Source organism: Onthophagus taurus, chromosome 6 (assembly GCF_036711975.1).
Source record: "Onthophagus taurus isolate NC chromosome 6, IU_Otau_3.0, whole genome shotgun sequence".
NCBI lineage: Eukaryota > Metazoa > Arthropoda > Insecta > Coleoptera > Scarabaeidae > Onthophagus > Onthophagus taurus.
The window spans coordinates 1,001,442-1,072,279 of NC_091971.1; the positions used below are offsets into that span (position 1 = coordinate 1,001,442).

At 32.2% G+C, this 70,838-nt stretch overlaps 2 protein-coding genes and 2 long non-coding RNA genes across 4 annotated transcripts; 2 read left to right on the top strand and 2 right to left on the bottom strand.

Annotated features, from left to right (window-relative positions):
• Positions 1 to 7,683: 7,683 nt before the first annotated feature.
• LOC111419189 (Trissin receptor) lies at positions 7,684 to 45,622 on the bottom strand. The gene is made up of 7 exons (XM_023051965.2): positions 45,395 to 45,622; positions 39,597 to 39,741; positions 39,095 to 39,254; positions 38,241 to 38,435; positions 33,448 to 33,588; positions 8,293 to 8,606; positions 7,684 to 8,208 (listed from the first exon to the last, which is right to left on the bottom strand). The coding sequence occupies exons 1-7, from the start codon at positions 45,552 to 45,554 to the stop codon at positions 8,025 to 8,027; spliced, it is 1,299 nt and encodes a 432-aa protein (XP_022907733.1). The 5' UTR covers positions 45,555 to 45,622; the 3' UTR covers positions 7,684 to 8,024.
• LOC111419191 (rhodanese domain-containing protein CG4456-like) lies at positions 12,593 to 17,973 on the bottom strand. Its single transcript, XM_023051967.2, has 3 exons — positions 17,726 to 17,973; positions 12,889 to 13,051; positions 12,593 to 12,833 (listed from the first exon to the last, which is right to left on the bottom strand). The coding sequence occupies exons 1-3, from the start codon at positions 17,919 to 17,921 to the stop codon at positions 12,779 to 12,781; spliced, it is 414 nt and encodes a 137-aa protein (XP_022907735.2). The 5' UTR covers positions 17,922 to 17,973; the 3' UTR covers positions 12,593 to 12,778.
• LOC111419193 (uncharacterized) lies at positions 13,834 to 14,109 on the top strand. The gene is made up of 2 exons (XR_002706917.2): positions 13,834 to 13,923; positions 14,010 to 14,109. It is a non-coding gene; the product is annotated as an uncharacterized lncRNA (long non-coding RNA).
• Positions 22,966 to 23,243, top strand: LOC111419192 (uncharacterized). Its single transcript, XR_011640712.1, has 2 exons — positions 22,966 to 23,057; positions 23,144 to 23,243. It is a non-coding gene; the product is annotated as an uncharacterized lncRNA (long non-coding RNA).
• Positions 45,623 to 70,838: the final 25,216 nt, after the last annotated feature.

Genomic DNA, 70,838 nt, shown 5'->3' on the forward strand with positions numbered 1-70,838 from the left:
CGCATTAAAATACATCAAGGTTAAAATGAAATAAGTAATTTTTTTACCCTGTAGAAACCAGGAATTTAGTACATATTTAAAAACATTCAAAAAGTTGGTTAACATTGAGGAGTAAATCTGTCAAAAAAAAATCTAAAATTTCTTATTTATTTTAATTTTTGTTATTTATTAGGCCCTCACCAATCAAACAAGAAAAACATTGATGTAGATGGATTTGATCAATCTGTTTTCCAGAAGAAGAAAGAAAATGTTCAAATACAGGATATAAATATATAGATATTTGACGAAATAGACCAAATTAAGAGACTGGAAGACGGAATTACATGAAATTGATTTAATATGTCTTCGGATTTGTAAGTATTACATCTGATCAAATTCTTTTTTTGTAGAATTTAGTGGAGTCTTTCTTTCTAGTCGTTCTCTCATTACTATACTCTGTTTTTAAACCAGGAGAAGTATTTTAAATTTGTCACCAGATTGACCTTGCACGTGACAAATTTAACCCCATATACTAGAGTGAAAATGATGACGATTCATGTAAAAAAAATTAGTAAAAGTCCTCAAATTTCGAAGATACAGGCCATCAAAGTTATGAAATTTTAACACATTTTTCTAAATATCTTAAACACTATTTATGGTAATGTGCTGAAATTTGGTACAGTATAAACTAATATCACGTAAAGCCATTGGGCAATTTATAAGTTGGATCGGGCGGCGGCAACCATGCTATACAGGAGTCCCTAAAATTTGTTTGCTCAGAACTTTTTTGTTCGATCGTAACCCTACATTTATTTTTGCAGTTTCTAATAGAAAATTTATTTTAGAAGCTTTTATCACTCTTAGATAATATTGATAAAAATCACCGTTTTCGTGTTAAATGCAAAAATGTTAGGTTCCGATTTCAATAACACTAAAAAAAAAAAAATCTAAGTCGGCCATGACAAGTGAAAATCGAACTGAGCCGTCATAAATATTATGTATGTAACATTTCCAAGTGTAGATTAGGTAAATCCCTTTTTAATTTGTTTTAGTTGATTTAATAAAAGATAATACAAAATAATAAATTTAATTTTAACGACAACGCTAACAGGAAAAATAAAACAAATACATAAAATAACAAGACAAGTAATAAAAAATACTATAGGAAATGTTCAAAAAGACCTCCGTTAGCATCAATACATGCCTGATATCGTCGCCTGAGCTGATCGACTGATCTAATTTCAACGCTGAAAAAGTCCATAGGTGTAAGGTCTGGTGACCGGGCCGGCCAAGTTATCGATGCTTCCGCTCCTCGTCCGATCCACCGTCCCGGGAAACAGTTCCCTAGAAATTCCTTCACTGCATTTGTGCTGTGCGCAGGGGCACCATCATGTAAATACCACATGTCCCTTCTGCTATTTAACGGAACGTCACCTAAGAACTCGTCCAATCGTTCCAAATGTTGATGGTATGTAGGGCCATCAAGTCTTGACGGCAAGAAAACGGGACCAACAATGACATCCCACACAATCCCAGCCCAAACATTGAGAGAAAATCTCCATTGAGATTTCCAAGTTTTGAAAAATTTTGGAATTTCTTCAGCCCAACTATGTAAATTCCTTAAATTAATTATTCCATCTTTGGAAAAAGTAGATTCATCGGTGAAAAGTATTTTTTCTAAAAACTGATTATCAATTTGTATTTTCTGTTGCATTTTCTGGCAATATTCCAATCTAATTGGATAATCGTAAACTGTACTTCCTGAACCTTCCAGCAGTGAAATGGGTAAAGCTGCTGCTCTCGAAGAATACGCCACAAAGTCGTTTTTGACGTTCCAAATCGCCTAGCCATGTCCGAAGTACTAGTGGTACTATTTTCTTCTGCATGTTCTAAAATTAACTCTTCCAATTGAGGAGTTCGAACAGATCTAGGGTTGCCGTTGTTCAGAAAGATATGTTTTAGTGATCCATTTTCTCTTAATCGGGCTTCAATTCGAGAAAACATTTTTCTCTCTACAAGGTTTTTAGTATTTGTTTAAACGACTAAGCGTGTTTACAACTGTCAATGAATTCGTCATAATTGTCATGGCAGACTTAGACTTTTTTTTTAGTATTATTGAAATGGGAACCTACCATTTTTGCATTTAACACGAAAACGGCGATTTTTATCAATATTATCTAAGAGTGATAAAAGCTTCTAAAATAAATTTTCTATTAGAAACTGCAAAAATAAATGTAGGGTTACAATCGAACAAAAAAGTTCTGAACAAACAAATTTTAGGGACTCCTTGTATAGCATGGTTGCCGTCAAAATTGGTTCAATGATTTTGCTTGAAATTTGGTACAGGGTAACCAAATTTCAACGCTCTACCATAAACGGTATTGAAAATATTTAGAAAAATGTGTTAAAATTTTTGAACTTTGATGGCCCATATCTTGGCCATTTGAAGACTTTTATAATAAATTTTTTTCACCAATCGTCATCATTTTTGCTCTAGTATATGAGGTTAATTTTATTCCCCGAGTCATCGGAACACCCTGTATTTTGAAATAAATACACTCATAACTTCAATGTTAATTTGTATGTATAGTGTTGACGATAACAAACGAAAATAAATACAATAATAAGTAAATAAATAAATAATAATTATTAATTTAAATTTACCGCCAAAATATCTAGTGATATTTTCTGGTGATTTTTCCCAGTGTAAATCTGACTTTCGCGTTTACTCCTCCTGGTTTAAAAACAGAGTATAGTTCTAGTGCAAGTGTTAGTTCTAGTTTTAATTGTTATTCAGCGCTAAGTTGTATATTTTTAAGTTTCGGGTTTAGCCCTGTGTCTTCAGACGCCGAATGTTAGGTAAGGTTAGTTTTGTTTACAAACATTAATTATACCATGAAGTATTCTTTGGCAATTAGTAATGGCAATTATAGCGTGAAGTTTTCTTTTGTAATGTCAATTATAGCGTGAAGGAATGTGAGGTAAGGTTAGTTTTGTTTACAAACATTAATTATACCATGAAGTTTTCTTTGGCAATTAGTAATGGCAATTATAGCGTGAAGTTTTCTTTTGTAATGTCAATTATAGCGTGAAGGAATGTTCGGTAAGGTTAGTTTTGTTTACAAACATTAATTATACCATGAAGTATTCTTTGGCAATTTGTAATGGCAATTATAGCGTGAAGTTTTCTTTTGTAATGTCAATTATAGCGTGAAGGAATGTTAGGTAAGGTTAGTTTTGTTTACAAACATTAATTATACCATGAAGTTTTCTTTGGCAATTAGTAATGGCAATTATAGCGTGAAGTTTTCTTTTGTAATGTCAATTATAGCGTGAAGGAATGTTAGGTAAGGTTAGTTTTGTTTACAAACATTAATTATACCTTGAAGTTTTCTTTGGCAATTATACTCTGTTTTTAAACCAGGAGGAGTATTTTAAATTTGTCACCAGATTGACCTTGCACGTGATTGGTTGAATGCGAGGAAGGTTCACACACAGGCAATTTTGAATTTAAAAAAAAATAAAAAAATTGTGAACGACTGGTGCTGTGCCATTGATGCTTCAAGAGTTACCTTCGTTGTATTCCTGGACTTTAGTAAGGCTTTTGATATCATCAATCATCAGCTTCTAATAGCAAAGCTAGCCCGTTATGGATGTAAAGAAGACGTTGTACATTGGTTCCAGTCATATCTTGTGAACAGATCTCAACATACAAAGATTAATGGTAATATATCTAGCGGTATCCTAGTCAAGCAAGGTGTTCCACAGAGAAGTGTTTTGGGTCCTATATTATTCAACTTGTTGTCACCACAATTGAAATGGAGACTTGTTAACTCCTTAATTCTAAGTCAACTTGATTACTGTAGTAACGTTTACTACAATTTTCTATTAGCTACTTTAAAAAATCGTATTCAAATACTTCAGAACAGCGGACTTAGGTTTTCATACTCGATTGATCGTAGAGAACATGTTACCCCCTATTACATAAGATATTCTATCTTAAAAATGGAACCTAGATGTACACTCTTGCTAGCTGTTATGTTATACAATGTAATATTTTACAAATTGCCTTATTATTTATATTGTATCTTAGTACCAAGTTCGCAAATACATAATGTTAATCTAAGACAAACGAAGTTGTTGACGATTCCTAAACATAAATCTGCTATATTTTGTGGTAGCTTTGCGTACAGAGCACCTACAATTTATAATTGCTTTTCAGATGTTTTTCAGTTGAAATCTAATAGATCTTTTAAATGCACCTTGAAGCGCAGGCTTCTTGAGGAACAAGAATCAAAATGTTAAGTTTAATTATTTTTATTTTTATTTATAATTATTTTTATTTTGTTGGTTATTACTTTGATATATATGTATTTATTTTTGGTTTTCTAGTTTTCTAGTAATCAGCTATGCTGTACCCTATATATATATATATATATATGATATGTATATACTTTATATGTATATTTCTTTTTGGGCAAATTAAATAAATAAATAAATAAATATGTAAATAAAATTTGAAGGTTAGGTTATTGACAATTCGACAGTTTCGTGTCATTATTGTAAATTTTGTGTTCTTAAACCCTTCTTTATTATATTTTGAAATAAATACACTCATAACTTCAATGTTAATTTGTATGTTTAGTGTTGACGATAACAAATAAAATAAATACAATAATAAGTAAATAAATAAATAATAATAATTATTAATTTAAATTTACCGCCAAAATATCTAGTGATATTTTCTGGTGATTTTTCCTAGTGTAAATCTGACTTTCGCGTTTACTCCTCCTGGTTTAAAAACAGAGTATAGTGATGAAATATGGATATCCGGTTATCCGGCTATTATGGTTATAATTTCTGGTCTTTGATTATATATAATATGGATTGAGCTAACTGAATATATCTACTAACAAAAATGTGGCTCAAGGTGAATAGACGCAGATGGAAAGCGATAATGTGAAAGTGTAACAAAGATAGACATAAAACGGTACTAAACAGACGGGGGCATGCGCACAAAAGTGTCAAACCTCTTCCATTTGACGTTTATCGTTTTGTTGTGTCACAGCCAGTGATGGGCGTTGGGTAAATACCCGGCGGGTAGGTATTTATAAAATGGGTATTTTTCCGGGTATTTACCCCAGCCCAGGATAAATACCCAAACAGTACCTATGTATAAAAATGATACAAGTAAAAATATAACAGATTCGGAAAAAAACGAGAGCAAGATGACGAAATAGACATTGAAGACGAGGAATTACTTAGGTATTTGCCATCAATGTTTATGCTTTTCGGGTCCAATTCAGTTGTTTAAATGTTCTCTCCAGGATTGTGATGAACAATTTGGGTTCAACATTGTATCACCTTATCTTACCCCACGACCAATGGTACTTTTATGCAATTTTACCGTCATTGTAGCATTCTTGTAAATGCTATAAATATGTTTGGTGTATCAATAATCGACTCTGCATTCTTGAAGTGGTTGCAAAACTGCCATCAACTCTATCCTCTAAATACCCATCTTGGGTAAATACCCCCGGGTATATATCCAGGGAATTTTCCCTTGAAAATAAATACCCGGGTATTTAACAACACTGGTCACAGCCAGTCACACCGTTATGTTTAAAAATGTATTGTTTCGTGTGCAAAGTTCGCGATAATACAGTTTCACATCACCTGTAAGCATTATAAATGTTACTTCTAATTGATAGTTTTTTATCTTATAAATTAACGCACGCCCATTATATGTCAGTACGCTTCTATGTCTATCTCGGTTCGATCACCTTGCGCAAGCTATCTCTCTCGTTGGCTCAATCCATATTATATATAATCAAAGTTTCTGGTGTATTTCTAAAGTGATACCCTACATTGCCACATTATTGCGATATTTGAATAAAAATGAAATTAATATTCAGAAAGCTTATAAGATATGTCAACTTATTTGGATCCAAGATACAAAATGAACTTTTTTGATGCTGATTTAACTAACGAAGCAACTCTAAAAAGAGGATACTTTAATTAATAATTATCGTTGAAAATTGCAACATCGAAAATTTTATCAAAACTTCAAATATTGTTTTCTCAAAAACTAAAAGTTATTTTTCAAAACGAGTTGGTTCATTGGAAAGAGGACACTTTTATTGACACTTTGGCAAATTTTTATACTCATATTCCAAGAACTGGATTTTATACGAATTTTTAAAACTTAATCGGCGAAAATTGCAAAATTTGAAAAAATTGTCGATCTTTTCAAAAATTTATTTCTCAAGAACTGAAAGTGATTTGTTAAAACGGCTTGTTGCATTAAAAAGAGGATACTTTAATTAATAATTGGTAATACTTCCACGAGGATCCTTCAAGAAATTAATGTTATAGCGAATTTTGCAAGTTATCGTTGAAAATTGCAACATCGAAAATTTTATCAAAACTTCAAATATTGTTTTCTCAAAAACTAAAAGTTATTTTTCAAAACGAGTTGGTTCATTGGAAAGAGGACACTTTTATTAACACTTTGGCAAATTTTCATACTTATATTCCAAAAACTGGATTTTATACGAATTTTTAAAACTTAATCGGCGAAAAGTGCAAAATTCGAAAAAATGTTTGATTATTTCAAAAATTTATTTCTCAAAATCTAAAAGCGATTTTTCAAAACGGCTTGTTGCATTAAAAAGAGGATACTTTAATTAATAATTGGTAATACTTCCACGAGGATCCTTCAAGAAATTAATGTTATAGCGAATTTTGCAAGTTATCGATGAAAATTGCAACATCGAAAATTTTATCAAAACTTCAAATATTGTTTTCTCAAAAACTAAAAGTTATTTTTCAAAACGAGTTGGTTCATTGGAAAGAGGCCACTTTTATTAACACTTTGGCAAATTTTCATACTTATATTCCAAAAACTGGATTTTATACGAATTTTTAAAACTTAATCGCCGAAAATTGCAAAATTCGAAAAAATTGTCGTTCATTTCAAAAATTTATTTCTCAAGAACTGAAAGTGATTTTTCAAAACGGCTTTTTACATTAAAAAGAGGATACTTTAATTAATAATCGAAAGTGACAGCAGCGACAGTTCTGTTAGTAATAAATGTGATGTTGTAATTCATCACAAGCGAAGAGAAGAAAACTAGACGAAACACTTGGGTTTGTTACAATGAGGTTGTTAATGACAAACCTGATATAAATAAAGTTGTATTCAATGAAAAAAGTCCTAATGGGGTTGAACTTGATTATTATCTGCAGTGTCCAACACTTAAAAGAGATACTAATTCCTGTGATTGGTGGAGTACTAAGTAATAGGTTTTTAATATCCGGTATCCGGCCGGATTTTAAAAAATGGCCGGATAGACCACATATATCCGTTCCACCACTACTCATTACTAAGAATCGTGATCACATGTTGGTGCCCAATGTTACTAAATTTGTTAATATTGACTTAATTTTTCTAATTTTCGCATCTTGTTTTTTATTGATCTTTGTACATATCCACTTCATATTAGGCTAAATTACTATAATTAGCAAAAAAATTGTAAATACTAGATCTTTATGTCTGAGTTATCTTGTAATCACTAGAATCGCAAAAGAAGTGAAGATAAATTTTATAATTTTTATCAAGGATTTACTCCTCATGTTAAAAAAAACCAACTAAAACAAAAATGACAGATCACAATCTCACTTTAATCTTATAATACTTTATAGTGAACTTTAATAATTTTATTTCCTTTTTCTCAAAATTCATTCTTTCTAATCAACATCAATACAAAAAAAGTTTTTCAAATCGACACAAAAGCACCATTTTCGCGTTATATTATAAAATAGTACAAGAATTAAGAAAATGGGATGAGCTAACATTGCTAATTTGCTAGGAAAAAAATATTTTGGCAGATTTTATCAACGTGATTGAAAAATTTAAAATACATTAAATAAAAAAGATTTTTGTTGATTATTTTGATAGCTCTTTATCTCTCCTAAAGATTGTATCTCTTACATCCCTCGTTCGTTTAATTGTAACGCGAGCAATAGAGACAGTACGCGCACCCTCATACTTCATGACTACACTCCGAGCTCGGGTCATTATTCAACATCGTGACTGTTGTGGCGTTCTTCATCGTCGAACGTGTCGAAGCCTGTCTATGCATTCCTTTTAAACCCATCGTAAACTGATTCCGCATACTCGGACGACGTCTATTTAAGCCAGTACACAATAAAATTTCTCGCATACCCCTATAATAATATAAAAAGATTAATTTTTATCAAATTGATTAAGAAATCTTGAAAATTGGTTCAGAAAATTAAACAGTAACTCACCTACGAAAGTTCCTAGATAGAAAAGCATAAAGTAGAGGGTTGATGCCCGAATTGAAGTAGGTTACGAGAAAGGTAAGCGGGGTGAAAAGGGCGCTGAAAGTGGTATAACCTCGATACTGCGTCGACCAGTACTGCCACATCTTTCTAGCGTGCAATGGTAAATTGCACAGGGCAAATGCTAATACCACGATAATTAGCATCCTAATTACACCCCGTCGTGCTCGTAATACATTCTGACTGGAATTAGGATTTGGTAGGAAGCTTTGTTGAGCTGCGGCTTGAATTGATTGTTGTTTCGAATCACCATTACTCATCTAAAAAAAAAGAAAAATAAAAAACATTTAAATATCTAATAAAATTAATCCTATTTAAATCGTTTATTTGCATTTACGATGACAAGGCTTTTATTAACAATTTGCATGCGATTCCGGTTGGCTGATTTACTGGAGATGGCACAAATTTTACAGGGACAAAGATAAATTGTATTCAAGTGGCCTTTCGTGCTGCAAAGATAATTAAAGTCTGCCGGTTTCTGGCGAATGGGAAATTATTCGGAAATCAACCTCATCGCGGCCTCTAGGGATGTCAAGAAACGAGTTTGTTCAGAATGCAATAAATGCACGCTCGTTTTAGGGCACTACTTTAAAAAAATAACTTTATACATCAATTTTTACAAAGTTTAGAAAATCTTATAAAATAAAACACTTATATTTGTGGAACACAGAGATACTGTTTGCTTCAATCCTTCATGCCAGTCGCCGTCGGTTAGTGTTGGGTGGTGTTATTCTGTTCTTCCTTTCGTGGGGTTTCCATTATGGTTCGTGGAAATCTTCCCTTGTGTATTCTTCTAACGTACTCGTACCAGATAATTTATTTTGTGTTGGAAATCCGGAATACGGTCTTACCTGCTTTAATAAGTGATGAGCTCCATAAATATTAATGACTGAATATGTTTCAGTTTAGTACAAAAGAAAAGCAGTCTTTTTTAATATAAACTGATCGGCAAAAAAAAACGGCCAGTATAAATTAGCCACAACTTCAAAGCTGGCTTTCTCGCGAACCACGCATTCGATTTTGACGATTCTTTTTTTAATGGAAAGGTTGATTCTTTTGTAATAATCCTGCGATAGAATTTTCATTCAGATTTTAATTTGAACATATACGGGGTGAGAAAAACTTTTTTTCTCGAATTTTGTAACACCCTGTGGGGTGCAGCTGCTACAGTAGAGGGTATTACCTGGAATCAAACAGTAGCCCAATCTTTTCTGAGCATTTTCTTTTTTTATTCACTCTATTATCTCTGTTACTAACGAAAATGCAGTATTTTAAAGCGATCGCCTGTGTAAACAAGATGAGTGACAATAGCAGCTGATGACCGTTTTATTGTTCTAAGCAATCGTAGAACGACAGCTATAGAAGCTCGGCGTCGTCTTCAAATGGTGCATGTTGTTGATGTCAGTGAGAGGAACCATTTGCTGAAAACTTGCTAGAAGTAGTCTGGCTGCAAGAAGGCTGCCAAAGGACCGAGGCTGCTTCCAAGATATCGACGAACCCGTCTTCAATCTGCGCGCTTACACGTCAATTGGGAAACCGAGCAATGGAGGAAAGCCCTTTTTACGGATGAGTAGTGGTTTTGTCTACTATTAACAATAAAATGGGAGTAGGACACGACAGCTTCTTGCAGAATATCTTGGATATAACGGTGGGCATTTAGCGTGCCATTTTCAACAAAGATGAGCGCTGTATGCGCTTCCGTCGAAATACGCGCCTATACCATGACCGAACCTCCATGGAAAGGTACTCTTTCCGAAATTGTGCAGGTCGCAAAGCTTTCATTACGCCATCTCCACACTCATTCTCGACCATCAGGTGAACGTCATCAGTGAAGAGCACCTTACCCCATTGTTCCATTCCCCAATTCGTATGTACGCACCCAAATTGAAGACGTGCTCGCCGATGTCTCTGTAGTAGCGCTGTGTTTTGGTAGGTCTTCTTACACCTCACAGGGTATTACAAATTTCGAGAAAAAAAGTTATTCTTATTCTTGCACCTCGTATATGCTCAAATTAATGTCCGAATAAAAATTTCTATTGCAGGATTGTTACAGAAGAAGCAACCTTTCGATCAAAAAAAGAATCATCAAAATCGAATGAGTGGTTCGCGAGTAACCCAGCTTTGAAATTGTGGCTAAATTTTAGTGGCCGGTTTTTTTCGCCGGTCAGTATATTATCAATACCAAGATAAAGTTATGAATGATAATAATTATAAATTTATTTTTATACTATAAAATACTATTTACTGATTAATTCAGTTATGTATTTTTGGCCGTTCATGTTTTCTATTGTATATAATCCATGTAAAGTCGATATGAAGTAATTTTAAAGACTCCTTGACAGATACATAACCTCAATTTAATTTTTTTCTCAATTTCTTATTCAAATTCTTATTTATCCGGTTAAGGCTATTGAAAATCATAATCTTAGCATAGTAAGAATAGAAAATAGCCGTTTTTTGTGTGAATTAATCAAATTTTAGATGAAAATTCATAATATCATGATTTAGGCATTTTGGGAATGCTCAAAATTTGCCGTTGAATAAAGAAGAAAATGATCAGATATCTGAAAATTAATTTAAAGGAGCATTAAAACTACAAGATTTCATAAATAAATATAGTTATTAAAAAAAATTAAATAATATTTAATCAAATTAAATTAGTGACATTTCAAATGTTAAAGTTGGTAATGTCAGAAAATTTTAAAAGCGAATTTCAAGTTAATGGAATTGACCAATCAGGAAACAGTATCTTTCAATTTCAACATTAAACAAAGGAAACTTAAAAATTTTAGTGTGGTTTTGAATTTGAGGGAGAGCACACGCAAATTTTGTCTCCTCGAATATTTAAGCAACGTTTTAGGTTATGTAAAAAGATAAATGTTGACATAACCTCAAAAAAAATTGGACGAATTTCTCGGATTTAAAGAAAAAAAAGAAAAGAAATAACCCTAATGAAGAAACATCAGTTTAGTTCCCGTTCCTAACAATCTTTGAATCCCGTACAGTAGACTTATTTATCCTATAATCAACAGACTAAGCTAAGTATTGTTATTTTCAATTATAAATTTTCATTTTACATAATTATAAGTTATAATTCAATAACTAAAATTGCAGAAAAATCCGACATATTGCAATAATTCTTGAAAAAGAAAACACCTTTTTTTCAGTACGGTGTACACGGAACACGTATACCCCGTAACACACAACAGAATATTATTGGGACATATATGTCCCGTTCAGTACATGTATCGATTCCCAAAAATATGTTGCCGCAGCAAACGTGTCAAAACAATATTTACCGATTCGTTTCAACCTCCTTCAGAAACAATTTCACAAGTTGAACTATCTCACATAGTTGAAATAGATTAAATTACTAATAAATACATCTTTTCTTATAACAAATATTCCAATAAAGTTATTAAAGTTTCGTGTGGATGAACAAATAATTTAACAACAAATAAACTTACATATTATTCATCGCAGTTTATTATACCTGCGTTTACGATTCATAAATTTCCCCATTTTCATATGAATTATAGCTTTCCGATTCACCGAGTGCAACCGTTCCATATCATTCAATGTCAAAATTAGATAGTTAATTAAGCACAATTCTACCCAATTCGAATGTTCGGAATTCATCCTCAATTAAAATTGAATTTGATATATCAACTTAGTTAGTGTTTACAATAAAGATTAATGCGTTAATTCGTAACGATTTAAATGTGTTTAAAATGATTTACGAACCAATCTTATTTAAAAATACCGAATTACAAGTTGCATGTTTGCAAACTTCGCGGAAAAGGCGAAAAAAGTTTTTTTTAGTCAAATAAGTTTTCACGCGAGCTAACAGAAAGTTTAAATAACACCTAGTTATTTACAATTCCTAATCGAAATATTTTTTTCTTCTTTAAATATGTAAAGTATTAAAATTTAATAATTTAAACGTAATTCGGAAACCTATTCATAACAAAACGTTTTTAATCAAACTCTTTACCAACTTAATATTTCATTCTCACGTTTCCGATTTGAATACGAAAAGAGAAATTTTAAAATCGCGTACCGAGTTTAATAGAATTTCGTGTTGGTCCAAGTAATAGTCTAAAGTGTACTTTCTTCTGAAAGGGGAAACATTTCAACTCACACTTCCTGAATTCTATTCGTACTACTCTAAAAACCCCCTTTTTCGTTGCTTTTTATGTTCTACTCCTTGCATTTTAAAAATGGCGAAAACAAATATTAAAAAAAATTGTTTGAATTGTCAAAGGATTTTATTCTTTTAATGTAAACAATGATTCTCGTTAGGTATTCAGGCTTTGATCATCCGCCGCTTTCATTTTATGACGTGTTTTTATAGAAACCACTTTATTATTTATGCAAATGCAAAAGTAGAATTTAAAAACAAAAAAAATTAAGTGGTAACATTTTTTTTTAATTAGAATTCGTTGCTTTTAACCCATCCGATCCAACCTCCTTCATAATGACGAACACTAAAATTAAATAATTAATTCATTCAACATTTGTTTAATTTAAATTCATCTTTACTTTTTAAATCCCAAATTTTTAGCTAAATCTAAAGCTTGTTTACTTCGGTTTCCTGTTCTACAAGTAAAAACTAATTCTGTTTCAAAATTAGGTCGAGTTTTTCCGTAATTAATATTGAAATCTTCATTTGACATTTCTTCTAAGACATATTTTAAGGTTTTCACTAAAAAAATCAATAATTTAATAATACAGTAAAATCTAGATGCTAATTAACACTAATTATCTAGAACTAGAAATATGCTGGTTTAACCGAACGTCTCTCAAGACGGCTAAACCCGAATGATTCTAATTTTAGGTATAGTGTTAGTTGTAGTAACAGTGCTAGTATAAAACTAGAACTAACATAAGTCTGTAAAGTTAATTGTGGTTAAGTTACATTAGATGCAAAGAGTTAAAATATTAATAAATTTAGAAATTTTAACGCCCGGTACAAATTGTTGGATTGAAATCGCTTTTGTCCTTGAAAAGAACAAAACGTTCAGCGAAATATAACTAATGACTTAAATGTAACCAAACTATTCAAAGACTAGTTTAAATTTATTGTCTAGTTCTATTTATGTTAAGTCTCGAGATTGCACAATTTAATTTTAGTAAATTTAATTTAATTGATTGAATCTCAACATGTGGTCAACTTTGTTAAACTTCTCAATTTACTAGTCACTTCTAAAGTTTCGTCAATTTGATTGCAAATGTGGACAATCTAGCCGATTGGCCCTTCCCGGAAGAAGGGTTTCTGGACTATAAAAGATGCGTATACCTCTTGGCCTACATCACTGTTACATCGACAACCAAACTGTATAGTTACAAAATTCTATATAAAATTTAAAAAGAAAATTTAGTGGCAAGATTTTTCGCGTAGAGAATTTAACGATGCATCGATTCGTTATGATTCTGGTTGTTTTGGTTGCTTTGAAATTGGCCACAGCCCAATTTAATTATTCACCAGATTGGGGTAAAAGAAGCCAGGGTAATTTTCCGGTGAATAATTGTAAACCTTCAATGGACGCTGCTCTCGTTGTTTATAAAATTATTCAGGTAAGAGAGTTTTTTTTAACAAATTCAGTTTCATTAACGCGTTGTTTTACTTCATTTTCCTAAGTTTCATTGTATTTCTGTTTTAGACTGAAGCTCAAAAGTTGATTGAATGCGACAAAGGCGTTAATTAGTTGGTGAATTTCAAATGTTCTCGTACAATTAAATAAAATTGATAAATATGCAAAATTTGTTTTACTTTTTTAAGTTTATAACCTTTTTTTTTGTTAATTAATTTATTAATAAGTCAATATTTTTGATATAAATTATGTAAAAAATTAGACATCTTGATTTAGGTTATGTTTAAGAATTTTTGCCAAAGAATCCTTTTTAAACACTTTGAATTAATTCATCTTTTATTGTTGTTGAAGTGATGTTAAAATTTTGTATTTTGCCTATTTCACAATTTATGGAGTAATTTTTGCTTTGCAGAAAATTTGCAGAGTTTCAAAATCCAGAAATCAGAACAAATTCAATAAATGAATATCAGAAACTGTTCGATTTCGAGATTAGAGTGATCATAAGACCAAGTGTACAACAAGATTCTGATCTTTTTTGTAACATTTTTTGGTGCTCAGAGGTTCCACAGAGGTGCTGCTTACAAGTTAATATGTTAAACTAAAACTAGAACTAACACTAGCTCCATCAGTAGAATTAACACTAGACCTATAACTTGAAACTTTCGGGTTAAGTGGTGCGTCTTTTGAAAAAATGTATGACGTTTCGGATGCCATGTTGTAAGCTTCTTCAGAAACAAGTTCAAAATATCACTTAGAAACATTTCAAACATTTTTTCAAAAGACACACGGCTTAACCCGAAAGTTTCTAGTTCTAGCTCTAGTGTTAGTTCTAGTTTTACACTAACACTGTTACTAGAAGTAACACTATACCTGAAACTAGAATCATTCAGGTTTAGCCGTCTTGAGTGACGTGCGGCTAAATCCGACTGTTCTTCGGTTTACTCTGTTACTAGAATTAATACTATACCTAGAACTTGAATCATTCAGATTTAAATGTCACTATGTCGCCCAAAACCCAAAACTTTCTAGTTCTCGGTCTAGTGTTAGTTCTAGTTTTAGTTCAATAAAAATATGCAATATAGTGATATCTAGTGATAACTAGCGCTACCTAGCACTGTCATAAGAACTAAAACTAGACCTAGAACTAGAAACATTCTGGTATAGCCGCACGTCTCCCAAGATTGCTAAACCCGAATGATTCTAGTTCTAGGTATAGTGTTAGTTCTAGTGACAGTTTTAGTGTAAAACTAGAACTAACACTAGACCTAGAACTAGAAACATTCGGATTTAGCCGCACGTCTCCCAAGACGGCTAAAGCCGAATGATTCTAGTTCTAGGTCTTGTGTTAACTCTAGTGATAGTGCTAGTGTAAAACTAGAACTAACACTAAAACTAGAAACAGTCGGATTTAATCGCACGTCTCTCAAGACGGCTAAAGCCGAATGATTCTAGTGCTAGGTATAGTGTTAGTTCTAGTGACAGTGTTAGTGTAAAACTAGAACCCATACTAGACCTAGAACTAGAAACATTCGGATTTAGCCGCACGTCTCTCAAGACGGCTAAAGCCGAATGATTCTAGTGCTAAGTATAGTGTTAGTTCTAGTGACAGTGTTAGTTCTAGTGACAGTGTTAGTTCTAGTGACAGTGTTAGTGTAAAACAAGAACTAACACTAGACCTAGAACTAGAAACATTCGGATTTAGCCGCACGTCTCCCAAGACGGCTAAAGCCGAATGATTCTAGTTCTAGGTCTTGTGTTAGCTCTAGTGATAATGCTAGTGTAAAACTAGAACTAACACTAAAACTAGAAACATTCGGATTTAGTCGCACGTCTCTCAAGACGGCTAAAGCCGAATGATTCTAGTGCTAGGTATAGTGTTAGTTCTAGTGACAGTTTTAGTGTAAAACTAGAACTAACACTAGACCTAGAACTAGAAACATTCGGATTTAGTCGCACGTCTCTCAAGACGGCTAAAGCCGAATGATTCTAGTGCTAGGTATAGTGTTAGTTCTAGTGACAGTTTTAGTGTAAAACTAGAACTAACACTAGACCTAGAACTAGAAACATTCGGATTTAGCCGCAAGTCTCTCAAGACGGCTAAAGCCGAATGATTCTAGTTCTAGGTCTTGTGTTAGTTCTAGTGATAGTGCTAGTGTAAAACTAGAACTAACACTAAAACTAGAAACATTCAGATTTAGTCGCACGTCTCTCAAGACGGCTAAAGCCGAATGATTCTAGTGCTAGGTATAGTGTTAGTTCTAGTGACAGTGTTAGTGTAAAACTAGAACTAACACTAGACCTAGAACTAGAAACATTCGGATTTAGCCGCACGTCTCTCAAGACGGCTAAAGCCGAATGATTCTAGTTCTAGGTCTTGTGTTAGTTCTAGTGATAGTGCTAATGTAAAACTAGAACTAACACTAAAACTAGAAACATTCGGATTTAGTGGCACGTCACTCAAGACGGCTAAAGCCGAATGATTCTAGTGCTAGGTATAGTGTTAGTTCTAGTGACAGTTTTAGTGTAAAACTAGAACTAACACTAGACCTAGAACTAGAAACATTCGGATTTAGCCGCACGTCTCTCAAGACGGCTAAAGCCGAATGATTCTAGTGCTAGGTATAGTGTTAGTTCTAGTGACAGTGTTAGTTCTAGTGACAGTGTTAGTGTAAAATAAGAACTAACACTAGACCTAGAACTAGAAACATTCGGATTTAGCCGCACGTCTCCCAAGACGGCTAAAGCCGAATGATTCTAGTTCTAGGTCTTGTGTTAGCTCTAGTGATAATGCTAGTGTAAAACTAGAACTAACACTAAAACTAGAAACATTCGGATTTAGTCGCACGTCTCTCAAGACGGCTAAAGCCGAATGATTCTAGTGCTAGGTATAGTGTTAGTTCTAGTGACAGTTTTAGTGTAAAACTAGAACTAACACTAGACCTAGAACTAGAAACATTCGGATTTAGTCGCACGTCTCTCAAGACGGCTAAAGCCGAATGATTCTAGTGCTAGGTATAGTGTTAGTTCTAGTGACAGTTTTAGTGTAAAACTAGAACTAACACTAGACCTAGAACTAGAAACATTCGGATTTAGCCGCAAGTCTCTCAAGACGGCTAAAGCCGAATGATTCTAGTTCTAGGTCTTGTGTTAGTTCTAGTGATAGTGCTAGTGTAAAACTAGAACTAACACTAAAACTAGAAACATTCGGATTTAGTCGCACGTCTCTCAAGACGGCTAAAGCCGAATGATTCTAGTGCTAGGTATAGTGTTAGTTCTAGTGACAGTGTTAGTGTAAAACTAGAACTAACACTAGACCTAGAACTAGAAACATTCGGATTTAGCCGCCGCACGTCTCTCAAGACGGCTAAAGCCGAATGATTCTAGTGCTAGGTATAGTGTTAGTTCTAGTGACAGTGGTAGTGTAAAACTAGAACTAACACTAGACCTAGAACTAGAAACATTCGGATTTAGCCGCCGCACGTCTCTCAAGACGGCTAAAGCCGAATGATTCTAGTTCTAGGTCTTGGGTTAGTTCTAGTGATAGTGCTAATGTAAAACTAGAACTAACACTAAAACTAGAAACATTCGGATTTGACGTGCGACTGTCTCTCAAGACGGCTAAAGCCGAATAATTCTAGTGCTAGGTATAGTGTTAGTGAAATCTAGTGATAACTAGCGCTACCTAGAACTAAAACTAGAACTAACACTAGACCTAGAACTAGAAAGTTTTGGGTTTAGACACTATTTTGCTATATGTTTAAAAAATTTTATTTTTTAATACTTACAAGGTATATTAATAGATCCCGGTATTAATCCGGTTGATTTTATTTCTTCCGGTTCTCTTACGTCTATAAATAGAACCGTTCCGTTATTTTTTAAACTTTTCACTTCTTCCAAAGAAATCGTTTCAGATTTATATCCGAAAGATTTCATCAAAAAAACAGCGAAGCAAAGAAGAATAATCGAAGCGATTCGTTTCATGTTTTCGTACAAAATAACCTTGACAAAAAGAAGTGATGCCTTTTATTTGGCATTTTCTATAATCGGATCTTTTTTTAGACCGGTTTTAAACAAATAAAAAGTTATGCAACTTTTATAACTCGAATTATTTTTTGTTTCCTAAAAAATCCATTAATTACATAATTTGTTACTTTAATCGATATCGTTTACGGATTAATTACACAAGCTTAGTTTAAATTCGAAATGACGTTTAACTAATTGAATCGAATTTAATTAATCGGTTCATTTAATTTTAATAGATTATTTTATTTCGAACTACATATGTAACGATAAGACAACACATTTACAGTGTTATAAAGTCTCTCAATTATCGTAAACGGTTTTTTGCTTGTCTTCTTGGTTTTATAACCAATTTTGCCATACTAATTGTACTCGTAACCATAAACTTGTTTGTTAATCGCGTTTATTTAGTGCATTTACAATTTATGTTCTGTTTCAAAATTGTACATAGATTAACTACATCTAATTACGAACATTTAATGATCTATTCGTGTAATCGAAAACAAGGGCTTTACGGATTTGTTGAACAATACGAATTTAGAGTAAGATTATGACCAGAATCAAATGAAACTAATTAACCGTGTTAGCAATCCCATTAATGGAACTCTCCTATGGACATAGTCAATTTTATATATTTTAGCGGGTCTAATTGTTTGAAATGTGTTAAGTAGGTTTTAAAGTTTTGTATGGGGGAAAATCGCATACCCAATTTAATCTAGTTGAACAACTTCGTTGGCAATTAAACTTGCTCAATAGAGATTGAGGTTTAGTAGATATGTTGTGGATTAGAATTTGGGTAAAATTTCAGTGGGGACCTTACGATAAAATTAAATTCTTCTTTATATCTTTGAATGGGTGAGTTACAAGTTACATCAAGTTAAATTGGTCACATTAATGCGGGGTAATTCCACGCTGAAAACTTGTTTCAATAGAAAGTTTTTTTGTTTGTATATCTATACCTTTACATTATCTCCTGGTATTTTACTTCTTTTCTTAATTGTTCTCTGTTTCTTGCTCAACTGACATTTTTTCAACTACATATTTTTTAGACAAAATTTTGTTCCAAGACCAAATTCGAGTTTTTTTAAGAGTTTATTGTATACAGTAATTGTTTACAATTCTCTCTTCCTCCATTTCCACGCCCTCGGCTCCTCGGCCCAATCATCCCCTCACCCATCCCTTTGTCTCCTCACCCCCATCACCATTCTCATCCATCGTTTCCCCTCTCCCCCCTCTCCTAAGATCTGCCTTCGGTCCATCTCCTCCTCCCTCAACTCACTGCACCCATTCAGCATATGTTCTAACGTTTCCCATTCCTCTCTGCACAGCCTACACCACCTCTCCTCATCGGCCATCCAGTATTTGTTGGCTCTCTCCTCGTTTCCACAACGGAACCTAGCCACCAACTTTTTCCCTTCCTCATCTCTTTCCAATAACAAGTATCTAGGCAGCCCCTCCGTAATTATGTCCCTGTATCTTTCGTTATACCTTCCCTCTTTTATTTGTGTCCTTCTTTCCTGTCTCTGCACATCTCGGTCCCTGTCTCTCAACTCCCTCCACATTTCCCGTCTACTATTTATCTCCGTTACTGAGTAGCCCGCTCGTCCATAATAGTTGTCTCTGTGTCCTTTCCCATATCTGACCTTTCCCTCTCTAATTTCCCTCCAACACTCCCCCAGGATCCCGCAGCTTGGCCTCCCTTCTATTCTTTCTTCATATTTCACTGCCCTCCTGCCCGCCTCCACCCTGAGCTTATCCACCTTTACCTCTTCCCTCACTATATACCCCGGTGTTTCTCTCGCCACCCCAAGCACCCATCTCCAATATCTAGTCTGCACGTCCTCCAGCGGTCTCTGCTCCCTCCATCCCCATACCTCTGCCCCATACATCATCACACTGCTAACCAGACCTTCAAACATAATCTTCCTCGCTGCCACATTCCTTCCAAAGACTCTCTTCCCCCAACCCCATACTTGTCCCATCACCTTATTCGCCTTTTTTGCCATAGCTATCACATGCGACCCCTCCCTGTTATCCTCCCTAAACACATACCCCAGGTAAGTATACTCCCTAACCTCCTCGATCTCCTTTCCCTCCCATCTCCAGTTTTCTGTTCTTTTTCTCCCACCCTTACAAAACTTCATCATCCTTGTCTTCCCCACATTCACTTCCAGCCCCTTCCCCCTAAAATATCTTTCCAATGTCTTTATCATCTCCTTCATCTCCACCGCTTCTCTCGCCATGACCACGATGTCATCCGCCTACGCTAACATATGCACCTTTCTACCTCCCACCACCAAACCTCCCATCTGCCCCTTCGCCAATCTTTCCTCCAGGTCCGCCGTATACAGTGCAAACAGACTTGGGCTCAGCGGACATCCCTGCCTCAGTCCCTTCGTCGTCCAAAATACGTCGCTCAGCTTATCTCCCACTTTTATCCTAACCATCGTCTCCATGTATATTTCCTTCACTCTCGCAATTAGGTGTTCCGTTATCCCCCTCCTCCCCATCTCCTCCCACAACTTCCCCCTATCCACCTTATCAAAAGCCGCCTTCAAATCTATAAACAGGGCGTACAATTTCCCTCCCTTCTTATCCAGCTCTCTATCTGCCAAATGCTTCAACACATACACGTTGTCGATTGCTCCCCCTTCCCTTCCGAAAGCCTGCCTGCCCATCCGGCAAAATTCCCCCCAACTCCATCTCCTCCTCCAATCTTCCCAGCAGTATCTTCGTGTATACCTTGTATGCTGAGTCTAGTAGGTTAATTCCCCTGTAGTTCTCTACACTTCCCTTATTACCCTTTTATATACTGGGAAAATTACCCCCACTTTCCATCCCTCCGGAATCCCACCCCCTCTCCATACGATATTCATCCCCTCCAACAACTTCACTCGCACCACCCTTGATGCTTCCAACCATGCTTCGTTATGTATCCCATCTCCTAAGCACCGCCTCCATCTCCTCTTCTGCTATCTCCTCTCCCCTATATCCCTCATATCCTCCCAACCCCGTTAGCCTCGTTTCAACCCCTCCCAATAATCCCATAAAGTAACTCTTCCATTCTGTCATGTGTATTTCGCTGGTTATCTTCTCCCTAGCCTTCATTCCTTTTTTGAGATACCTCCAGACCTCGCCTTCCCTTGTTATCCCCCTAATCTCTGCCGCCTCCTTCTCCCTCAATTCTGTTTTCTTTCTTCTGCATAACTCTCTGTATTCTCTCCACAGCCTCAACCTCCTTCTCGCCTCCCTCTTCGTCTTCTTGCACTCGCCATCATACCAGTCGTTTCTCCCCACTTTGTCCCCCCTACGTACACACTCCCTTTTCTGTGTTGCCTCCCGCAAGAATTCGAGTTATTTAGATCTAAAAGAGATAGGACACAAAACAAGAAAATAAATTGCAAAAAAATAAAATTGTCAATCTGTTTTTAGAGATTGAATTTACAATCCCAATAGCTACTACTTGAAATGCAAATTGTTACCGGAACGTTGTTAGTTTCAAAAAAGATAGTGCCAACTACAATTTACGATGGTTTATCACGCCATCCATCACGATTTGCGTTAAGTGAAACGAAGTTGAACCCCCACCACCCCTCATTCCGATCGCTGTGCAACAACGACATTTTTTTCTATCCGCTCCCTATTAGCATCCCAACCATGGTGGATTCATTTCGGTTTTCCTCGATTCGGTTTTGAATTAATGTTTGTTCTAACGGTTTAACCAGCTAAACAATCCGATTTTCGAAATCAATACGAATTCTAAATTCAATAATAGCTGTAACTTAAGCTCGTAAGCTGTATAAACCGTTGCAAACCCGTAATTGATTTTAAAGTTATCTAAGCTTAATAATATAATACACAAAGATCAATTATGTAAAATTAAGTTGATCCGAAATTGATTCATTTTACAGGGAATGATTATGCACAAACAAAATTAATTAGATACCCTGCGGATGTTTCCGCCAAAGTTAATATTGAAATTAATTTGACCCCTTCATTCTCAAAATTTTAATCTCTGTTTTAATGGATAATGAATATTAATTTTTTTAGCGCCTTCTCCCGAAAGCAGATACAAATTTATCTTTATTAATTTAGGATATTTCTTGAAAAAAACTCGTAAATATAAATCAATCATGTAGATTTCTCACGTACAAAATAAAGCAACTTTTCATTTATTTTTTATGAATCGAAACAACTCCGAGATGAGAGTCCAAAAAGAAATTGTTTCGTGATCAGAATATTTTATTGGAATAATTTCGTATCGATAAAATTAATTGAAAGAATTAAATCTCCATATATTTTGGGTAGTTAGAGGAAACTTGTTTACACCCACAAGGATCGTGAATGCAAATGTGTTTTAGATGTATTTTATTCAATTTACCTTGAGCTGGAAATGCACTCTGGGTTAAATAAATCTGTAAAGTTAACTGTGGTTAAGTTACACTAGATGCAGAGAGTTAAAGTATTAGTAAATTTACAAATTTTAACGCCCGGTACAAATTGTTGGATTGAATTTCGATTTTGAAAAGTGGATTGAAAGCGCTTTTGTCCTGATAAAGAACAAAACGTTCAGCGAAATATAACTAATGAGTTAAATGCAACCAATCTATTCAAACACTAGTTTAAATTTATTGTGTAGTTGTATTTACGTTAAGTCTCGAGATTGCACGATTTAATTTTAGTACATTTAATTGATTGAATCTCAACATGTGGTCAACTTTGAATCAAATTTACTAGTCACTTTTAAAGTTTCGTCAATTTGATTGCAAATGTGGACAATCTAGCCGATTGGCCCTTCCCGGAAGGAGGGTTTCTGGACTATAAAAGATGCGTATACCTCTTGGCTTACATCATTGTTACATCGACAACCAAAACTGTATGTTACAAAATTCTATATAAATTTGGTGGCAAGATTTCTCTGCGTATTTAACGATGCATCGATTTCTTATGATTCTGGCCATTTTGATTGCTTTGGAAGTGGTCACGGCCCAAATTAATTTTTCAACAGGTTGGGGTAAAAGAAGCCAGGGTAATTTTCCGGTGAATAATTGTAATCCTTCAATGGACGCTGCTTTCGTTGTTTATAAAATTATTCAGGTAAGAGAGTTTTTTTTAACAAATTCAGTTTCATTAACGCGTTGTTTTACTTCATTTTCCTAAGTTTCATTGTATTTCTGTTTTAGACTGAAGCTCAAAAGTTGATTGAATGCGACAAAGGTGTTAATTAGTTGGTGAATTTCAAATGTTCTCTTACAATTAAATAAAATTGATAAATATGCAAAATTTGTTTTACTTTTTTAAGTTTACAAAAGCCTTTTTTTGTTAATTAATAGCTTTGTTCGTTGGGACTGCACTACTTGCACTCACTTGCACTATGCAGTTTAGTGCAGATGTTGTGTGTTCGTTGGGGATAGTGCAGTTTAGTGCAGTTGCATTCATACTGTTCGTTGGGCCAGGTGCAGTGCAATTTAGTGCAGCCGGTGCAAATTAGTGCAGATTTTGTTGCACCTGCTTTCGATTAAGTTCAATAAGTGCAGTGTAACTAAAATGGCGGAATATTTGAAAGCGCGTTTTGTAATAATTAATATTGATATAAATATTAAGAAATAAAACCTTATAATAATTAATATTTGTTGTATTAAAGAACACAGTACATTCAATACCAGTAGAGGCAGTAGAAAACTACCCCTACTTTTTTGGAATAATTTAAAAACTACCTGTTGATTTTGGCTTCATTAAATACACTTATAGTACATTTAAAAATATTAATTATGTTTTTTCTTATTTAGGGGTGGCTGGGGTTAACTACCCTCACCACCCCAAATTTTTTTTTTTCAAGTACTGCTTATCGATTTTGGTGCAATTTAGCATGTGATTTCTTTATACGTTAAGTAGTACTTTTGAAAAAACTAATAAGGGTTAGTAGTTTGGTATAGAAAATATATTTCGTTAATAATTGAAAAAAATAAAAAATAATAATAATTAATGAATACTAAAAAAACGCTACTAAAAAACATTCTGCGATAATTTCATTTTCCACGAGTATTTCGCTGACAATCTCCTGTTCGTCCATTTCAAATATTATACACTTTTTTTTATAAAAATCTGTTCGTTGGGACCACGGTTTATACACTTTTCTGATCTGCACTAAGTTGACATGACATTGTACTGACTTACACTTCATTGCACTATGACGTCATACGAATGCCATGTCGTATAGAGTAGTGCAGTCCCAACGAACAAAGCTATGTATTAATAAGTCAATATTTTTGATATAAATTATGTAAAAAATTAGATATATTGGTTTAGGTTATGTTTAGGAATTTTTGCCAAAGAATCCTCGAAGCCTTTTTAAACACTTTGAATTAATTCATCTTCTATTGTTGTTGTCTCCTTCTATTTCTAGTTTAGCATTGTCTTAAATAATATTCCTTCCGTGCTATACAGTGATGTTAAAATTTAGTATTTTGACTATTTTGGATGTTTTCAACAATTTATGGAGTAATTTTTGCTTTGCAGAAATTTTGCAGAATGTCAAAATCCAGAAATCAGAACAAATTCGATAAAAACTTTTGCTTTTATGGGTGTTTGACAAATGAATATCAGAAATTTATTTCAGATAAATTATGTGCATAATCGATGACAAGATTAGAGAGTTAAGACAAGATTCTGATTTTAATTCTGACAACAAGATCTTCTTTGTAACATTTTTTGGTGATCACAGATTCCACAGAGGTGCTGTTTACAAGTTAATATGTTAAACTAAAACTAGAACTAACACTAGACCTGTAACTAGTAACTTTCAGGTTAAGCTGTGCGTTTTTTGAAAAAATGTTTGACGTTTCGGATGCCATTTTGCAACCCTCTTCAGAAACAAGTTCAAAATATCACTTAGAAATATTTCAAACATTTTTTCAAATGACACACGGCTTAACCCGAATGTTTCTAGTTCAAGGTCTAGTGTTAGTTCTAGTTTTACACTAACACTGTTACTAGAACTAACACTATACCTGGAACTAGAATAATTCAGGTGTAGCCATCTTGAGAGACGTGTGGCTATATGCGAATGTTTTTAGGTCTAGTGTTAGTTCTAGTTTTAGACTAGCTCTGTTACTAGAATTAACACTATGTCGCATATTTTTATTGAAGTAAAACTAGAACTAACACTGTCACTAGAACTAACACTATACCTAGAACTAGAATCATTCGGCTTTAGCCGTCTTGAGAGACGTGCGGCTAAATCCGAATGTTTCTCATTCTAGGTATCGTGTTAGTTTTAGTTTTACACTTGTACTGTCACTAGAACTAACGTTAGACTTTAGTTCTAGGTATAATGTTAGTTCTAGTAATAATGCTAGTGTAATACTAGAACTAACACTAGACCTAGAACTAGAATTATAGGTGTGAATTTTTCCAAAAAAAACACTGTTTGAGAACGATGAAAGATATTTATTTAATTAATAAATCGGTGCTACGCTACGTTTCGACCAATAAGTTGGTCTTCTTCAGGCACGACGTCTTAGGATGTAGCAAATGGATTTGATCTATATAAATTTAACATCGCAAAGGCAATGGAGATAATTCGTTATTTAGACTACATAATTTTAAGTTAGAGTTTAAAGATTTACATGAGGTTCGAATTCTTTTTTTAACTATATATATATATGTCAATGTGTGTATGTGTGTTTATTAATTATTAATGCTTGAAAATCAGTATTTTGCAAGATGACGACCGGAATACATTTTGCAGAACAGGTCTTGAAATTCTTTTTGACTTCACTGTAACGTGTTCGATGTGTGACTTTGATACTTGATGATACTTGACGTTACAGTGAAGTCAAAAAAATTTCACGACCTGTTCTGCAAATTGTATTCCGGAACACCCTGTATATTTTTACATATTTGGATTTGTCTGTTTTCATGGTTTATAAATAAGTTTACTTTTTGCAATTTGATTCGGCCGTTCTCGAGTTATTCGAATTTTTCTAGAAAAATCTGCTCCAGCAGACATTTGTTCAAAAAATCAGAGAACACTCAATTTTTGGGATATCAATTTAGGATTCAGAATATGCTTAAACAACATGATGGAGTATGTTTTGGTGCCAAGAACGGCTGTCTAGAACGTTTGGTCACTTTACTATGGCACGTTAACTTTTCAAAATTTGGAAGTACCATAACTTCATTTTTTTAAATGGCACCCCCCATATTTTATTACTTAGTCGTCTTCGGCGTCTCATTCTACATCTTTTATATCCCATATGTCCCATACCTAACATTAATAGTTTGGGAGATAATTAGGGCTTTTTGAAAAATGCACACATATCATATGGATATTTAGCCTAGTGTTTATTTTGGCCAGAACCACAGAAACGTAATGACCGGTCTCGCTGAGACACCCTGTATATATATATAGTTAAAAAAAGAATTCGACCCTCATGTAAATCTTTAAACTCTAACTTAAAATTATGTACGTCTAAATAACGAATTATCTCCATTGCCTTTGCGATGTTAAATTTATATAGATCAAATCCTCCATTTGCTACATCCTAAGACGACGTGCCTGAAGAAGACCAACTTATTGGTCGAAACGTAGCGTAGCACCGATTTATTAATTAAATAAATATGTTTCATCGTTCTCAAACAGTGGTTTTTTTGGAAAAATTCACACCTATAATTATACATATACGATGAATATAGAGTCAATATTAGCTAAACTAGAACTAGAAAGTTTCGGGTTTAGCCGTGCATCTCTCAAGACGGCTTAGTTTCTAGTTCTATGTCTAATGTTAGTTCTAGTGATAGTGCTAGTATTATTTATAGTTTTAGTTTAATTAACACCGGCCGTGAAAGTCTTCGTATTTATAAGTTAATATGTATCTAACATTGTATATTATTATGGGTTTATAAAAGCATAATATATTCATAAAAATAAAAATCTCTTCAACTATCTACAACTATCTAAAGCTATCTTGTGGTGTAATTTCGAACTGTTCCCACATCGAACGGAAGTAATATACACGGTGCAAATCCTCACGGGATAACTAAGACTTCAACAAACTTTAACGTACGCAACTACTAATTTAACCAACATTGTGTGTTTAAAATCTTATCTTACTTGTTATTAAAATTAATAAATTTAAATTTATTTTGAAATCTTTCTGAAAATGTGAATAATTTTTTTATAACTTTGAGAACAGAACGAATTCCTTTTAAATATTTATGAACGCCAAGATAGATACGTTTAGTTTCAAATTTTGACGTGTAAGGTAATAAATTTAGTGCAAGGACGTACCTTTTCCGATGATAAGTTTTGTATTGTTATACGTTTTTGTACATATCGATCAAACTTCATGTGTATTATGTAGTCTGTTCGAATTTATGTAACAAAATTTCCTGTTGATTTTATATGGACGTTATTGAGGTTGCTTCATTAAAAAAAAGCTTTAAAGTGTGAGGTAAAACATGAATTCTTTTATAATAATATTTTTTTTAGAGATTGAAAACGATTAAAATGATGTAATTCGTACACGAAGGGATTGCTATTTTTAGCAATACACTTTTAGACCAAAAAATTTACGATTGCACTACGTAAAACGTACTGCCCCGTTTCCATCGACGACCTTCCATAAACTCCGAGGAAATTGCCACACGGACGGTGCCGAAGGTAACGAACGAAACGAACCGAAACGAGAGAAATCTTTTCTTTTTGGGATACCAATAATACTTACTCTGATTGCATCGGCTGGAAAATTGAGTGAATAACAAATTTAAAAAGGTATGGTGGAGGAGCCGGTAATTATAAGAAATAAATTATATTTGCTTGCAAATTTCAAACTTTATTCAAAAACATCAAATACATTTTTATTAACATTTAATTCATTACTCCTTTAGAACAATACAACATTCTTGCAGCTTCGTTCTAAAACAAAAATTTTTTTCAAATAAATTACTTACCTATATTTAATTTTTTTTGGTTTACCTGAATAATTCTCATAATTATTTGAGGGTCAGCGGATGGTCTACAATCGGGATTTGGATTATTCATCGATCGTTTTCCCCAAAATGGGGAATAATTAACTTGAGCCGAACTAATACTTATAATTGCAAAAAAGCAAAGGGCTACGCACAACATTTTTGCCAAAGTTGCCATTTTTCGAGAAGAGTTAACTTTTCTTAATGATAACCAAAAGAGTACTGACGCTTTTCCAATCTCCTACGGTCTCTTATATTTGATCGAAACACCCCCAGAACATTTCTCAATATTCTTGATTACTTAAGTTGTAAGGTTTCTTTAAACCTTATAGAGAACCAATTAAATTTCTTTTCAAAGTTGGTTTATATATAGTTGATAGCTTAACTTTATTTTAAATTTAAAACTACCATTAAAAAAAATTTAATTAATGAATTTTATGAAATATAGCTACGTCATTCTAGGTAATTGAGCTTGTTTGAAAAAGTTTATGATGGAGCTTAAAATGATGGAACTTAAAATAATTAATAACACTAGAAGTTACAAAAATAAATCGGAGTTTATTTTTATTGAATTAATATAAAGTAAAGATAGAAATTCAGAGTTTCACTTTACCAGAAGCGGGAATCGTAAACAAGACACAATACAAAAGTAAACATTTCATCTCGCCTTCGATGTTTACTCAATCATAGCGTTGAGTTAATAGATCTTGCCTGTTTTGTTGACAGCGAAAATTTAAATGAATCGTAAATTAAAAATATACTTATGCTAAAAAAAAAATGGTATAAATATTTAGATTTTGTGGTTTAATATATGATTTTTTATTCTCTTTGAGAATTTTATATTTAAACCATGGCAACATAGAAATTCATTCACAAATTTATTAATATCTACAGGAAAACCTCGATATAACGGATTAATACAAGCAAGGGAGTGTCTGTTATAGCCAAAAGTCCGTTATATGAATAATTTTAATTCGGACACATCGTTGCATCCAGTCTACCTGGGTTTATATTTATACCGAGGTCAGTGGAATCTAAGTGGACTGCTATATCACTGAATCAGGTGCATAGCTCAAAGGGCCGTTCGTGACGTCAACGCTGAATAACAATTAAAGCTATACTATATTTTTACTCGGAGCAATGTGCTCTAGGATAAATCAGATTGTTACTAAGCTATTGTTATTCTGTTACCACAAAATGAAGATTTTAAACTACTCAATATCTAAAAATTGAGGTTGTGCTGTATTCCAAAACATAGTATTCCATGATAGAATGAAAAATGTATCAGATTGACAATTAGCTGTTGCTACGAAGTCTGGAATCACAAGCTTGAGATTATAAGAAAGAACTTATAAGGGCTAAACTTTCTTAATGTATGATAGCTGTATACTGCTAATGTCTACGGAATTGAAACCATAGTGTTAACAACGAAAACTGCAGAACAACTTGGTGTAACCCAAAGTAATGCTGGGAGTAACTCTGAGAGACAAGATTAGAAATAGCGACATTCGCAGAAAAACATAAGTGACAGTGACACTGAGAAAACAAAGAAACTAGAAGAAGTGCAGGAACTCCGGAAAAGAGGTGGACCGATGATGTGAAGGATGTGGCGTGGAAAGAATGGATAATAACAGCAAGACAGACATAAATGGAAACTTTGGAAGGAGTTTATGTCCAGCATTGAACAGATTTAAGCAATATGCTCAAAACTGTTTCGACATGTCCTGCCAATGGTCTGCGGAAGACATAAGCACTGATACTGTGCTATCAATGCCGTCAGATTTGGAGGGATCACTATCAGTGATTAATGCTCGATACCAGATTGTACTGTCTGAACGGCAGTCCTGGATTGAAAATGAAAATTCTCTGGTTCAGGCAGATATTTGCATGTTCACAGATGGATCAAATCGCCGGAAGGGGTCGGAGCAGGAGTATACTGCCAGACACCTCGAATTAAGTCCAACTCCTCCTCCCTCAATTCACTGCACCCATTCAACATATGTTCCAACGTTTCCCATTCCTCCCTGCATAGCCTACACCACCTCTCCTCATCGGCCATCCAGTATCTGTTAGCTCTCTCCTCGTTTCCACAACGGAACCTAGCCACCAACTTCTTCCCTTCCTCATCTCCTTCCAATAACAAGTATCTAGGCAGCCCCTCCGTTATTATGTCCCTGTACCTTTCGTTATACCTCCCCTCTTTTATTTGTGTCCTTCTTTCCTGTCTCTGCACATCTCGGTCCCTATCTCTCAACTCCCTCCACATCTCCCTACCCACCCTTCGTCTACTATTTATCTCAGTTACCGAGTAGCCCGCTCGTCTATAATAGTTGTCTCTGTCTCCTTTCCCATATCTGATCTTCCCCTCTCTAATTTCCCTCCAACACTCCCCCAAGATCCCGCAGTTTGGCCTCCCTTCTATTCTTTCTTCATATTTCACTGCTCTCCTGCCCGCCTCCACTCTGACCTTATCCACCTTTACCTCTTCCCTCACTATATACCCCGGTGTTTCTCTCGCCACCCCAAGCACCCATCTCCAGTATCTAGCTTGCACGTCCTCCAGCATTGCCTGCTCTCTCCATCCCCATACCTCTGCTCCATACATCATCACACTGCTAACCAGGCCTTCAAACATAATCTTCCTCGCTGCCACATTCCTTCCAAAAACTCTCTTCCCCCAACCCCATACTTGTCCCATCACCTTATTCGCCTTTTTTGCCATAGCTATCACATGCGACCCCTCCCTGTTGTCCTCCCTGAACACATACCCCAAGTAAGTATACTCCCTAACCTCCTCGATCTCTTTTCCCTCCCATCTCCAGTTTTCTGTTCTTTTTCTCCCACCCTTACAAAACTTCATCATCCTTGTCTTCCCACATTCACTTCCAGCCCCTTCCCCCTAAAATATCTTTCCAATGTTTTTATCATATCTTTCATCTCCGCCGCTTCTCTCGCCATGACCACAATGTCATCCGCGTATGCTAACATATGCACCTTTCTACCTCCCACCACCAACCCTCCCATTTGCCCCTTCCCCAATCTATCCTCCAGGTCCGCCGTATACAGTGCAAACAGACTTGGGCTCAGCAAGTATTTGCTATTGACATGGGTTCTAAAATCCTTCTGGAGAGAGGTGTGAGATCCTAATTTGTGTTTATTGTAGTTTATATAGTTTATTATGGCTAAAAAAAAGTGGTCGGCAGAACTGACAATCAAATTTCTTGAAGGCTATGAATCTTATCCGTATTTATGGGATATACGTGGCAGTGCTTATCAGAAAATTCTACAATATAAGGACCGAGTAGCACGAAATGAAGCTGTCAGAAGGATAGCTGAAATTATGAAGAAAACAGTTCCTAATTTTGACGAAACCTCGGCAAAAGCAAAAATACCAAGTATACGCAATGCAGTACTTCACCATAAAGCACTTCACATATAAATTTAGAAATTGTGCTTTTTGGCAAACGATACATATATTGCAAAGATGTAGAAGAATCTCCAGAAGCCAAACATCTTAAAGTTGCTTGCAGTTGTACGTGAGCTGGAATTGCATCTCTCATATGCGTATGTTGTTTTTATATTTTAGAGGATACTTGCGTCAACAAAAACATGAAACTCTCTTCAGTCATTCTTAAATGATTAAAAAAATGCTTGCCGATCTTCATGGCATAATTCTCTAATTAAAGTACTACATCATCTAACCCAGCAACTATGTTTTCGCTTTTTTTTGTTAACGTGTGCAGTTCCAAGGAGCACATTTGGACTACCATATTGATGCCAGCGCCATGTACATTACTTGACACCATTTTTATTACTGTGCCAGTACACAATTATAACATTTATGTGGAAACAACTTCTGGCGCAGTAATCCATGCATGTGGAATCTTAGCTTAAACCTTTACTGGCGTGCAAATAGAACTGGCGCAACTACTAGCGTCACTAAATCCATGCATGTCTAAACTCACCTTAAGATATTACTATGTTGTATGTTTTTATTGAACTAAAACTAGAACTAACACTATCACTAGAACTAACACAAGACTTAGAACTAGAATCTTTCGGGTTTAGCCATACTGAGAGACGTGCGGCTAAACCCGAATGTTTTTAGGCGGTAGGCAACATGTCGAATTTTCCTAGTGTAATTTTTGCTTAAAACTGACCAATACCAACCCTTCTTTTTGGCGCTTCAATTTGAAAACACTCCTCCGAATTAAAAAATAGAGTATAGAAAGCTTAAAGATTGCTTTTTAAAATGATGTATAATATAATAATGATTGATGATCGAGGTTTTATTGCAATACATTAAATTATTATTACTTTAATATTGATTTAATTAAATGTGAATTTCTGTTTAAACCAAACAATTCCCAGAGGAATTCCCGATCATATCAAATTTAACGCAGAAATTGGATTGGATAAATTATGTAATCCTAGGAGAATATAATTCAAACGTGCTAAGATTGAAAGGATTTTGTGCCTACGATGTTGCTAATGTGAACTTTGATGATTTCTCGGGGGATATAAAATATTTCAACCCTTTCTAACGGATAAGCTACATCAAACGGCACATTGGTTGAAAGATTAAAAAATAAATCCAATAAATTCTTGTTGTTTTAATTCACATTTAATTTCAATTTATTTTTCAACGCAATTTAATTATAAATTTAATTAATTTGTAAGGTTTCCCACACACTTACTTAAACGAATTTTATTGGAACTCTTAGAAGACCGTTTAATTAGGTTTCTAATTGTACTCGTTGTCGAAAGCTGGACCTTTTCTCACCATTCTAGGAGAACAGTTCGGAACAATTATTTGTTATTGTTCTCTTTGGTTTAGACCAGGATAGAATTTTAGTTTTATCATCTGAGTAAGTTATTCGATTGCTACGAAAGTTTTGCGCTTTTCCCGTCTCAGCATAAAGGAAAGAGAGTTTATCGGTTCGGTTATAAATCTGCCACTTTCAATAGAAATGGGGATATTATCAGGTAAGCTTAAAAAATTTATCACGTTGAAAATGGGATATATTGATTTTATTTATTTACATTTATTCGAAAATTCTCGCTTTTATTGTAACTATTTAGACATAATTAGTGTTTCTAAATTGGATCTGTTTTAAATTCGACTAAAACTATTTAAAACACTTTAACTATCTGTGTAGCAATCCAAACCCAGTGATTTAAAGATTAAAGTTTAACTAAATCCTTTTAAAACTCATTAAAGAGTCAACATTTAGTTACTTTTAGAATTGTTTCTTTCTGTCTTAATATTTTAATTGCACAATTATGTTTTTAAACTCAATTCAATTTAATTTATTGCTTTTAGTTAAATAAAACGATTAACGTATCTAAAAATAACTCTTCATACACGAGAATTAAAGTATCATTACAGTAAAAAAAGCATTAAAACAGTTTTTATAGCGGGATCACACGAAACCCTTTGGATGTTTAATTGGGTTTTTATCGCTCTCTTAAATACGTAGTTGAAAGGAAAACAGATAATCCATAAATAACTTACCTTAGCTTCTAATTGTTGTTTCTGTCTACCAGATAACGATCTTGTTAGACCTTGATAACTGATAGTGTTTGATGCGTTCAATTGCTTTTCAAGCATTGCCGAACTTCTCCAAAGACGTATCGCAATCCTCGTATAGAGAAGCTGGAAATTCGGAACAGAATACAAGTTAGAAGCTGATGTAATGAAATGTTGGTAGTTAGCTAGAATTATTATTTGAATGGATTTAGATGGATTATTCATGAATGAAACCTTAAGTCTCGTTAAACTTTACTGAAAAGTCATAACAAAAATCATTTTTAGTTTATGAATAGTTTATTAAGTCATAATTTAAACGTTAACACATAGTTTGATCAACAAATCGGTATTAATGTGTTCCAATTAATTATAAACGCGATACACGTGTTGTTTAACTAATAAATTGGATGTTTATTTTCATAAACTGATTTTGATGTTTATGAAACTTCAGTTTCGAAATAGAAATATAGTAAAACTTTGATATAACGGATTAGTACGGGGAAAGGAGTGTCTGTTATAGTCAAAAGTACGTTATATGAATTATTGAAATGAAAAAACGAATCTAAAAGGACTGCTATATCCTGGGAACAACTGCACAGTTCAAAGGCCCGTTCGTGACGTCAGCGCTGAATAACAATTAAAACTAGAATTAATACTAGACCTAGAACTGACACTAGACCTAGAACTAGAAATATTCGGGTTTAGCCGCACGTCTCTTAAGACGGCTAAACCCGAATGATTCTAGTTTTAGGTATAGTGCTAGTTCTAGTGACAGTGTTAGTGTAAAACTAGAACTAACACTAAACCTAGAACTAGAAACATGCGGGTTTAGCCGAATGATTCTAGATCTAGGTATAGTGTTATTTCTAATGACAGTGTTAGTGTATAACGAGAAGTTCTAGGTCTAGTGTTAGTTCTAGTAACAGAGCTAGTGTAAAACTAGAACTAACACTAGAACTAGAACTAGAAACATTCGGGTTTAGCCGCACGTCTCTTAAGACGGCTAAACCCGAATGATTCTAGTTTTAGGTATAGTGCTAGTTCTAGTGATAGTGTTAGTGTAAAACTAGAACTAACACTAGACCTAGAACTAGAAACATTCGGGTTTAGCCGCACGTCTCTTAAGACGGCTAAACCCGAATGATTCTAGTTCTAGGTATAGTGCTAGTTCTAGTGATAGTGTTAGTGTAAAACTAGAACTAACACTAGACCTAGAACTAGAAACATTCGGGTTTAGCCGCACGTCTCTTAAGACGGCTAAACCCGAATGATTCTAGTTCTAGGTATAGTGTTATTTCTAATGACAGTGTTAGTGTATAACGAGAAGTTCTAGGTCTAGTGTTAGTTCTAGTAACAGAGCTAGTGTAAAACTAGAACTAACACTAGACCTAGAACAATTTTAGTTCTAGGTATAGTGTTAGTTCTAGTGACAGTGTTACAGTAAAACTAGAATCCGAATCTTTCTACTTCTAGGTCTAGTGTTAGTTCTAGTTTTACTTCAATAAAAATATGCAACATAGTGATATCTAGTGCTAACCAATGCTACCTAGCACTGTCATAAGAACTAACACTAAACCTAGAACTAGAAACATTTGGGTTTAGCCGTGCGTCTCTTAAGACGGCTAAACCCGAATGCTTCTAGTTCTAGGTATAATGTTAGTTCTAGTGACAGTGTTAGTGTAAAACTAGAACTGACACTAGACCTAGAACTAGAAACATTCGGGTTTAGCCGCACGTCTCTTAAGACGGCTAAACCCGAATGATTCTAGTTTTAGGTATAGTGCTAGTTCTAGTGACAGTGTTAGTGTAAAACTAGAACTAACACTAGACCTAGAACTAGAAACATTCGGGTTTAGCCGAACGTCTCTCAAGACGGCTAAACACGAGTGATTCTAGTTCTAGGTATAGTGTTATTTCTAATGACAGTGTTAGTGTATAACGACAAGTTCTAGGTCTAGTGTTAGTTTTAGTAACAGAGCTAGTGTAAAACTAGAACTAACACTAGAACTAGAACTAGAAACATTCGGGTTTAGCCGCACGTCTCTTAAGACGGCTAAACCCGAATGATTCTACTTTTAGGTATAGTGCTAGTTCTAGTGACAGTGTTAGTGTAAAACTAGAACTAACACTAGACCTAGAACTAGAAACATTCGGGTTTAGCCGAACGTCTCTCAAGACAGCTAATCCCGAATGATTCTAGTTCTAGGTATAGTGTTATTTCTAATGACAGTGTTAGTGTATAACGAGAAGTTCTAGGTCTAGTGTTAGTTCTAGTAACAGAGCTAGTGTAAAACTAGAACTAACACTAGAACTAGAAACATTCGGGTTTAGCCGCACGTCTCTTAAGACGGCTAAACCCGAATGATTCTACTTTTAGGTATAGTGCTAGTTCTAGTGACAGTGTTAGTGTAAAACTAGAACTAACACTAGACCTAGAACTAGAAACATTCGGGTTTAGCCGAACGTCTCTCAAGACAGCTAATCCCGAATGATTCTAGTTCTAGGTATAGTGTTATTTCTAATGACAGTGTTAGTGTATAACGAGAAGTTCTAGGTCTAGTGTTAGTTCTAGTAACAGAGCTAGTGTAAAACTAGAACTAACACTAGAACTAGAAACATTCGGGTTTAGCCGCACGTCTCTTAAGACGGCTAAACCCGAATGATTCTAGTTTTAGGTATAGTGCTAGTTCTAGTGACAGTGTTAGTGTAAAACTAGAACTAACACTAGACCTAGAACTAGAAACATTCGGGTTTAGCCGAACGTCTCTCAAGACGGCTAAACACGAGTGATTCTAGTTCTAGGTATAGTGTTATTTCTAATGACAGTGTTAGTGTATAACGACAAGTTCTAGGTCTAGTGTTAGTTTTAGTAACAGAGCTAGTGTAAAACTAGAACTAACACTAGAACTAGAACTAGAAACATTCGGGTTTAGCCGCACGTCTCTTAAGACGGCTAAACCCGAATGATTCTACTTTTAGGTATAGTGCTAGTTCTAGTGACAGTGTTAGTGTAAAACTAGAACTAACACTAGACCTAGAACTAGAAACATTCGGGTTTAGCCGAACGTCTCTCAAGACGGCTAAACCCGAGTGATTCTAGTTCTAGGTATAGTGTTATTTCTAATGACAGTGTTAGTGTATAACGAGAAGTTCTAGGTCTAGTGTTAGTTCTAGTAACAGAGCTAGTGTAAAACTAGAACTAACACTAGAACTAGAAACATTCGGGTTTAGCCGCACGTCTCTTAAGACGGCTAAACCCGAATGATTCTAGTTTTAGGTATAGTGCTAGTTTTAGTGACAGTGTTAGTGTAAAACTAGAACTAACACTAGACCTAGAACTAGAAACATTCGGGTTTAGCCGAACGTCTCTCAAGACAGCTAATCCCGAATGATTCTAGTTCTAGGTATAGTGTTATTTCTAATGACAGTGTTAGTGTATAACGAGAAGTTCTAGGTCTAGTGTTAGTTTTAGTAACAGAGCTAGTGTAAAACTAGAACTAACACTAGAACTAGAACTATAAACATTCGGGTTTAGCCGCACGTCTCTTAAGACGGCTAAACCCGAACAATTTTTGTTCTAGATATAGTGTTAGTTCTAGTGACAGTGTTACTGTAAAACTAGAATCCGAATCTTTCTACTTCTAGGTCTAGTGTTAGTTCTAGTTTTACTTCAATAAAAATATGCAACATAGTGATATCTAGTGCTAACCAATGCTACCTAGCACTGTCATAAGAACTAACACTAAACCTAGAACTAGAAACATTTGGGTTTAGCCGTGCGTCTCTTAAAACGGCTAAACCCGAATGCTTCTAGTTCTAGATATAATGTTAGTTCTAATAACAGTGTTAGTGTAAAACTAGAACTAACACTAGACCTAGAACTAGAAACATTCGGGTTTAGCCGAACGTCGCTCAAGACGGCTAAACTCGAATGATTCTAGTTCTAGGTATAGTGTTATTTCTAGTGATAGTGTTAGTGTAAAACTAGAAATAACACTAGACCTAGAACTAGAAAGTTCTATCAAATCTAATCATTATGTTGCGTCTGAACACGCACGGCTAAACCCGAATGTTTCTAGTTCTAGGTCTAGTGTTAGTTCTAGTTTTACTTCAATACAAATATGCAACATTGGTATCCTAGTAATATCTAGTGCTAACTAGTGCTACCTAGTACTGTCATAAGAACTAACACTAAACCTAGAACTAGAAATATTCGGGTTAGCCGCACGTCTCTCAAGACGGCTAAACCTGAATGTTTCTAGTTCTAGGTATAGTGATAGTTCTAGTTTTACACTAACATTGTCACTAGCCGTCTTAAGAGACGTGCGGCTAAACCCGAATGTTTCTAGTTCTAGGTCTGGTGTTACTTCTACTTTTCGTTTAATAAACATGTACAATAATCTAATGCTGAATAATAATAATTGTTATTTAGAATATTTATTTAGAATTATTAAAACTAGAACTAACATTAGACCTAAAACTAGAAAGTTTCGGGTTTAACCATGCATCTTCAGATGCTAAACGCAATATAGTAATATCTATGAGCGCTCTTAAAAATATTTTATCCATTATATTCGAAGTCTATTCTAACGAGGTCCGTTATATCGAGGTTGTACTGTATTAAATGAGAGTTAAAACTTTATAATTTGCTAAATTTGATAAATGGTTAAAACGGAAATTGAGTAAAAGTTGGAAATTATCAAAACTATCCACAAAATTTGATTGATTATCAATTTCTTTAATCGTGTTAACTTATAATTAATTTGGTAGGTACTTACACTCATCAAAGCTAATGGAATGACATAAAGTAAAACGAAATTGACGATATCAAAAATTTCAGTATTATATTTCATCCTATTGTTTATGCAGATTGTTTCATTTCCATGTTCCCCCTCGACGGTGATGACGTTGTACCAAAGAAACTTTGGAGAACTGTAAAGTGCACTCGTTAACCAAACTCCGAGTATCACCAACTGAAAATGCAACAGACAACACGTTTTGCGGTTACTAAAAATAACGAGATGAGTATTTGTGCCATAATTCGGCGGGAAGTTTTGATTAAAGAAGGCGGAAAGCTTTTTACGACCACGTTTTTTGGTTTATTTTGATTTATGTTTAGATGGAGTTTAGAAGAGTTTGTGTAGGTAGTAAATTTTGATTCAAGGAGGTCGGATAGCAGAGGTCCTTGGTCATATTGTCCTGAGGCAGCTCCGGTAATAAACGTCGGCAATGCATCCAATGTGAACCGAGATATCGTGACCGCTGCATACACAATTTATGGTCGAACTCTCGAGCTTTGGCATTGGTTGTAAAAGCTTACAAGAGAATGATGGGAGAGAAGTCTGTTTTAGTCGAGGTTAAGCTTTATTTATATTTATAGCGATGCAAATTATTCTTTATTATAAAATTTTAAAAGAACCTCAACCCAAAACATTTTCTTTTCCGTGATAGAATCTCCGATTTCTTTCGGGAAATATAATTGTAGCAAAGGAATACATCCGGAGATATTTTACAACTCGTACAAATCCTCTAACACCTTAATACGTCACTCGAAGCAATCTCGAGAAACCGAAATATTTACGTAAATGGATTTATGTAAATGAAATAACTTTAAATGAAAAATATAACTTACCCTTAATCTTCTTGGTGTTAATATCTGTTTGCACGTAATAGGATAAATTATCGCAAAATAACGTTCGGTGCAAATAACCACCAAGATAAATATACTCGCAGTGTAGCTGAGGGTATTTACGAAGTAATACATTTTGCAGAGGAAGTCGCCGAGGATCCAACTGAAAATAAAACGAAACCGCATATTTTAAAAAAGTTTATTACACCATAAGTTTAGCATAAAAAAAAAGTAAATACTAAAAAAAATGTGAGTACTCTTTTAATGTAATTGAGTACCAAATGAATTATTTGTAAAGAAAAGGTACTTTATTTCTTCGTGAACTTGAATCCACTCGTAACTTGAAAAGCTCAAGTGGACACTTAGCCTCCTTTTTATTTACAGAGCGGCTTTTGAAGTACAATTGACTCTTTACAAATATTTAATGCATCAAATTATGATGATATTGAATTAGGATTAAAACAATTAAAGCAAATAAAGGAATTTGTTAACAAAAATTACTCACGAAGATATTAAATACATGGATAAGTTTTGGAATACGCAAAAAATTCCAACGCAGAAATCGGCAACAGCCAGATTAGCCAAAAAGAAATTTGTTATGGGTCGTAATCGACGACTTAATGTTACTCCGAGAATCACCAGTAAGTTGCCTAAAAATAATCAGAAAGATGTAATTAAAAAAATAATTTACTATGTAATTTACTAATTTAAGCATTTCTTGTAAGTTGAGTTTATTTTCTCGTTTAATACATAATTTATTTTAGTTACCCAGAGTTGCATGAATGTTTGGATTCGAAGTTTGTGTATTATAGACAATGACTTCAAATTATATCCATGAATAGAAAGACTACACCAACTTGAGCAAAAGTACAATAGTTATGAATTAGAAGTTTTGGCAGAAATTCAGGCTTTCAACAAGTTTAAGATTTATTTGCGTGGAACTAAATTTAAAATTATAACATTCCAGAGAACAAAAGACAAAAGGTAAATAACGATAATAGGTACAAGATGGATCTTATTATTATAGGAGTTCAAATAAAAACACGAATCGTTATAAAAGTGTCCTTGAACACCCAAAAAAGTAACAACATTTAGCTTTTAAGGTATAGATTTTTAACCATTTACGTGTACAAACTCGTTCTCTCAATTATTTGGGTCTACGCCAAAATACTTTATCCCTTACCATCCTAAATCCCATTTTTTTTATCATAAAGGCTAAATCGTTTAATGAGTTTAATCCAAATTTAATAATTAAATTTAAAAAAAACAATAATTCGTGGAGGAGCCGGATCCTAAACTAATACCTACAAAAAATCTAATTATAATTAATCAATCAATCTATCTTTTATGTTATTTTTTACACCTTTAAAATCTTTTAAGATTAAAAAAGTAATAATTCTAAATTAAACTAGGAAATTTTATGGTTTCGGGTTATAAAAATCGACGTAAAAAATGTAATTTTCTTTAAAGCTGCGATTGCTTTTGATCTTTGTCTGGTTCAAAGAGATTCCAACGCCCCTTTCAAAAAAAAAAATATAATAAAAAAAGGTCAAGGTCTCCACGATTACCGTAACGTGTAAACGAAATACGGGTTAAGGTCATAAACCTTTCCTTGAATTCCAACCCTCATCAAAATCTTCTTCGTCGTTTCGTTTCAGCTTTACTGGGTTTGTTTATCATTTCACCCTATTGTTTGGACTTGATGCTGTGAACAAACACCCTCAAAACATTATTAATTTGTCGTTTCATTTTGTGATTTAGATCATCAAATAAGATCAAATAAATATGGTTTTACTTATTCTTTATTGTTGTTTTACACTTACTTTTTTATATACAATAAAACCTCGATATAATGGATTAATACGTTACGTTAAATCTGTGTGGCTTAATATTTACATCAAGAACGATAGAATCTAAAAACCCAATGCAAAGGCCCGTTCGTGACGTCAATGCTGAACAACAATTAAAACTAGTTAACACTAGACGTAGAACTAGAAACATTCGGATTTAGCCGAACGTCTCTCAAGACGGCTAAACCCGAATGATTCTAGTTCTAGGTAGAGTGTTAGTTCTAGTAACAGTGTTAGTATAACACTAGAACTAACACTAGACCTAGAACTAGAAATATTCGGATTTAGCCGAACGTCTCTCAAGACGGCTAAACCCGAATGATTCTAGTTCTAGGTATAGTGTTAGTTCTAATGACAGTGTTAGTGTATAACGAGAAGTTCTAGGTCTAGTGTTAGTTCTAGTAACAGAGCTAGTATAAAACCAGAACTAACACTAGAACTAGAAACATTCGGATTTAGCCGAACGTCTCTCAAGACGGCTAAACCCGAATGATTCTAGTTCTAGGTAGAGTGTTAGTTCTAGTAATAGTGTTGGTATAACACTAGAACTAATACTAGACCTAGAACTAGAAATATTCGGATTTAGCCGAACGTCTCTCAAGACGGCTAAACCCGAATGATTCTAGTTCTAGGTATAGTGTTACTTCTAATGACAGTGTTAGTGTATAGCGAGAAGTTCTAGGTCTAGTGTTAGTTCTAGTAACAGAGCTAGTGTAAAACTAGAACTGACACTAGAACTAGAAACATTCGGATTTAGCCGAACGTCTCTCAAGACGGCTAAACCCGAATGATTCTAGTTCTAGGTAGAGTGTTAGTTCTAGTAACAGTGTTAGTATAACACTAGAATTAACACTAGACCTAGAACTAGAAATATTCGGATTTAGCCGAACGTCTCTCAAGACGGCTAAATCCGAATGATTCTAGTTCTAGGTATAGTGTTAGTTCTAATGACAGTGTTAGTGTATAACGAGAAGTTCTAGGTCTAGTGTTAGTTCTAGTAACAGAGCTAGTATAAAACCAGAACTAACACTAGAACTAGAAACATTCGGATTTAGCCGAACGTCTCTCAAGACGGCTAAACCCGAATGATTCTAGTTCTAGGTAGAGTGTTAGTTCTAGTAACAGTGTTGGTATAACACTAGAACTAATACTAGACCTAGAACTAGAAATATTCGGATTTAGCCGAACGTCTCTCAAGACGGCTAAACCCGAATGATTCTAGTTCTAGGTAGAGTGTTAGTTCTAGTAACAGTGTTAGTATAACACTAGAATTAACACTAGACCTAGAACTAGAAATATTCGGATTTAGCCGAACGTCTCTCAAGACGGCTAAACCCGAATGATTCTAGTTCTAGGTATAGTGTTAGTTCTAATGACAGTGTTAGTGTATAACGAGAAGTTCTAGGTCTAGTGTTAGTTCTAGTAACAGAGCTAGTATAAAACCAGAACTGACACTAGAACTAGAAACATTCGGATTTAGCCGAACGTCTCTCAAGACGGCTAAACCCGAATGATTCTAGTTCTAGGTAGAGTGTTAGTTCTAGTAACAGTGTTGGTATAACACTAGAACTAATACTAGACCTAGAACTAGAAATATTCGGATTTAGCCGAACGTCTCTCAAGACGGCTAAACCCGAATGATTCTAGTTCTAGGTATAGTGTTACTTCTAATGACAGTGTTAGTGTATAGCGAGAAGTTCTAGGTCTAGTGTTAGTTCTAGTAACAGAGCTAGTGTAAAACTAGAACTGACACTAGAACTAGAAACATTCGGATTTAGCCGAACGTCTCTCAAGACGGCTAAACCCGAATGATTCTAGTTCTAGGTAGAGTGTTAGTTCTAGTAACAGTGTTGGTATAACACTAGAACTAATACTAGACCTAGAACTAGAAATATTCGGATTTAGCCGAACGTCTCTCAAGACGGCTAAACCCGAATGATTCTAGTTCTAGGTATAGTGTTACTTCTAATGACAGTGTTAGTGTATAGCGAGAAGTTCTAGGTCTAGTGTTAGTTCTAGTAACAGAGCTAGTGTAAAACTAGAACTGACACTAGAACTAGAAACATTCGGATTTAGCCGAACGTCTCTCAAGACGGCTAAACCCGAATGATTCTAGTTCTAGGTAGAGTGTTAGTTCTAGTAACAGTGTTGGTATAGCACTAGAACTAATACTAGACCTAGAACTAGAAATATTCGGATTTAGCCGAACGTCTCTCAAGACGGCTAAACCCGAATGATTCTAGTTCTAGGTATAGTGTTACTTCTAATGACAGTGTTAGTGTATAGCGAGAAGTTCTAGGTCTAGTGTTAGTTCTAGTAACAGAGCTAGTGTAAAACTAGAACTGACACTAGAACTAGAAACATTCGGATTTAGCCGAACGTCTCTCAAGACGGCTAAACCCGAATGATTCTAGTTCTAGGTAGAGTGTTAGTTCTAGTAACAGTGTTGGTATAACACTAGAACTAATACTAGACCTAGAACTAGAAATATTCGGATTTAGCCGAACGTCTCTCAAGACGGCTAAACCCGAATGATTCTAGTTCTAGGTATAGTGTTACTTCTAATGACAGTGTTAGTGTATAGCGAGAAGTTCTAGGTCTAGTGTTAGTTCTAGTAACAGAGCTAGTGTAAAACTAGAACTGACACTAGAACTAGAAACATTCGGATTTAGCCGAACGTCTCTCAAGACGGCTAAACCCGAATGATTCTAGTTCTAGGTATAGTGTTAGTTCTAATGACAGTGTTAGTGTATAACGAGAAGTTCTAGGTCTAGTGTTAGTTCTAGTAACAGAGCTAGTATAAAACCAGAACTAACACTAGAACTAGAAACATTCGGATTTAGCCGAACGTCTCTCAAGACGGCTAAACCCGAATGATTCTAGTTTTAGGTAGAGTGTTAGTTCTAGTAACAGTGTTAGTATAACACTAGAACTAACACTAGACCTAGAACTAAAAATATTCGGATTTAGCCGAACGTCTCTCAAGACGGCTAAACCCTAATGATTCTAGTTCTAGGTATAGTGTTAGTTCTAATGACAGTGTTAGTGTATAACGACAAGTTCTAGGTCTAGTGTTAGTTCTAGTAACAGAGCTAATGTAAAACTAGAACTAACACTAGACCTAAAACTAGAAACATTGGGATTTAGCCGCACGTCTCTCAAGACGGCTAAACCCGAATGTTTCTAGTTCTAGGTAGAGTGTTAGTTCTAGTAACAGACCTAGTGTAAAACTAGAACTAACACTAGACCTAGAACTAGAAAGTTTTGGGTTTAGCCGTGCGTCTCTTAAGACGGCTAAACTCGAATGCTTCTAGTTCAAGGTATAATGTTAGTTCTAGTGATAGTGTTAGTGTAAAACTAGAACTAACACTAGACCTAGAACTAGAAACATTCGGGTTTAGCCGAACGTCGCTCAAGACGGCTAAACTCGAACGATTCTAGTTCTAGGTATAGTGTTATTTCTAGTGACAGTGTTAGTGTAAAACTAGAAATAACACTAGACCTAGAACTAGAAAGTTCTATCAAATATAATCATTATGTTGCGTCTGAACACGCACGGCTAAACCCGAATGTTTCTAGTTCTAGGTCTAGTGTTAGTTCTAGTTTTAGTTCAATAAAAGTATGCAATATAGTAGATATATAATGCTAAATAGCGCTACCTAGCACTGTCAGAAGAACTAACACTAGTTCTAGGTCTAGTGTAGTTCTACTTTTTATTCAATAAGAATATACAACAATTTAGCGCTGAATAACAACTAAAATTAGTATAAATTATCGGGATTTTACTGTATTAAATACAAAACCAACCATCGATCATTTTCGTAGTGTTAACGAGAAGATAAGCTTTGTTGATAGTTGACGAACTGACATCGTTATTAACACCTGATTGAAAGTTAATTAAGAAAAATCAATCATTTTTTAATTAATACAAAACGTTTTAATTCTTTTGTGTGATATCGTAAAGAACAATATAACAATTAATATGTATAATAATTATTCTTTCAGTAGCGTGTTTGTATTTAAATTAAATTGCAGTTGCGATAGTATTTTATGGTAATTTATTAATGGAGATAATGCGTATTACCATTTTAAGTGCTGAAGGGCGAATATTTTTGATTAATGGGCTCGTAAAGTGGTGGATAGAACTTTGATGGCAAAAAACTTTTCGGGTTTTAGTAAAATTACATGGAGAGGTACGAAATGCCGCTTTTATATGAAAGTTTCAACTTTTCAGTGCTGTTTAAATTTTTTTTGTATATTGATTCTTCTCCTTGAACGAGATGTACGCGTTTTGAATTTTTTATGTTGAAAATGGAATACCTTTGCAGTTTTAAAGAAACGTTTAAAACACGAAACTACACTTTATAGTTTTGTGAAGTTGATTTCTTTTTGAAACTATTGTATTTGAAAGGTTTTTTTGATTAAATAATGTTTTATTAATTAAATAACTTACCGAATACGCATAAACAAAAAACGATACTATACAGAGTAATAAAAATAACTCTGATATATAATCGATCGAAGATATAATCCATAGTTTTATTCAATGTTCCATTATTTTCATCAAACAAAATTGGTTCGAACGTGGTGAACTGTATCGATGATAAATTCATGGTTATTTTTCTGTTTGATGAAGAGATCTGTAGCTTGAGGATGCCGACAATTTTTTCTCAGTGACAAATCTGTGTACTCTACGTGCGAACTGAAAATAGTTCACAGGTGACAACTCCAAAAGATCCGGGCATGACCTCGTTGCTGGAAGTACACAATACTGTAACAAAAGAAACATTTTGAAAATCTCGTTTATTAAAGGGACACATCTGGCGTAGTTTCGTAGGTGTAAATTATATTTTATTTCACAATTCCATGAATTAATTTCTTTTTTTTTGCATGCAATTTAACTTATTTCAAAAATGCGTTTTGTGCGCATTTTATAAACCATCCAAAAGCTAACAGGTTCGTAGGAAATTTATGGAACCACTATATTCGGTGAACCAGTTACTGACCTCGTTTATCAATAAATACTGAGATTGTGGTTTTGACTCCACACAGTTAAAATGATTCATTCCTCTTTTCGGCACATTATTGTTATATTATTGCGACATTCAGGTACCATAAAACGGGGTGTGTTTGATAGTAATAGTTAACACTACAAATAATAGCTATGCTAACGATGCGAAAATCGGTTGTGGAATCGAATATGTAGGTTGTAGTATCCAATATTTTTTCGAGATGATTAACAGTTTTATTAGCACATCATTTAGTGTTACTTTTTTGGTAGCCATAATTTATTTATTTAAAATTACATATACACTGTTACCAGTTGGGTCTCTTGGAAGATTGATCATCGTTTTCCGCTCTTACAAATGCCATACGTAGTAAATTAAAATTCACAAACCGCTAGAGAGTAATGTGTGTTAGAAAGAAATAGCATTAGTTTAATATGTCTGCTGTACAATTCAAATAGCCACATCGAAAAAGTACGTCTGTTCTTCTAAGGGATGTAACTCTATAATTATAACCTGAAATCGAAATGTCTTGTGAGCGTTGTCATGAATCTGTTAGTATTTTCATAAGCCGAAAATGAAATAAATTAATAATTAATGAATAAATTATGAACCACTGTTTAAATAAAACTTACTTAACCCTTTGTGTCCCAAGAAGTCAAACATTTTGAAACTTTGTGACAGAATCAGACAGAATTAAAACGCTATCAAAATACACTCAGTAAAGGCCTTTGGAATAAAATTTTAGCAAAATATGCAATCCCTTAAAAAGATGCTAATTCAAAAATTCCTGGAAACCGTGTTTATTGAAATTAAGAAATAAAACTTATTTTAAATTGAAGCTTGAAGCTTTCTGTTTAAATCGATGTATAACAATCGATGGGTTGAATTAAAAAAATATTGAGAAAAAGAGTATTGAGTTAAAACTAACATTTTCGTATAACCTAAAAGTGTCAAAAAAGATGCTAATTTAAAAATTTCTGGAAGCCGTATTTATTGAAATTAAGGAATGAAACTTATTTTAAATTAAAGCTCAAAGCTTTCTCTTTAAAATGATGTATAATAATTGTTGGGTTGGATTGGAAAAATATTGAGAAAAAAAGTGTTGAAATAAAACTTACATTTTCGTATAACCTAAAAATGTTAAAAATATGCTAATTTAAAAATTCCTGTAAGCCGTATTTATTGAAATTAAGGAATGAAACTTATTTTAAATTAAAGCTCAAAGCTTTCTCTTTAAAATGATGTATAATAATTGTTGGGTTGGATTGGAAAAATATAGAGAAAAAAAAAGTTGAAATAAAACTTACATTTTCGAATAACCTAAAAATGTTAAAAATATGCTAATTTAAAAATTCCTGTAAGCCGTATTTATTGAAATTAAGGAATGAAACTTATTTTAAATTAAAGCTCAAAGCTTTCTCTTTAAAATGATGTATAATAATTGTTGGGTTGGATTGGAAAAATATAGAGAAAAAAAAAGTTGAAATAAAACTTACATTTTCGAATAACCTAAAAATGTTAAAAATATGCTAATTTAAAAATTCCTGTAAGCCGTATTTATTGAAATTAAGGAATGAAACTTATTTTAAATTAAAGCTCAAAGCTTTCTCTTTAAAATGATGTATAATAATTGTTGGGTTGGATTGGAAAAATATAGAGAAAAAAAAAGTTGAAATAAAACTTACATTTTCGAATAACCTAAAAATGTTAAAAATATGCTAATTTAAAAATTCCTGTAAGCCGTATTTATTGAAATTAAGGAATGAAACTTATTTTAAATTAAAGCTCAAAGCTTTCCCTTTAAAATGATGTATAATAATTGTTGGGTTGGATTGGAAAAATATTGACAAAAAACATGTTGAAACAAAACTTACATTTTCGTATAACCTAAAAATGTTAAAAATATGCTAATTTAAAAATTCCTGTAAGCCGTATTTATTGAAATTAAGGAATGAAACTTATTTTAAATTAAAGCTCAAAGCTTTCTCTTTAAAATGATGTATAATAATTGTTGGGTTGCATTGGAAAAATATAGAGAAAAAAAAAGTTGAAATAAAACTTACATTTTCGAATAACCTAAAAATGTTAAAAATATGCTAACTTAAAAATTCCTGTAAGCCGTATTTATTGAAATTAAGGAATGAAACTTATTTTAAATTAACGGTCAAAGCTTTCTCTTTAAAATGATGTATAATAATTGTTGGGTTGGATTTGAAAAATATTAAGAAAAAAAATGTTGAAACAACACTTACATTTAAAAGAGTCAAAAAAGGTGCTAATTTAAAAATTCTTAGAAACCATGTTTATTGAAATTAAGGAATGAGACTTATTTTAAATTTAAGCTCAATGTTTAGTTTTTAAAATGATCTGTAATAATCACACCTAATAACCATTTATCAAAGAAATACCTTCTTGAACAACAAAATTCAACAGCACCACTTTTCACTAAACTTCTAACCTCACATCTGGATGAATAAGTTTAAAGTGTACCTAAAAATCCTACAGTGCGGATTGCGACGTTTTTTATACAGATTATTTCTTGTATACACTTCTATAGTAGAAAGTACCGACAGCTCTAAATGCGCCGAATAGATAACTACAGTTTAAAATTACCGGTACTTTAAAGTACCGTCGGGATACAAAGGGTTAATCCCTTGCGACCTGTAAATAACCTTCTAAAGTATTTGATAAATAAATAAATAATTACATAAATTTTATTATAAATTAATATTAACGATTTTTCGCTGCTTAACCTCTCCTAAATTTGACAATGTTTGACACATAACCTCCATTACTAACCTAACATACATTTAAATGTCTGTGGTGAAATAATCTAAGTCGTACGTCCATATCTTAATTCATACCATTTTTAAACGTCAAGTCACTGCCAGCTCTCGTGGTTTCTACTATATCTATATTTGTTATGAATGTATATATTCATGTAAATATTTGTTTTTGACGCAATAAACATTATTATTATTACAACATTTAATAAAAAGATTTTCAAGCTTAAACCTCGTATAAAAAAGAATGTTTGAAGCAATATGTAAATTTTGAATGAAAATTCAACAAAGAGATACTATTCCCGAAAAGACAGCTTGAATTGTGTACATGTTAAAGAAGGGGCAATGAATAATGTATGGCTAAAATACAATGTGGTTAGAATTGTACCCAAAAAAATTCTTTTATTTATTTAATTCTTTCAACTATTTTCACCAAAACTAAGGTATTATTATTCGTTTACATAACAGGTTATTATTTGGTACAAAGTGGTAAATTGCTTTTCCTTCTATAGACATCCATATAATCAATCTGAGTACACATCCACCGTAATGTTAGGCCACAAGAGAACTGTTTGTAATCAAGGTGAAACCACGAGTGGAATATCTCTGTGATGTATGCAAAATTGGTTCTCACATGCATATACACATAGTTAAATCGATTTTATTGAACTACTTTAATAAAATGCACTTCAAATTCCCCACGGACCAGGATGAGAGAATTATGCTTTGCAAGACATCAATTAAGATTTTTGCATTGAAACGAAATCTGATACTCTATAATTTTACAAAAAAAAATTAATGAAAAGAAATTTATCCTTGGTTTGATTACTTGATTCATTTCGAAATCGTAAATAAGGATATATCTTTACATTCTCTTTTGTGATAGTAACAACTCGATTTCCCAACAATTACCATATTTCGTGACTAAAACTCGATTCGCTCGTTGATTTAGAAGCCAAAATTAGGAATGCTAATCCGTTAAATGTTCACCAAATAAGATTTGTCAATTTAAACAAAACGTTAAAAACTAAAAACCGAATAAAATTTAAATGACCATCTTAAAATTTCTGAGTTTTTAACGTTTAATCTAAAACGGCACAAAAGATAGATTTTGAAAGCTTTAGATTTGCATTTAATTTTGGGTAGTTGCCAACTACGAGCTTACGGTTCTGCGATATGCAAACTTCACTAAATCTGAGTAATGCTCAAGATTTGCAGCCATTACTATCCGGAATTTGCTTTATTAAAAGGGAAATTGTAGTAAATAAGACGAATTACTTAAATGTTGAGAAGTAACATTAAAGGCGGTATTAAATTAACGTGAAAAAGTTTAAAACGTTTTTAATAAAGTTGTTAAATTAAACGGAAAACTTGAGTTTATTAACTTTACGAAATAGTTTTCGTCGTAAAGTTAATCCAATTTCCGCTGAAAGCTTTAAATTATTAAATTTTCTTGATTATATAGATAACATATTTCGGTGGAGGAGCCGGTTAAAATGAATTAAATGTTATTTTTTTCAGTTTATATTTTATATGGTAAATAATTTGATGCGGTTAAAAGAATAAAAAAATCGTTTAGTTGATATGCATATAAAATGTCATGCTATTTCAAATCGGTTGGGCGAACCGAGAGTCATTGTGCGTGGCATACTGAAAAGAGACTTTTCATCTCTCTTTTTGTGTAAAAATTCGGTGTTCGTGTGGACAGCAAAAATCCAACAGAAATATTTTACTGGTTGAATCAGACGGGTTTCAATGTAAGAGCTTATTTTTATCTGACGAAGCTTCTGAATTGGAAATACTTGGTTGAGTTGATACTAGCCCTTGCGAAAACTTTAATAGTCTTAAATACTTTTACAAAAAAAAAACGATTTAAAGAAACCTAATAATTAAATAAAAATGATCGAGTGAATTTTAAGTAAATTAAAACCAAAGTTTTTAAGATAAATTATTGAAGTTTAAACGTGGTGATGGAATGCATTTTTTACGCCGGGTAAATAGTTTTCAGGGATGACAGAAGGTTTCGAGGAAATATTTGCACAAGTTTCTGAAATTACTTCCACGAAACTCGTTGGGGTAAAATTGAAAAGTCCAAAACGTTCTTGAAATGACACTATTATTGATAAAGTTTCACGTCGTCTATTTTTAACCATATCAAGTACGACTGTACAAAGTTAAAATCGATGAAAAGAGATAAATTTACAAAGAATAATAAAAAAACGTAGAAAAAGATGTTAATAAATGTTAAGATGTTATAAAATCAATTATATGTTGAGTTTAAAGTAGTCCAATTTCTATAAAAATACTCCGTATTAAACAGATTGAAATTGATTTCATTTGCAATAAATCGCCGAATAAAGCTTGACCGAATAACATGAATCTTGGGGCTGCTTAATGTTGTTTAATTTGTTTGCGTCCCGAGGGTATAGAATCTTTTCCAAATAAATGACACCAATTATTTCTTTTTACTCATTCTGTATTCCAAGAATGAATCCTGCTATATTTCCAACAACAAGATAATAATGTTTAATAATGATTTAAGATCACTTTTTGAAAACTCACATTTTTTATTAACACAAAAAAAAGTGAATTATTTAATTTCATCTTAATTCTTCATCAAATTTTGATGCAATTTAGATATTGATGATAAGTACTTTTACGCGTTAGAACATTTATGTTAATAAATGATTGTGCAAGTGAGGATATATGTAATCAATTAAATGATTGCGTAAACAATACCGTCGTTTCAGGCGTGGAGAGTGTTTTCATAGCAAACAACTATGTATAGTAACCATATGCCGTTATGGCACTTTGAATGGTTGTTTGGTGTGGAAATTGCAAACGTTAAGAGATGATTTTCTAGTTAACGTGTTATTAAGTAGGCACACCATTAGATTATTCGCTTAAGGGCAAATTACGTACATCTAAGCATATTTCGTTAGAAATTCATACGAAATATAAAGTATAAATGTAAATAAAAAAAAAGGAAAAAAGAGTAGGTTCTGTAGAAAATTGAGATAAAGAAATTGAAAGATGCTATCATCAGCAAAATCTAGAATTCAATGTTCGTCCTGACGTTAATAACATAACATCTTTTTTTTTTGTTCAAATAAAATTGTGTTATTAAATTGAATATATTTTAAAATCGTAAATATTTCGATTAAAATTGTATGAATTATATTCTATTAAACTCTATTCTTGGTATTAATGTATATGCCATCGCCAGAAAATCTATTTATTTTTACTATTTGAAAGCTTTTCTTTCTAACTTTAAATCTTGTTCGTTATTTAATATCCGATAAAATGTGATATACGAATTTTGCTGACAGCTACGTGGTCGTCATACCACATTAGGTTGTGTATAGTGGGATACGTGTAAAACGTCAAATAAACTGCTACGTATGAGGAAGAGGTGCATAGCTCGAAGGCCCGTTCGTGACGTCAGCGTTGAATAACAATTAAAAATAGAATTAACACGAGACCTAAAACTAAAAACATTCGGGTTGAGCCGTGCGTCTTTCAAGACGGCTAAACCCGAATGATTTTAGTTCTAGATCTAGTGTTAGTTCTAGTAACAATATTACTGTAAAACTAGAACTAACACTAGACCTAGAACTAGAGACCTTCGGGGCATATATCAAGATTAGGAGTCTCTCTTAAAAATCGATGATTTTTTTTTTTAATCTATAGGAAATGAGTCAAAAGAGGCGTTAATGATAAAAAAAAAGTGCGGAAAAGTACTTACCGAAAAATCACTTTAAAGTTGCGATTTGACGTTTCGTTTTGGAAGTTAAAAGCAATGTTAAATATGCATTTTCGTATTAAATCCTAACCTAAAATGGTTTAATTTATACCCACGCACAAAATAAAGAATAATTTTCACTAAACTTATTGAGATTACAACATATTTTCGGATGAAAACCTTATTTCTTAGGCTATCAATGCATAACGACAACTACCTGTCGTTAGATAGAATTGTTTCTACCAAATGTGTGTTAATAGACTTTGTATTAATAGATTGTGTATCAATTGATCTGTCAAACGACTGAAATATCTTTATATTGTAAATATATATGATAAATAAGTATAATAGCTTATTTAATAGTACCTTACTTAAGTTAAAATAGTTAATTAATTAAAAATTAATATTAAAAAAGACGTGTACATGGTTACAAAATAACAATAAAAAACTAACCCGTGTGACGATGGCAACAAACTGTGTATTTAACCAAATGACAATTACAACCAATTACAACTAACAACACAAGCAATGTTATGACATGTATTTTCGTATTCAATCCTAACCTCAAATTGTTTAATTTATACCCACGCACAAAATAAAAAGTTATTTTCACTAAACTTGTTGAGATTACAACATAACTATTCATAATGACACCTACGTGAAGTTAGCCCCCAATTAGATAGGATTTTACATGTATAGTATTTTGATTATAACATGAGAACCAGTGAACCGATTTCGATAAACAATGTCTCATTCGAAAGCTTAATCTTTGGTCAATACGACAGTGGAAATGCCCGATTCGAAATTTGTTTCGAATTTTGTTAAAACGCCAAAATAATGCGAACATACACAAAAATAACACAAAATTTACTTTCTTTAAATGGTGATAACTCGTAAACGATGTACCCGTTAATCAAGATCTATACGTCACTCGATTCGTCATAGTGTTTTCTATCGAAATTACAAGATGCCCGATTTCTATTTTCTCCCGTTAACTTTATACAGCCCTCGGAATGACACCGTCTTCGGCTCGTTGTTTATGCACGTGTGAACGCTCAAAAGTATAGTCCCCAACATAAAAAAATTAATTTAAACTAAATCGACTATAATTAAAGAACAGTTTGACGGATTTTAAGGTTTTATATCTCAATCGAAAGTTTGTGTCTGGCTGAATGCTGTTGTCGAAATGCCCGATTCGAAATATTTAAGGATTTTGATTAAAACACGACAAACGAATTAACCAAACACATCAATTATCTCCGTAACTAATTGACCAATTTTAGTCATCAACATCTCGATCGAAAATATGATCTACAATGATTGCGAAGGTGGAAATGGCCGATTTCAAAATTTACTAATTCTGTGCGTACAGCCATTGAAATGACCCCGCGAGAGATTTCAAATCGGGCATTTCTACTTTCGTATTGGCCAAAGATTAAGTTTTCGAATGAGATATTGTTTATCGATATTTGTTGACTGGTTCTCATGTTATAATCAAAATACTATACATATAAAATCCTATCTAATTGGGGGCTAACTTCACGTAGGTGTCATTATGAATAGTTATGTTGTAATCTCAACAAGTTTAGTGAAAATAACTTTTTATTTTGTGCGTGGGTATAAATTAAACAATTTGAGGTTAGGATTGAATACGAAAATACATGTCATAACATTGCTTGTGTTGTTAGTTGTAATTGTCATTTGGTTAAATACACAGTTTGTTGCTATCGTCACACGGGTTATTTTTTTATTGTTATTTTGTAACCATGTACACGTCTTTTTTAATATTAATTTTTAATTAATTAACTATTTTAACTTAAGTAAGGTACTATTAAATAAGCTATTATACTTATTTATCATTTATATTTACAATATAAAGATATTTCAGTCGTTTGACAGATCAATTGATACACAATCTATTAATACAAAGTCTATTAACACACATTTGGTAGAAACAATTCTATCTAACGACAGGTAGTTGTCATTATGCATTGATAGCCTAAGAAATAAGGTTTTCATCCGAAAATATGTTGTAATCTGAATAAGTTTAGTGAAAATAGCTTTTTATTTTGTACGTGGGTATAAATTAAACAATTTTAGGTTAGAATTTAATACGAAAATGCATATTTAACATTACTTTTAACTTCGTAAAAGAAATGTCAAATCGCAACTTTAAAGTGATTTTTCGGTAAGTACTACACTTTTCCGCACTTTTTTTTATCGTTAACGCCTCTTTTGACTCATTTCCTATCGATTAAAAAAAAATCATCGATTTTTAAGAGAGACTCCTAATCTTGAATTATTCCGACATTCGGGTTTAGCCGAACGTCTCTCAAGACGGCTAAACCCGAATGATTCTAGTTTTAGGTATAGTGTTAGTTCTAATAACAGTGTCAGTGTATAACTAGAAGTTCTAGGTCTAGTGTTAGTTGTAGTGACAGAGCTAGTGTAAAACTAGAAACATTCGGGTTTAGCCGAACGTCTCTCAAGACGGCTAAACCCGAATGATTCTAGTTCTAGGTATAGTGTTAGTTCTAATAACAGTGTTAGAGTATAACTAGAAGTTCTAACTTTAGTGTTGGTTCTAGTAACATAGTTAGTGTAAAACTAGAACTAACACTATACCTAGAACTAGAATCATTCGGGTTTAGCCGAACGTCTCTCAAGACGGCTAAACTTGAATGATTCTAGTTCTAGGTATAGTGTTAGTTGTAATAACATTGTTAGTGTATAACTAGAAGTTCTAGGTCTAGTGTTAGTTGTAGTGACAGAGCTAGTGTAAGATTAGAACTACTACTAGACCTAGAACTAGAAACATTAGGGTTTAGCCTCACGTCTCTCAAGACGGCTAAACCCGAATGATTCTAGTTTTAGGTATAGTGTTAGTTCTAATAACAGTGTCAGTGTATAACTAGAAGTTCTAGGTCTAGTGTTAGTTCTAGTAACAGAGCTAGTGTAAAACTAGAGACATTCGGGTTTAGCCGAACGTCTCTCAAAACGGCTAAACCCGAATGATTCTAGTTCTAGGTATAGTGTTAGTTCTACTAACAGTGTTAGAATATAACTAGAAGTTCTAACTCTAGTGTCGGTTCTAGTAACATAGCTAGTGTAAAACTAGAACTAACACTATACCTAGAACTAGAATCATTCGGGTTTAGCCGAACGTCTCTCAAGACGGCTAAACCCGAATGATTCTAGTTCTAGGTATTGTGTTAGTTCTAATAACAGTGTTAGTGTATAACTAGAAGTTCTAAGTCTAGTGTTAGTTCTAGTAACAGAGCTAATGTAATACTAGAACTAACACTAGACCTAACACCAGAAACATTGGGATTTTGCCGCACGTCTCCCAAGACGTTCGGGTTTAGCCGTCTTGAGAGACGTTCGGCTAAACCCAAATGTTTCTAGTCCTAGGTCTAGTGTTAGTTTTAGTTTTACACTAACACTGTCGCTAGAACTAACACTAGACCTAGAACTAGAAATATTCGGGTTTAGCCGTGCATCTTCAGACGCACGGCGAAGTTTCGGGCTAAACCCGAAACTTTCTAGTTCTAAGTCTAGTGTTAGTTCTAGTTTTACTTTAACAAAAATATGCAACATAGTGATATCTAGTGCTAACTAGCGCTACCTAGTACTATCATAAGAACTGACACTAGACCTAGAACTAGAAATATTCGGGTTTAGCCGTACGTCTCTTAAGATATAGTGTTAGTTCTACTTTTCGTTTAATAAACATACACAACAATCTAACGCTGAATAACAATTTATTTAGTATCCGATAAAATTTCCGTTTTGTGAACTAAAGTTGACAGTTATCTTAAAAAATTCGTCTCGTCTAGATCTTTCTACGGAACTAAAGCGTAAATTTCTTCTAACCATAAATTTTCACCGAGTCATATTCTACTTTCCATTAGTAGTGATAAATTTTCAGGTTTCGTAAAAGACAGACAGTGGAGGTCTTTCCAATATATTATTTTACTTTGGATCCCGAATATCCAATTTGAATCGCCCGCAGTGCATAAGATTTATAACATTTTTAGGAATCATCTGGTATAAGAATAAATTTGAACTATTCCGAACAAAAAAAAATCAATAATAGTATTATGAATAGATATGAAATCCATATTATCAAATAAACTCTTTAATTATAGCTTTTACTTTAAACATTTAAAATCAAGATGAAATACAAATATTTAAAACATTAAAGTTTAGTTTTACTTTTTACTATAACTAAAAAGGACCGTTCGTGACGTCAGCGCTGAATAACAATTAAAATAGAACTACAACTAGATCCGAAAATTTTAGATACAATTTTTTTTCTAACCATAATAAATACATCCTCATCAATACAAGATTAACTCTAAGGTCAGTGATTTATTGATACCCATTGTAAGTGAAATATAGCACAACCCAAAGATCTTACTCAATCAGATTTTCCTTCGAATTTACCAGAACAATTCCGAGCTGATAACGTCAATTGAATGAAGATTTCTGTCGTTGATTTAGTTTCAACGACAGTTCTATACACCTCAGCTTCAGAGAATGTCTCCTTAAAATGGAAATTTTCTACACAAAGCATACGACAAACGTTTTAATCGTAGAACGTTTCAAAAGACAGAGGAGAATGAAAAGATCAAAAGAACAAATTAATTACAAAGATTTTTTTAATCTATCTAAAATGGGATTATTTATTAAAAAGGGATTAGTCATAAATCTCGTTTTCAGGTTTTCAATTAATCCTAAAAGAAAATGTTAAGAATTTATTAATGAGATGTTTGTAGCTTTCAACTTTAATACAACAAAAAGAAAATTTCCGTCAAGTTTAATTAATTATTCATTCAGATTTATGGAAAGTCCAAAAATTTAACTTTGTGAAAGAACACTTGAGGTTTGTAAATGGTGGTCGTCGTTTGTCCGGAACGACTCTTAAACTCGAGACAACTTGAACGTCAAGGAAACAATGTTTCCAAACGGTTTATTTTTGAGAGTTGCAATGTTTGCGAAGAGTACCAAGTTGATACACTTTGAAATTTATTGGTTTTTCGTTCGCGTTGAACGAATTCTACTTTAGTTTATATTATTCTATGTTTCTTTTAACTTTTATTTCACTTTGTTTTTAATTCTATCATTTTTTTTTGGGGGGGAAAGGAAAGAATGCTAACAAAAATATTTGCCGGAATTTTTCATTAGATACAAACTGGGCACATCTGCATGGTGTGAGTGTGTATGAAAAATTTTCAATCTTTTTCACCATTCTTTCCGGTGGACTAGAAAATTTTTCTCATTATTCCTACTCCTTTTGTAATTGTGTTCATCCTCGCGGCAAATCGTTTCTTTGAAAACGCGTCAACGACGTATTGACTACTTACCACGGGATTACGTATGTAACCTCAATTTTAACACTCCCTCTCTATTCAAACCCGACAAAATTGTGAATTCGAGTTCAACTCGAACTCATCCATTGTATGCAAGAAGTGCAACCTTTGTCGCAATTTGTAAAAAGCTTTTTCCTGAATGTCACTACTACGCAGATATTTTCTCGGTTATACCAAAAATTTTAAAAATGGTGTGAAGAATGTCACTTCTTATATAAATTATTCGTTTTAATCTTCTCGGTAATCTAATTGTATTTAAATTTAAATACAATAGATTAGATAGAAAAAAAGTTTTGATATAAAAAAGGTTTAAAATTAAGCCATAAAAGATATCCCATAAGTTATTTTATTCCATCGATCAGTAGTACCAACCCAACCCAAAAATAAAACAAAATTTTTATGTTTTTGATCATTTTCGGATATAATTCTTTAATAGTACATGATGGAGAATTATTTTTTAAACAAAAAATGTTTAGAATTAACTCATAAAACATATTGAGTAAAGATATTTACTCCATCAATCAGCATTACCAACCCAACTTGTAAAAATAGAAATTTTGACGTTTTCGTCAATTTTCTTTTATAACTCATTGATTATATTCGATAGAAAAAAAGTTTTGATATAAAAAAGGTTTAAAATTAAGCCATAAAAGATATCCCATAAGTTATATTAATCCATCGATCAGTAGTACCAACCCAACCCAAAAATAAAACAAAATTTTTATGTTTTTGATCATTTTCGGTTATAACTCATTAAATGGTGCATGATGGAGAATTATTTTTTAAACAAAAAATGTTTAGAATTAACTCATAAAACATATTGAGTAAAGATATTTACTCCATCAATCAGCATTACCAACCCAACTTGTAAAAATAGAAATTTTGACGTTTTCGTCAATTTTCTTTTATAACTCATTAATTATATTTGATAGAAAAAAAGTTTTCATATAAAAAAGGTTTAAAATTAAGCCATAAAAGATATCCCATAAGTTATATTAATCCATCGATCAGTAGTGGCAACCCAGCCCAAAAATAAAACCAAATTTTTATGTTTTTGATCATTTTCGGTTATAACTCATTAAATGGTGCATGATGGAGAATTATTTTTTAAACAAAAAATGTTTAGAATTAACTCATAAAACATATTGAGTAAAGATATTTACTCCATCAATCAGCATTACCAACCCAACTTGCAAAATAGAAATTTTGACGTTTTCGTCAATTTTCTTTTATAACTCATTGATTATATTCGATAGAAAAAAAGTTTTGATATAAAAAAGGTTTAAAATTAAGCCATAAAAGATATCCCATAAGTTATATTAATCCATCGATCAGTAGTACCAACCCAACCCAAAAATAAAACAAAATTTTTATGTTTTTGATCATTTTCGGTTATAACTCATTAAATGGTGCATGATGGAGAATTATTTTTTAAACAAAAAATGTTTAGAATTAACTCATAAAACATATTGAGTAAAGATATTTACTCCATCAATCAGCATTACCAACCCAACTTGTAAAAATAGAAATTTTGACGTTTTCGTCAATTTTCTTTTATAACTCATTAATTATATTTGATAGAAAAAAAGTTTTCATATAAAAAAGGTTTAAAGTTAAGCCATAAAAGATATCCCATAAGTTATATTAATCCATCGATCAGTAGTGGCAACCCAGCCCAAAAATAAAACCAAATTTTTATGTTTTTGATCATTTTCGGTTATAACTCATTAAATGGTGCATGATGGAGAATTATTTTTTAAACAAAAAATGTTTAGAATTAACTCATAAAACATATTGAGTAAAGATATTTACTCCATCAATCAGCATTACCAACCCAACTTGTAAAAATAGAAATTTTGACGTTTTCGTCAATTTTCTTTTATAACTCATTGATTATATTCGATAGAAAAAAAGTTTTGATATAAAAAAGGTTTAAAATTAAGCCATAAAAGATATCCCATAAGTTATATTAATCCATCGATCAGTAGTACCAACCCAACCCAAAAATAAAACAAAATTTTTATGTTTTTGATCATTTTCGGTTATAACTCATTAAATGGTGCATGATGGAGAATTATTTTTTAAACAAAAAATGTTTAGAATTAACTCATAAAACATATTGAGTAAAGATATTTACTCCATCAATCAGCATTACCAACCCAACTTGTAAAAATAGAAATTTTGACGTTTTCGTCAATTTTCTTTTATAACTCATTAATTATATTTGATAGAAAAAAAGTTTTCATATAAAAAAGGTTTAAAATTAAGCCATAAAAGATATCCCATAAGTTATATTAATCCATCGATCAGTAGTGCCAACCCAGCCCAAAAATAAAACCAAATTTTTATGTTTTTGATCATTTTCGGTTATAACTCATTAAATGGTGCATGATGGAGAATTATTTTTTAAACAAAAAATGTTTAGAATTAACTCATAAAACATATTGAGTAAAGATATTTACTCCATCAATCAGCATTACCAACCCAACTTGTAAAAATAGAAATTTTGACGTTTTCGTCAATTTTCTTTTATAACTCATTAATTATATTTGATAGAAAAAAAGTTTTCATATAAAAAAGGTTTAAAATTAAGCCATAAAAGATATCCCATAAGTTATATTAATCCATCGATCAGTAGTGCCAACCCAGCCCAAAAATAAAACCAAATTTTTATGTTTTTGATCATTTTCGGTTATAACTCATTAAATGGTGCATGATGGAGAATTATTTTTTAAACAAAAAATGTTTAGAATTAACTCATAAAACATATTGAGTAAAGATATTTACTCCATCAATCAGCATTACCAACCCAACTTGTAAAAATAGAAATTTTGACGTTTTCGTCAATTTTCTTTTATAACTGATTGATTATATTCGATAGAAAAAAAGTTTTGATATAAAAAAGGTTTAAAATTAAGCCATAAAAGATATCCCATAAGTTATATTAATCCATCGATCAGTAGTACCAACCCAACCCAAAAATAAAACCAAATTTTTATGTTTTTGATCATTTTCGGTTATAACTCATTAAATGGTGCATGATGGAGAATTATTTTTTAAACAAAAAATGTTTAGAATTAACTCATAAAACATATTGAGTAAAGATATTTAATTGTGAATTCGAGTTCAACTCGAACTCATCCATTGTATGCAAGAAGTGCAACCTTTGTCGCAATTTGTAAAAAGCTTTTTCCTGAATGTCACTACTACGGCGATATTTTCTCGGTTATACCAAAAATTTTAAATATGGTGTGAAGAATGTCACATTCTATATAAATTATTCGTTTTAATCTTCTCGGTAATCTAATTGTATTTAAATTTAAACAGATAAAACGCGTTTATTATCTCACTAATTAATAACACACGCTTGCAACGTGAAAACAATCAATTTCGAACTCGCTAACAAAATCAAACAAACCTGTTGATGATGTTAGAACAAATTGATAAAAAAAATCACTGCTTTTTCGAGTGGGTTTTGTTCCAGAAATAGATCCTATTAAAAAAATGGTATAGTTAACGTCAGCAAAACATCGCATTTGCAAAAACCCTCGAAACATAAACGAGAAAAAAAATGATAACACCATGCAAACAATAAGCTCTTTTATCTACCCGGTATTGTGTTGGTTGATTTGCATGCTACCGCTATAAGTAATCATTTACAATTCTGCTACAGAATTTTTAGACGCTGTTATACATTTTCATCAAACACTAAGGTAGCTTTTAGGCTTTTGGATGTTGAAGGGGTATGAATAAGCTTTAAATAATGATTCTTGGAAGCAGAATGAAGTTTGATCACAAATGAGTCGCAAATTAAATTGTTTTTAAATTCTCTCGTTTGTTTATTACAAGGAATTCTAAATCAATGTTTTTAATTATGAAAATACAAATAAAAAGAATAAAGTTGAATAATGATGTAGTACAAAATTTTAGGGTGGTCATAAATAACACTTTGCTGCAGAGTTCATATGGCTATAGATCACTGTAACCGTGCCAGAACAAAATTTATGCACTCACGCATAAATAGAACGTTGCTTTTCGTTTATACATATTAATTCCACATCGACAAACCGCAAATTTTTTATTAGTTGAAATGGTTTTTGTTAGAGTTATAATCATTATTTTTACTGGAATTTATCGTTGCAATGAAATATTTTCTTTTTGATTAGATTTGTAATATAGTCCGTTTTAAAAGTAACCGTTTTTTCGTCATCGAACTTTTTTTTTTAATGGAACACCCCATTTTTTATATCGGAATTTGAAAGAGGTTTTTTTTCTTCATTATGTACAATAAATATTAATATCGGTTACATAAGAACATTTTCGAGAAAAATTAATTTAAAGTTTCATTATTTCCCATTCATTTGATATAGAAAATAGCAGTAGCAGTGCGTAACCATGGCAACCAATTGTTTTGATTTGACATTTCCAAATGTCAAAATTCGATTTTAATTAAATAACCCGTAAAACATATCCAATAAGTTATTTTATTCCATCGATTAGTAGTACCAACCCAAATCAAAAATAAAACCAAATTTTTATGTTTTTGATTATTTTCGGTTATAACTCTTTAATAGTGCATGATGGAGAATTATTTCTTAAACAAAAAACGTTTAGAATTAACTCATGGGACGTATTGAGTAAAGATATTTACTCCATCAATCAGCATTACCAACCCAACTTGTAAAAATAGAAATTTTGACGTTTTCATCAATTTTCTTTTATAACTCATTGATTATATTCGATAGAAAAAAAGTTTTGATATAAAAAAGGTTTAAAATTAAGCCATAAAAGATATCCCATAAGTTATATTAATCCATCGATCAGTAGTACCAACCCAACCCAAAAATAAAACAAAATTTTTATGTTTTTGATCATTTTCGGTTATAACTCATTAAATGGTGCATGATGGAGAATTATTTTTTAAACAAAAAATGTTTAGAATTAACTCATAAAACATATTGAGTAAAGATATTTACTCCATCAATCAGCATTACCAACCCAACTTGTAAAAATAGAAATTTTGACGTTTTCATCAATTTTCTTTTATAACTCATTGATTATATTCGATAGAAAAAAAGTTTTGATATAAAAAAGGTTTAAAATTAAGCCATAAAAGATATCCCATAAGTTATATTAATCCATCGATCAGTAGTACCAACCCAACCCAAAAATAAAACAAAATTTTTATGTTTTTGATCATTTTCGGTTATAACTCATTAAATGGTGCATGATGGAGAATTATTTTTTAAACAAAAAATGTTTAGAATTAACTCATAAAACATATTGAGTAAAGATATTTACTCCATCAATCAGCATTACCAACCCAACTTGTAAAAATAGAAATTTTGACGTTTTCGTCAATTTTCTTTTATAACTCATTAATTATATTTGATAAAAAAAAAGTTTTCATATAAAAAAGGTTTAAAATTAAGCCATAAAAGATATCCCATAAGTTATATTAATCCATCGATCAGTAGCACCAACCCAACCCAAAAATAAAACAAAATTTTTATGTTTTTGATCATTTTCGGTTATAACTCATTAAATGGTGCATGATGGAGAATTATTTTTTAAACAAAAAATGTTTAGAATTAACTCATAAAACATATTGAGTAAAGATATTTACTCCATCAATCAGCATTACCAACCCAACTTGTAAAAATAGAAATTTTGACGTTTTCATCAATTTTCTTTTATAACTCATTAATTATATTTGATAGAAAAAAAGTTTTGATATAAAAAAGGTTTAAAATTAAGCCATAAAAGATATCCCATAAGTTATATTAATCCATCGATCAGTAGTACCAACCCAACCCAAAAATAATACAAAATTTTTATGTTTTTGATCATTTTCGGTTATAACTCCTTAAATGGTGCATGATGGAGAATTATTTTTTAAACAAAAAATGTTTAGAATTAACTCATAAAACATATTGAGTAAAGATATTTACTCCATCAATCAGCATTACCAACCCAACTTGTAAAAATAGAAATTTTGACGTTTTCATCAATTTTCTTTTATAACTCATTGATTATATTCGATAGAAAAAAAGTTTTGATATAAAAAAGGTTTAAAATTAAGCCATAAAAGATATCCCATAAGTTATATTAATCCATCGATCAGTAGTACCAACCCAAGCCAAAAATAAAACAAAATTTTTATGTTTTTGATCATTTTCGGTTATAACTCATTAAATGGTGCATGATGGAGAATTATTTTTTAAACAAAAAATGTTTAGAATTAACTCATAAAACATATTGAGTAAAGATATTTACTCCATCAATCAGCATTACCAACCCAACTTGTAAAAATAGAAATTTTGACGTTTTCGTCAATTTTCTTTTATAACTCATTAATTATATTTGATAGAAAAAAAGTTTTCATATAAAAAAGGTTTAAAATTAAGCCATAAAAGATATCCCATAAGTTATATTAATCCATCGATCAGTAGTACCAACCCAACCCAAAAATAAAACAAAATTTTTATGTTTTTGATCATTTTCGGTTATAACTCATTAAATGGTGCATGATGGAGAATTATTTTTTAAACAAAAAATGTTTAGAATTAACTCATAAAACATATTGAGTAAAGATATTTACTCCATCAATCAGCATTACCAACCCAACTTGTAAAAATAGAAATTTTGACGTTTTCGTCAATTTTCTTTTATAACTCATTGATTATATTCGATAGAAAAAAAGTTTTGATATAAAAAAGGTTTAAAATTAAGCCATAAAAGATATCCCATAAGTTATTTTATTCCATCGATCAGTAGTACCAACCCAACCCAAAAATAAAACAAAATTTTTATGTTTTTGATCATTTTCGGTTATAACTCATTAAATGGTGCATGATGGAGAATTATTTTTTAAACAAAAAATGTTTAGAATTAACTCATAAAACATATTGAGTAAAGATATTTACTCCATCAATCAGCATTACCAACCCAACTTGTAAAAATAGAAATTTTGACGTTTTCGTCAATTTTCTTTTATAACTCATTGATTATATTAGATAGAAAAAAAGTTTTGATATAAAAAAGGTTTAAAATTAAGCCATAAAAGATATCCCATAAGTTATATTAATCCATCGATCAGTAGTACCAACCCAACCCAAAAATAAAACAAAATTTTTATGTTTTTGATCATTTTCGGTTATAACTCATTAAATGGTGCATGATGGAGAATTATTTTTTAAACAAAAAATGTTTAGAATTAACTCATAAAACATATTGAGTAAAGATATTTACTCCATCAATCAGCATTACCAACCCAACTTGTAAAAATAGAAATTTTGACGTTTTCGTCAATTTTCTTTTATAACTCATTGATTATATTCGATAGAAAAAAAGTTTTGATATAAAAAAGGTTTAAAATTAAGCCATAAAAGATATCCCATAAGTTATATTAATCCATCGATCAGTAGTACCAACCCAACCCAAAAATAAAACAAAATTTTTATGTTTTTGATCATTTTCGGTTATAACTCATTAAATGGTGCATGATGGAGAATTATTTTTTAAACAAAAAATGTTTAGAATTAACTCATAAAACATATTGAGTAAAGATATTTAATTGTGAATTCGAGTTCAACTCGAACTCATCCATTGTATGCAAGAAGTGCAACCTTTGTCGCAATTTGTAAAAAGCTTTTTCCTGAATGTCACTACTACGCAGATATTTTCTCGGTTATACCAAAAATTTTAAAAATGGTGTGAAGAATGTCACATTCTATATAAATTATTCGTTTTAATCTTCTCGGTAATCTAATTGTATTAAAATTTAAATAGATAAAACGCGTTTATTATCTCACTAATTAATAACACACGCTTGCAACGTGAAAACAATCAATTTCGAACTCGCTAACAAAATCAAACAAACCTGTTGATGATGTTAGAACAAATTGATAAAAAAAATCACTGCTTTTTCGAGTGGGTTTTGTTCCAGAAATAGATCCTATTAAAAAAATGGTATAGTTAACGTCAGCAAAACATCGCATTTGCAAAAACCCTCTACACATAAACGAGAAAAAAAATGATAACACCATGCAAACAATAAGCTCTTTTATCTACCCGGTATTGTGTTGGTTGATTTGCATGCTACCGCTATAAGTAATCATTTACAATTCTGCTACAGAATTTTTAGACGCTGTTATACATTTTCATCAAACACGAAGGTAGCTTTTAGGCTTTTGGATGTTGAAGGGGTATGAATAAGCTTTAAATAATGATTCTTGAAAGCAGAACGAAGTTTGATCACAAATGAGCCGAAAATTAAATTGTTTTTAAATTCTCTCGTTTGTTTATTACAAGGAATTCTAAATCAATGTTTTTAATTATGAAAATATAAAAAATAAAAGAATAAAGTTGAATAATGATGTAGTACAAAATTTTAGGGTGGTCATAAATAACACTTTGCTGCAGAGTTCATATGGCTATAGATCACTGTAACCGTGCCAGAACAAAATTTATGCACTCACGCATAAATAGAACGTTGCTTTTCGTTTATACATATTAATTCCACATCGACAAACCGCAAATTTTTTATTAGTTGAAATGGTTTTTGTTAGAGTTATAATCATTATTTTTACTGGAATTTATCGTTGCAATGAAATATTTCCTTTTTGATTAGATCTGTTTCAGAAGTAACGGATAAATTCGTTAAAATCATTACAAACAATTTATGAAAAGATCGCTGAAACAAGTTTAAAGATTTAAACTTTTTGCAATTTTTTGGTGTATATTTTAAATTTTTTCCGCCATTTTTAAACGAGTTATGACGTCATCGAACTTTTTTTTAAATGGAACATCCCATTTTTTATATCGGAATTTGAAAGAGGATTTTTTTCTTAATTGTGTACAATAAATATTAATATCGGTTACATAAGAACATTTTCGAGAAAAATTAATTTAAAGTTTCATTATTTCCCATTCATTTGATATAGAAAATAGCAGTAGCAGTGCGTAACCATGGCAACCAATTGTTTTGATTTGACATTTCCAAATGTCAAAATTCGATTTTAATTAAATAACCCGTAAAACATATCCAATAAGTTATTTTATTCCATCGATTAGTAGTACCAACCCAAATCAAAAATAAAACCAAATTTTTATGTTTTTGATTATTTTCGGTTATAACACTTTAATAGTGCATGATGGAGAATTATTTCTTAAACAAAAAACGTTTAGAATTAACTCATGGGACGTATTGAGTAAAAATATTTACTCCATCAATCAGCATTAAACCCAACTTGTAAAAATAGAAATTTTGACGTTTTCATCAATTTTCTTTTATAACTTATTGATTATATTCGATAGAAAAAAAGTTTTGATATAAAAAAGGTTTAAAATTAAGCCATAAAAGATATCCCATAAGATATATTAATCCATCGATCAGTAGTGCCAACCCAGCCCAAAAATAAAACCAAATTTTTATGTTTTTGATCATTTTCGGTTATAACTCTTTAATAGTGCATGATGGAGAATTATTTCTTAAACAAAAAACGTTTAGAATTAACTCATGGGACGTATTGAGTAAAGATATTTACTCCATCAATCAGCATTACCAACCCAACTTGTAAAAATAGAAATTTTGACGTTTTCATCAATTTTCTTTTATAACTCATTGATTATATTCGATAGAAAAAAAGTTTTGATATAAAAAAGGTTTAAAATTAAGCCATAAAAGATATCCCATAAGTTATATTAATCCATCGATCAGTAGTACCAACCCAACCCAAAAATAAAACAAAATTTTTATGTTTTTGATCATTTTCGGTTATAACTCATTAAATGGTGCATGATGGAGAATTATTTTTTAAACAAAAAATGTTTAGAATTAACTCATAAAACATATTGAGTAAAGATATTTACTCCATCAATCAGCATTACCAACCCAACTTGTAAAAATAGAAATTTTGACGTTTTCGTCAATTTTCTTTTATAACTCATTAATTATATTTGATAGAAAAAAAGTTTTGATATAAAAAAGGTTTAAAATTAAGCCATAAAAGATATCCCATAAGTTATATTAATCCATCGATCAGTAGTACCAACCCAACCCAAAAATAAAACAAAATTTTTATGTTTTTGATCATTTTCGGTTATAACTCATTAAATGGTGCATGATGGAGAATTATTTTTTAAACAAAAAATGTTTAGAATTAACTCATAAAACATATTGAGTAAAGATATTTACTCCATCAATCAGCATTACCAACCCAACTTGTAAAAATAGAAATTTTGACGTTTTCGTCAATTTTCTTTTATAACTCATTAATTATATTTGATAGAAAAAAAGTTTTGATATAAAAAAGGTTTAAAATTAAGCCATAAAAGATATCCCATAAGTTATATTAATCCATCGATCAGTAGTGCCAACCCAGCCCAAAAATAAAACCAAATTTTTATGTTTTTGATCATTTTCGGTTATAATTCTTTAATAGTACATGATGGAGAATTATTTCTTAAACAAAATATGTTTAGAATTAACTCATAAGACGTATTGAGTAAAGATATTTACTCCATCAATCAGCATTACCAACCCAACTTGTAAAAATAGAAATTTTGACGTTTTCGTCAATTTTCTTTTATAACTCATTAATTATATTTGATAGAAAAAAAGTTTTCATATAAAAAAGGTTTAAAATTAAGCCATAAAAGATATCCCATAAGTTATATTAATCCATCGATCAGTAGTGCCAACCCAGCCCAAAAATAAAACCAAATTTTTATGTTTTTGATCATTTTCGGTTATAATTCTTTAATAGTACATGATGGAGAATTATTTCTTAAACAAAATATGTTTAGAATTAACTCATAAGACGTATTGAGTAAAGATATTTACTCCATCAATCAGCATTACCAACTCAACTTGTAAAAATAGAAATTTTGACGTTTTCGTCAATTTTCTTTTATAACTCATTAATTATATTTGATAGAAAAAAAGTTTTCATATAAAAAAGGTTTAAAATTAAGCCATAAAAGATATCCCATAAGTTATATTAATCCATCGATCAGTAGTGCCAACCCAGCCCAAAAATAAAACCAAATTTTTATGTTTTTGTTCATTTTCGGGTATACCTCATTAGTTTTTTTAAAACAGTTTATTGTGCGTTAATGACATTATTTTGAGTAGTATTGTGGAGTTTCTTGTGTTAATTGTTGTTATTCATTGTTAACGCTAGCGTTATAATTTAAATAATTGAAATAGGACATATTTATGTTTATTAACATTTTTTTCTGGTAATTTTTTAGTGTTATTGAATTCGGAGCCTAACATTTTTGTATTTAATACGAAAACGGTGGATTTTATCAATATTTTCTAAGAGTGATAAAAGTTTCTAAACTAAATTTACTATTAGAAACTGCAAAAATAAATGTAGGGTCATGATAGAATAAAAAAATTCTGAGCAAACAAACTTTAGAAACAGTCTGTATAGCATTGTTCCCGCGGACCGATCCAACTCAAAAATTGCCTAATGATTTTACATGATATTAGTTTACACTGTACCAAATTTCAACGCTTTACCATAAATAGTGTTTAAGATATTTAGAAAATGTGTTAAAATTTCCTAACTTTGACGGCTTGTATCTTTGTAATTTGAGGACTTTTACTAATTTTTTTTACATGAATCGTCATCATTTTCACTCTAGTACATGTGGTTACATTCAAATCACCGAAACATCCTGTATATCAAAGTTTGATGGTGAGCTAATAAATCATCCTGTATAGATATTACTATTGTGCATATTTTTATTGAACTAAAACTAGAACGAAACGAAGAACGGAATGGACTGGAATGAGGTAAAAAAGAAATTAAATGAGGTTATAAAAATTATTACATACACATTAATATTTAACATAATCCCAAAAATATCTTCTTTATCAATTTTCTTTTTTGTTTAGATATCAAGGTGACCTCAATTAAGATCTCTTTTTTTCTCCGTTTTCATTCTATCTAGATATAGTTTCCTGAAGAGATCGAACATTTATGTGTTAATGAAACGTCGTCGTCTTTTCTATTGAGGGGAAAATCGAGGACTTCTGAAATAACATTTCCGTAAAGATATTTTTGTTATCTTCCATAAATAAGTTGTTTTTTTTACTTAATTTTGCTTAATTTATTAACCATACAATTGTAGATTGAGGTTAAATGTAATATTAAAGATTTGTGAAATTCATTTTATGCTTTTGGGCAACAGAACAATCTAAAGGTGAAGAGTAAATAAGAAAACTCGTTGAATATAAAATGCTTGTTTAACTAAGTTTTAGATTAAGGAGTGCGAAAAAATATATTTTTTGGAATTTTTATTGAAACGTTTAATACATAAAATTTCACAATTTGTTAAGCATTGTAGTCACGCAATTTAACCGTTATTAGTTTCCATACAACAACGTACTATAACGCACTGTGTAAACGATCCACGCACGATCACTGAATCACACAGCACATTTACTACTCTTTACACGGTGCTACTAAACGGACATTAATTCCGTGGTTGGTGAAAATGTACGGAACGAATTAGGTACTTGTGTAAATTCATGTAAATTGCACTCGAGAAAACCGTAGATAAATTAAAACCAGCCGTGTTGAGGCGGCGAAATAGCTACTTTTATTATTACAATTAAACTTAATTTAAAAATTGAACAATTTTAAGTAATACCAACTCAACACGTAGGTAACGAAATTTATGGCGTTTTTCTTTATGGTTGAGATTTTTCGAAAATTTATTTCTTTAATAGCGTCTGGGTAACATATCTAACGGTGGATACATCATAAATTAAAACATAAACAAATATGAAGATACGAAATTTATAAACAACGTGTGGCCCAACACTAATAATAAAGATGTACAAAAGCAAAGTTTAATTCTAGTTATAAATTATCTAAAGTAAACTAAGGTGTAGTAAACGAAAATTTTACAAGGTGTATTTCCTTAAGGTTGAAAGTTATTAGAATATGTTTTTCGTTTTATAATTTTTATTACT

Bases quoted from the DNA above. Each gene is read 5' to 3' on its own strand.
- LOC111419191 (XM_023051967.2), bottom strand. From the start codon at position 17,921: ATGAAACGAATCGCTTCGATTATTCTTCTTTGCTTCGCTGTTTTTTTG. The intron at 13,052-17,725 runs GTAAGTATTAAA...TGATTTTTTTAG, and splicing joins GGGATCTATTAATATACCTT to TGAAAACCTTAAAATATGTC. The intron at 12,834-12,888 runs GTAAAGATGAAT...ATTTAATTTTAG, and splicing joins AAAAATTTGGGATTTAAAAA to TGTTCGTCATTATGAAGGAG.
- LOC111419189 (XM_023051965.2), bottom strand. From the start codon at position 45,554: ATGAATTTATCATCGATACAGTTCACCACGTTCGAACCAATTTTGTTT. The intron at 39,742-45,394 runs GTAAGTTATTTA...GATTATTTTTAG, and splicing joins TTTTTGTTTATGCGTATTCG to GCAACTTACTGGTGATTCTC. The intron at 39,255-39,596 runs GTGAGTAATTTT...TTTTATTTTCAG, and splicing joins TCCATGTATTTAATATCTTC to TTGGATCCTCGGCGACTTCC.